This window comes from Bombyx mandarina, chromosome 18 (assembly GCF_030267445.1).
Source record: "Bombyx mandarina strain Sakado chromosome 18, ASM3026744v2".
Taxonomy (NCBI): domain Eukaryota; kingdom Metazoa; phylum Arthropoda; class Insecta; order Lepidoptera; family Bombycidae; genus Bombyx; species Bombyx mandarina.
Genome location: NC_143224.1, coordinates 7,248,040 through 7,308,987, shown reverse-complemented (window position 1 = coordinate 7,308,987; position 60,948 = coordinate 7,248,040). Strand labels below are relative to the sequence as shown.

Genomic DNA, 60,948 nt, shown 5'->3' with positions numbered 1-60,948 from the left:
ATTTTATTGAAAACACTAAATAATACTATTGTTTTCTAATTTTCTAGTGCCGTAAAAAGGTAAGCGTTAGAGTTACAATTACATTTCTTTCACCTAAAGCTGTTTCACTCGTAGAATCGAGCGCCTTGGATCGTAAATAAGACAATATGTATGTGTCGCAAACAATGAGAATAATAGCAGTGCATAATGAGAAAATTGCTCGTTCGTTGCCGCTAGTCTGAATACCACAATGCGAGACCAACAATAGCCCAGCACCCATATTCTCGGTTTGGACGTGTCGACTTTAATGATACAAAAAAGCGTTCGGGATGTGGTAAAAAAGGAACACCATTTCTGTCCGAAATCTTTATACTTAAATGTTATCTACGAATGACCTCAATTTAAAAATATTGGTGCTCAATTTGAACTAATTTTTTAATAGCGATCCAAAGAAAAAAAATCGGCTTTTACTAGATGGTATATCAAAAATAAAAAGTTTGAATTATCAAAATGTTTGTGACAATGTAGTAGGGAATATAGTCCAATCGTGTGGTTTATGTCCGGTTTGGTGCAACTACGGCGCAGTAAAGCGGCAACGAGCTACTTTTATTGCTTTTTGCATGTCAACCGTTGAGTTTATGGACGCAATTATTGTTAAAACAACGTGCAATTTATGGCAACCATGAACAGCGCTAATCAGCGAACTCTTTTTTTTTTTTGAGAAAACCTTTTTTAAAGCAAAAATTTGTTGAATAGACTTTTCAGTCAGTTTTCAAGTTTTTATTTTTTATTTTTTTTTGTAATGAACCTCAATCTCCGAATGGATTATGAATGGTGATTAATATAAATCATATCCAAGTTCGAAAACTTGAGCGCTTCTCAGAGGCTGTCAATAGTCCGAGCAACTCGTCTATTTGGAAAATCAAAGACCGTGAAGTTTGTTAGGGAGTTGAATGAAAGGAATTATTATTTTGTTCGGAATAAGTAGAAGTTTTTAGAAGTAGGTTGGATTTCAAAAGGAAGACGATGCTGCTCAGCGAACTCGAAATTTCGCACAAATAGGTACATTTAGGAATGTCGTGGAACATTTACGTTTCTTAGGCAAACACACACACACACACGAGTAAGTTCACGAAGTTCAGGAAATCTTGAACGTCGGTAAGATCCCGAACATCTTATTTCAGGGGAAAACAAGACAATGCTTTTAACCGATTCTAATGTCGGAGGGTCTATCTCATACATTTACATTACTTGTAAAGAGTTTTAGTCAAGTTTTATATAATGCGAAATTCATTTTAATATTAATAAACGAAAGCTTGTGTTCAAAAATGGAATGGGAACATGCTTTTCATTCAACAATAAACTATTTAAATGAATTCACATAAATATTTTTTTAATTTACGAATAAGCTTTTCACATGATTAATCCAAAATGTTTATAGGCGTTCTTGCAAAACATTCACACGTCACTTCTGATGATTTATATTGGAAAGAAGGACATGAATTATTCGGCATCGTGACTCGCCATAATTGCCCCGCCAGTCGAATTAATTCCTTTAGCTCTAGTGTTTTACTGTACGGTTTTTATAATTGATTTCACGGGGTGCCGATAAGTTTCGAAGCGTGTTTATTGTGTTTGTTACAGCCGTTATTCAAATGAATTTAAAATTTAACCTCATGTCTGAACGTGGGTGGTGCATTGATGTTGTGATGTCTATGGACACCAGTAATAACTTATCATGAGGTGGGCCTCGAACTCATTTATTCGTTTAAGCCATTAAAACAAATCTGATTTTGGTTTGATTCTCAGGAGTAAATTCTGATAATTTATTTACATTGATAAAAAAACAGAAACGTGACAGACCGAATAAAATATTTTGTATTAATTAATGTAGTTAGTATTTTTCATTTCTTCGATTTAATGGTCATACAGAAAAATTTTTAGAAAGATGAATACGTACAAAAATGGCAAGTGTTATATTGTGTAAAAAGGGTACTAAAGGCGGGCTTACTACTACTACTACTACAGATACTAATTTTTTCTTACACTAGTTTTTGACCGTCCTACTACAACCTATAGAACGTAATAATAATTTAGTAAAGTTTTCTGCTAAAATTCATGTCTGTTTAAAAATTGCTGGACAAATAGTTATTCTCGATTTCTGTGCTCTCACTAAGATACCACAAGAAAACCGATTTTATCGCATATAACATTTATGTTTTACTGTATCTAGTAAAAAGAGATTTTATAAGACAATCTCATTTCCAAGTATTTTCGTGAGGTCTGTTCGGACGCGGAGGGCGCATTATTCTCTTTATTAAGGCGACCCTAAGATATTTCGTTTTATTACGACAATTTCTTATATTTATACGTCAAAAAAGCAAACCCGTGTACCTTTGGAGTAATAAAAGGTAATGGTGGTAAGTAAGGTTCAGTATCGTTTTGTTCGAAGCTGAATCTCCGAGGTGATTTCATTCAGGATTATGTCTTCATTCGCGAAGGGTGTTAAAATTAGGTTTTCGTGGCCATTGGCTAGTAGCGCTTTCTCAGTTTGTTTGTTCTGTTGAACAGATCATGCGATGCTTAAGATAGTTCTCCTATTAAACGACACCTATTAATGGCTAGGTACATATTTGGAGTGTACAATAAAATCAAAGTATATTTGTTTAAAATCTATATAAGTTCATCGCTTAGATAAAATGTCGATTAATTAGTTTTAATTAATGTTAAGCTATGAATAAATTTAATAACTAAATTTTTGTAGTTACTTTTGGGTAATGAGGCTGATTTGAAGGCATGTAAATATTATTATTGGAAAAAGTCATAATGCACGCTGAAATTTCCATGGCCCAATATTATTACAGTAACTCTTTGAATGAAAATCCCAGAATGTATTACTAGTGAAGGTTTTTTTTTTCCGAATTAAATTTACCTTTCAGCGCCGCGTCCTTCGCGTCAAAACGTTTGCAATCCGCTTTTTCACGCTCCCATAACTCAATTACGTATCTACAACGCTTTTCACACACCTGAAAATTATTTACTACGGTACTAAATAATAGGGTTCATATTTCTACGGTTACAAAATCGAATGAAAAACTCCCAAAAATCATTGAACTTTATACAAACAAAATAAATTAAAAATTATTTAAGAACACGCTGTATTGAAATATTGTCATGTCATAAAGATGATGTACAATCTTCGATCAATAATACTATTGTGTACAATAAATACACTACATAGTATTGTGTTGTTGTTATACTTGATACTTCAATATTATGTTTGAATTGTGTTGTTTACCCCAGAGCTGTTTACCCCAGATTTTGATGTCGATAGGCACTGCACTACTTAACACCAGGTGGACCATAGGCTTGTTTGCAAGTCTATATTTTCTTCTTGCACGTCAAACAAAGTTGCGTACTGTCAAATCATTTGACAAACATCTAGAGTTGATCAAAATATTCATACAATAACAAGCGCTTACGTATTATTTATGGTCAAAATATGATTTTTATTTAGCGAGACTTCAATAAAATGTCAAAATTGACAAAAAACCTAGCAATAAGTTTATTTTTGAAACAAATCTTTTCATTTCCTATAAATTTTTAAATTATTCTCAAAATGAAAAGTCGATCGTTGATGCCTAAAAACCTCGCAGACAGAGTATGTGACCTTGAATGTGCGAAGGACCAACAGCCGACCGTCGAATTCGTTGGGCCAGTGAAGATAGTTCTCGTTGATCCTTCTAAAAAGGAAAACAGGAGAAAATCGTGCGGGGCTGCGTTTATTGCTTTGGCCAATTTGATGATGGGTGCTTCTAACATTACCATTCTGTACTACACGCTCGGTTTCAAGTTAAAACTATTTGTAAATTTGCACATTGTTTTGTGTACAATTGGGGTAAGTTCAATCGTTTTTTTTATGCGTGCGTGATAGGATAATAGAAACTTTATACAAAGGTTTGAGGAAAGTCTTCAGCGGAAGGCAACGATTCGGCTATTCTTCAGTGATAATCATTCACGACCATACGAACCGAAAGGTTGTCTGACTTCAAAAGCAATAAAAAAGCCTATATGTTTTAGAATATGCGACAACCACCCTTTATATGATTTGGCAAAGCGAAAGGACAATGCGTTTTTTTATGCGGTAAAGGTTTCTCGTCGCATATCCCGAAATTGAGGGCCTGTATGGACCGTGATAAACAATTGAAGCTGATGATTCTATAGTCAAGATTATTAAAACACGCCTTTATTATTTTCGGTTAATGTAGTTTTGTAATAAGGTTGATATATTACAAATCAAACAAGAGGAATTCATTCTATTTTTATTTATCAAAAACCTACATGATTCATTACGTCAATATTATTACTTAATATAAAAAAAAAGTCTTAGCAAATTAAAACCGTATGATAAGACGATGTTTGGCAAACTGGATTTTAGACGAATTGCATAATGAAAAAAGGCAAAAAAATATTAAATTAAACACATATAGGGTTAAAACAAAGAGATAAAAATGCATGAGTACAAAAAAAATACAAAAAATTTGTCAGGTGTGGGGTTCGAACCCACGCTCCCTCTCGGGAACCAGAGCTTAAATCTGGCGCCTTAGACCACTCGGCCAACCTGACGACATCTCATATTGGTATATTTAATGGGTGCAATGTACCTGCACAATAGACAAACCGTGGAATTACATGAATTAAAAAATTTTACAATTTTTTTAAACTGAATAGTTAATGTTTTGTACATATAGTTTGTAAATTAAATATGTTTTGCGTAATAAACCTATTCCGATAGACATAAAATGGTAGCACAGAGTACTATTATTCGTAGAGAGTGCTATAAGACCACACATTTTGGTATCACTGTCCTGCCTAATTCTGCCGTGAAGAATTCACGTGGTCCAGTCAGAAGTGCGAGATTGCCTGAATTAATTTAATTACTTTGAGAATCACAAAGTTAGCGGTAACACGATGTGGATTGTATGCGGGCACTAGCAACTGTTTAACATTCATCTATCTATGGTAATAAATAAGAATCTCTTATAATTACGATTTATGCTTACTCTTTATTTTATTATTTTACTTAGTTGTTGTATTATATTATACAAACGTGCTCCAGAAAGGTCACGACCCTCAGCGCTGATGAACACGACGCAAGGAGGCTTACTCTAAGAAATTATCAGTTTGCTGATTTGAAGATGTATTTATTCTGAATGTGGTTGTTATTTTCAGTATCAGTTATGTTTCCCTTCGGCGATATTATTGTTGAACAGCCTAAACGGTGCCAGCTCAGGGCTGAAGTTAAAACAAAGGAAGTTCCAGCATTTGTTCCTTCAATTATTCGGACTTGGTTGTGGAGCGGCGGGATCCGCTCTTGTTTTCTTGGATCACTTTAAAATGTCGAAATTTACATTTCATTCCATTACAGGTACTTTGTTTTGATACGATTCAATTATGATAGCAGTTTTTTGTAGTGATTATGTGTTTATTTATTTTTAATTACAATTTAATTTTAAATTAATTTAATTTTTTATTTAATAATTAATTTACTGGTGGTAGGACCCCTTGTGTGTCCGCGCGAGTAGGTACCACCACCTCACCTATTTCTGCCGTGAAGCAGTTATGCGTTTCGGTTTGAAGGGTGGGGCAGCCGTTGTAACTATACTGAGACCTTAGAACTGATATCTCAAGGTGGGTGGCGCATTTACGTTGTAGATGTCTATGGGCTCCAGTAACCACTTACCACAAGGTTGTGAGCTCGTCCACCCATTTAAGCAATAAAAAAAAGAAGATTGAATACAGTTTATAAGCGTGGTGTTTACCAATATCGTATAATGTCACTGACCTTTGACCCCTATGATCGAAGATATCCCGCTCACATTGAGTGACGCAATTGTACATTCAATAGCGAAATGTTCTTTAGTTTTTATGATAAGTTAGTTACTAATAGGCTACTATAAGTCGATAGGCCAGATCAGCATATTTCTGATAGGAACTGGAATTGCAGCATGCGGCATTGAACGATTGAACCAAGTGTCAAGCCAATGAAGTAATTTGAAATTTTGAAGACACAGAAACAGCTAAAATAAACAATAAATAAATTGCGTTTGTTTAATTTCAGGTGTTGCCTCCGGTGGTATTGCAGTACTAGCAGTTTTAACGGGTTTGATAATTTATTGTACCGGCAAAGGAACAGTCGAGGACGTATGTAAGTTTTGCCACATGTCGTATGGAGTACTGTCTTTCATATTATCTTCGGTTTGTTTCGTTTCGGGCTTGTTAAGACCGGTCTATTCTAAATGGGTACCGTTGCCCGAAATGTTGGCTTTTCCAATAATATTTTGTATATTCGTTACTGTTGTTGTCGTTTTTGGACCGGTGTATAAAGTTTTTAAAAAAATGGATTATTTTTGAGTTGAATAAAGTTATGAGTTTGTGTTGTGTTTTATTGGAGTATAATGTTTTCGTTGCTAGTCATTTTGGTTTCGTTTATAACCGACTTCAAAAAAGGAGGAGCTTCTCATTTCGACTGTATGATTTTTTTATATTTGTTACTTCATCGCTTTTGACTGGGTGCATCGATTTTGATGATTCTTTTTTGAAGTTGACGCTTCCCGTATGGTCCCATTTCTATTTAGTCCATTTCTGATAATAGTATCCATGAGAAAACCATATAAGTCTTAAATTAGCATTAAGTACGTGCGCAAAAAGATTCTCGCTCACGACTCGGTCGTGCGCGGACGTGCTTTCCGATCCGTGGCCCGCTTGCGAGCTGCGTCTCTGAACTCACAGTTGTGCTCGACAGTGTAGTGACCGTGAATACATCGTGCTTACAATTCGGTAGTGCGGACGTTCCGATCCGTTGGTTGCTTGCGATCTGCGTATCGGAGTCCATTTTTGTGCGCTAAAGTGTTGTAACCGCGAACCCACCCTTTACCAACTGTCTTTTTCAAGGCAAAACCAATCGCTACGATCAGGCTTCCTGTGGCACTCACAGGCTAGCGATTTCCTAACCCTTCCCAAAACAACAGTCTTTTTCAAGACTAGACCCCCGCTCGCGATTCTGCCTGCTGTAGCATTATACAGCCCGAGCGGGTTCCTTTCCTTTTCCCCGCCGATTGCCGTTTTCACGGCATAGGCATTCCCCCCCCCCTGCTCCTTGCTGTCCTGCAGCACAGGGGGGTTACAAATCCTATCCGGGGCCTCGCCTTTCGGCGAGTTCAACAAAAGTCCCGGGGCCGCCCCCCCCGGGCAAGTAGACCGAAGAATGGAGCAAGAAGACGTTAGTGATATTGTCGGGTTCCTCCGGGATAGGTACCCGTCAATTAGGGCCGAGTACCTAGAGTTTAGGGCCGCCCGTGGCAATCACTCCCCCCCCGCGTCCGTCGCCGCGTACTTTAAACGTGCCTCGGAGGCACGCGCCGCGCCCCCCGCCGCCGCGTCAAGTTCGAGCGCACGTTCCGACGTAGCGACTCACGAAGCGCCTAGCGCTACCCCCACCCCCGCACCCGCGTCGATCGCGTCATCGCTCGTCTCGTCCGTCGCGACCTCGATCGTTTCAAATAGTTCAGGCTCCGATACCGAATCGGAGATGGACTTTGAATCCGCGTCCAGCCCTCAGCCCGGAACCTCGGATGGTTTCCAAACGGTTACCCGCGGAAAGAAACGTACCCGCGTCGTGGAGTCCCGGAGCTCCTCGACAAAACAGACGAAATCCGCGTCCGCCTCTCGACCGAAGGTAGTAATCACACCGGAGTCGGACTCCGCGCGCCGCGTAACCCCACCGCCGCGTCCCAAGCCCGCGCCCGCTCCTAAAGTAGCTGCCCCGCCCCCGCTGATACTTCAAGAGAAGACAGCGTGGAATCGCGTATCCCAGGCCCTTCAGGCAAATAAAATTAACTACACCCTACACTACAGATTCAGATTAAGGTCGCAACGCCGGGCGACCATAGGGCCCTCTCAGCATACCTCCGAAAGGAGAACATAGGTTTCCACACCTATGCTCTTCAGGAGGACCGCGAGCTCCGCGTAGTAATACGCGGAGTACCGAAAGAACTAGACATAGACTATGTTAAGGAGGATCTGATCGCTCAGTCACTCCCTATAGTTAGTGTGCATCGGATGCACAGTGGGCGGGGCAAGCAGCCCTATAATATGATCCTCGTCGCGTTGGAGCCAACCCCGGAGGCAAAAAAGAAAATCTCATGCCTCTCGACAGTTTGCGGCCTATCCGGGGTCTCCATCGAAGCCCCCCATAAACGTGGCACTCCCGGGCAGTGCTACAGATGCCAGCTATATGCCCACTCGGCGCGTAATTGCCACGCGCGTCCCCGCTGCGTGAAGTGCCTCGGCGATCACGCTACGTTAGATTGCTCGCGAGTTAGGGAAACCGCGACCGAACCCCCCAGTTGTGTCCTATGCCTTAAGCAAGGGCACCCCACGAACTACCGTGGATGTCCTAGGGCTCCGCGAAAACGTCCAACCCACCCAGCTCCGCGAACCGTCGGCCCAAAGACTTCGGCACCTCCAGTGCCGAAACCCGCCTTCGTGCCGGCTGCAGTTCCCACGGTCTCGGCGTGGAAAAAGCCGCTGCCGTATACGAAGGCGGGAACGGAAACCGCACCCCCGCCCCCGCTCGTGACACGCCCCGCGCCCCAGCCCCTGCTCGCACCTCGCCCCGCGCCCGCGTTCCGTCCCCCGCAACCCTCTGCCGTCAACGACTTCGCGCTCGTGCGCGACTTCGTCACCGCGGTCAACTTCGACCGTCTGCGATCGTTCGCAGACGCGATACGTAGGTCGGTAACCCCCGAACAGCGTCTCGCGGCCGCTTTCAATCACATGGACGTCTACGAGTCCGTGTCCCGCACGTTATAAAAATCTTTACCGGTAACCAATGGCGCAAAAAGGTAGAGAAAAACCGTATTCCCTTACGTTAGCATTCTATAATGCTAACGGACTCGCGCGGCAACGCGATCAAATTTTCGAATTCCTCCGCGATAATCTTATAGATATTCTATTAGTGCAGGAAACCTGTCTGAAGCCTTCGCGTCGCGACCCGAATGTCGCGAATTACGTCATGGTTACGAATGACAGACTCACCGCCTCCAAAGGCGGGACTGCCATTTACTATAGACGGGCCCTGCACGTTGTCCCTCTCGATACTCCCTCGCTCTTACATATCGAGGCGTCAGTGTGCCGTATCTCGCTGACGGGACACCAGCCGATCGTCATCGCATCCGTTTATCTCCCCCCGGACAAGCCCCTCCTGAGCAGTGACATCGAGTCACTGTTCGGCATGGGAGACTCCGTCATCCTGGCAGGCGATTTAAATTGCCACCACACTAGGTGGAACTGCCATCGTACAAACGTTAACGGTAGGCGTCTCGACGCGTTTATAGACGACCTCACCTTTGAAATAGTCGGTCCCCCAACTCCAACATGTTATCCGTATAACATCGCGCTCCGTCCGAGCACTATAGACCTGGCATTGCTTAGGAACGTAACTCTGCGCTTGCGTTCCATCGAAGCAATGTCAGAGCTCGACTCAGACCACCGACCTGTCGTTATGCAGCTCGGTCGCCCTCACAACCCAGTCACTGTTACGAGGACCATGGTGGATTGGAATAAGCTGGGCACGTGCCTAGCCGACGCCGCTCCGCCAATCCTCCCTTACGGCCCGGATTCGAATCCATCCCCCGAGGACACCGTCGAATCCATAAACATCATTACCGATCACATCTCTTCCGCGATCATTAGATCTTCAAAAGAAGTCGATGTGGAGGACAGCTTCCACCGCATCAGACTGTCCCCCGATCTTAGGAATCTCTTAAGAGTTAGGAACGCGGCAATCCGGGCCTACGATCGTCTTCCCACGCATTCAAACCGGATTCAGATGCGTCGTCTACAACGCGAAGTCCACTCCCGCTTAAGTGACGCGCGTAACGATAATTGGCATAGTTATTTAGAACAACTCGCGCCCTCCCACCAAGCATACTGGCGACTAGCTAGGATTCTCAAATCCGAAACTACCGCTACTATGCCTCCCCTCTTACGCCCTTCAGGCCAACCACCGGCATTCGATGACGATGACAAGGCTGAGCTGCTGGCCGATGCACTGCAAGAGCACTGCACCACCAGCACTCAACACGCGGACCCCGAACACACCGAGTTTGTCGACAGGGAGGTCGAGCGCAGAGCTTCCCTGCCGCCCTCGGACGCGTTACCCCCCATTACCACTGACGAAGTTAGAGACGCGATCCACAACCTCCAACCTAGGAAGGCACCAGGCTCCGACGGCATCCACAACCGCGCGCTAAAATTTTTGCCAGTCCAACTGATAGCAATGTTGGCTACAATTTTAAATGCCGCTATGACGCACTGCATCTTTCCCGCGGTGTGGAAAGAAGCGGACGTTATCGGTATACATAAGCCGGGCAAACCGACAAACGAAACTCCTAGTTACCGTCCGATTAGTCTCCTCTCGACGATAGGAAAAATTTACGAACGGCTCCTTAGGAAACGCCTCTGGGATTTTGTTACCGCGAACAAAATTCTCATAGACGAACAGTTCGGATTCCGCTCTAAGCACTCGTGCGTACAACAAGTGCACCGCCTCACGGAGCACATTCTGATAGGACTAAATAGGTGTAAACAAATCCCGACCGGCGCCCTCTTCTTCGACATCGCGAAGGCGTTCGACAAAGTCTGGCACAACGGTTTAATTTACAAACTGTACAACATGGGAGTGCCAGACAGACTCGTGCTCATCATACGAGACTTCTTGTCAAACCGTTCGTTTCGATATCGAGTAGAGGGAACTCGTTCTCGTCCCCGTCAACTGACCACCGGAGTCCCGCAAGGCTCCGCGCTCTCCCCGTTATTATTTAGTTTGTATATCAATGATATACCCCGGTCTCCGGAGACCCATCTAGCGCTCTTCGCCGATGACACGGCTATCTACTACTCGTGTAGGAAGATGTCGCTGCTTCATCGGCGACTCCAGATCGCAGTAGCCACCATGGGACAGTGGTTCCGGAAGTGGCGAATTGACATCAACCCCACGAAAAGCGCAGCGGTGCTCTTCAAAAGGGGTCGCCCTCCGAACATCACTTCGAGCATCCCACTCCGTAGTAGGCGCGCAAACACCTCCGCCGTTAGTCCCATCACTCTCTTTGGCCAGCCCATACCGTGGGTCTCGAAGGTCAAATATCTAGGCGTCACCCTCGACAGAGGGATGACATTCCGTCCCCATATAAAAACGGTACGCGACCGCGCCGCGTTTATACTAGGACGACTCTATCCAATGCTTTGTAGTCGAAGCAAACTGTCCCTCCGCAATAAGGTAACTCTCTACAAAACTTGTATACGCCCCGTCATGACGTATGCAAGCGTAGTGTTCGCTCACTCAGCCCGCACCCACTTGAAATCCCTTCAGGTTATTCAATCACGATTCTGCAGGATAGCCGTCGGAGCGCCATGGTTCCTTAGGAATGTGGATCTCCACGATGACCTGGAGCTCGACTCATTTAGTAAGTATCTACAGTCGGCATCGCTGCGCCATTTTGAGAAGGCGGCACGACATGAGAACCCTCTCATCGTAGCCGCTGGAAATTACATACCCGACCCAGTAGACCGAATGGTAAACCGTCGACGTCGCCCAAAGCACGTCATTACGGATCCTCCCGATCCATTAACGGTGCTTTTAGGCACCACAAGCACCGGTCACCGTCCTCGTCGAACCCGTCGCTTGCATCGAAGGGCTCGACGAGCGAACTAACCCATAGACACAGCCCACTGAGTTTCTCGCCGGATCTTCTCAGTGGGTCGCGTTTCCGATCCGGTGGTAGATTCTGCGAAGCACTGCTCTTGCTAGGGTCAGTGTTAGCAAGTCTCCGGTTGAGCCCCGCGAGCTCACCTACAAACGTTAGGGTGAAGCTGAAATAGCCTCTCAAGGCTATCAGCATAGGTAGGAAAAAAAAAAAAAAAAAAAAAAAAGTACGTGCGCCACAAATAGATGAATAACTTAATAACTCAATATCACGCCAACCGATTTCGGTGATTATTGTTTTTAGTGTATACTAATTAGTTTTCGAATAACTTTTTTTTCTTTTTTTGAAGTCCGTTTTTGTTAATGCATGCCTATTTACAATTATTACTAAACGATATTTGACTAACACTTATATTATAAAATGGTCATTCTATAATAAAATTCTCATAATATAATAAAATCTGAGAGAGAATAGCTCAAATTTTATATGTATTTTTAAAATATTATCGATTTTTAAATAGTTGATTTTAATGACTTAAAGAATTAAAACGCACATACGTTACGTATGAAAATCAATGCTATTCAAAATGTCAATTCAATTGGTGCTCCCGAGGCTGTAAAGAGCATCCGTAAATCGGTTACAGTACTATTTCTTCTCAGCCGAAGCCAGGTTAAGCCTGAGCTATGCGAGCGGTTTGTCGTCACCTGTGCTGTTACGTCATAGGAGATTTGCTCGTGTTCTTGCATTTATGTGCAATGGCCAGCGTTATCTCCGGAACGGATTTAGCTATTGTTAGTAAAGTGATATTCAGATAAGCCTCTGGGATTACCGGTGGATCTTGGAAGCTATTACTCAATTTAATTTCAAGGAAATCGTTTCTTGTAGACGTTATTATTGGCATAAATGATAGGCGGGCTAAAGGTGTACCTGAGGCTTAGTGATCATAGATAAAACAGCGTGGTGACGTGATTTGGGCGTCTTCACAAACAAATAATTTATGGGAGAATACGAATTAGCATCAAGGAATTAGTAATCACTGACAGATGTCGATTTCTTTGTTTTGACTTTACAACACTAGCAATAGCAAATACTGGATTCATAATTCTAACTTATGTTTTCAATGGCTTTACAAACTCTTTTAGCCCGTCACAGATTTTTACTTGCATCGTGTATTATAAAAGGGGTGACAAAGATATTGCGCGCGTCAAGTGGTACCTTGTTCAGCAAAATCTATTTTAGGTTGATCCACATGTCGTATGATTTCCTTGCTTTCCTCATGTTCGTTGTGTGCCTATATTATGGGTCATTTCAGAAACTGGGCAGACCCTTATGTCCTTTATGTTTTTTTATCTATTAACTATATTTTCTTAAAGTTATTCAATGTACGACCAGATTATACATTTTCTTTTTTACAATGTATTTCTTGTTACTTTGTGACACCTTTGTATAATGAAATAAACATGATTAAGCTGTTTAGAAGGACATCAGAAGGCAAATTGGTATGGCAAAGAGAGCTATGTCCCAAATGGACCGTGTTTGGGCGGACAGAAACATCTCGAGGAATACCAAAAAGCAGCTCATCACCTCCCTTGTCTTTTCCATTTTTCTCTACGGCGCAGAGACTTGGACCCTCAAGAAAGCCGACCGCCGCGTTTGAGATGTGACGCTGGCGGAAAATGCTCGGGACTCGTTGGACAGAACACAGAACCAACGAATCCATTCTTACCGAGCTCAAGATTACAATGCGCCTCAGCACTACATGCGCGCGGAGGAGTTTCGAGTTCTTTGGACATATCGCCAGAAAGAGAGGTGACAATCTGGAAAAGCTGCTGGTAACAGGCAAGGTATGCGGAAGAAGGCCCAGAGGCAGAAGTCCAATGCGCTGGTCGGACCAGATACGCGCCACTCTCAATACTTCAGTCCACGTTGCTATCCACACAGCCGAGGACAGGCAGGAATGGCGCAAGATAATACAGGAGAAAGTTATTAGAGGAGGCCACGACCCCAAGCACTGAGGATTATCGACGCAAGGAGGAAGAGGAAGCTGTTTAGAACATTTAATTTTTTTGGAAAAAATTAAAGATCAAGCTAAGGCTGCGAATTATAATAATTTAAATAATAATTGAAAATTAATTCCGATTATCACCGCTACTTATGCAGGATTGTCAAGTTTTGTAGTTTGTAATAATAATATACCCTCATTACCTAATTGCGAAAGTTTGATAGAATTAGGTGAAATAATTTAAAAAAGTGTTTAAAAGAACGTGCGAAATCTCTTTTTCGCCATCACATATGTACCTACGTACGTACATTTGTGCAGTCTTGTGTATTGCGTAAAGTTAAAGTTTTCTCATTTAGTCCAGAGCTGCACGTAAATTTTGTAACATCTAAATATGTTGATAGTGTTTTCGACACTGCAAAGTGTTTCAGCTTATAAAGTTTAAACTCTATATATGTTTGTTGTTTTCTTGTTTAAATTGGATTTGGTTTGTTTAAGTGTTCAAAATAACTGGGTGCGCCATTCGGGTGCGTGTTTCAGGAATTGTTTGGGAGATTAATAAATTTGGATTTTAATGGTGGTAGAGCAGTTTTACAATTCAGCGGAGGTTTCTTGTCTCATTATTCTTCTCGCTTCATGGTTGAAAAAAGTCGCATATGTCTATGGGCTTCGACAACCAATTAACACCAGATTGGCCGTGACTTCGTTCACCTATTTCAGCAATAAGTAAATATAAGGTTAAATCTAAACACTTTATGTCATCGTTCATACCTGGCTTAGTTTCTTTGAAGTAATAGAAATTGAAGAAAAAAACTGACTTTGACTGTTGACTGACTAAGATGGGACACACAAGCTCTCACAGTCTGTAACTTGGATAAACCTGATAAAATAAATTATCAACAGAACTAGTCTAAGATAGTCTAAGATAGTGTAAACGTAGTAACCACTAATTAATTAAAGATAAAATAATAGACTCCATTGCATTGGTACAAAGGCTGTCCTGCTCATCAAACCTCAACGCGTAGCTTCCTGGCAGCAACAGGCAGGGCCCGTCGATCCGTCAAAATGTCCAGTCAGTATGTTTTTAATTATTTTGAACATGCTTTCACTAGCGTGACATGCTATATATCGGAAATATTTCAACATAATTTTAAAAAACTTCAAAACGTCCGATTAACCTGAAAATCTGCACACGTATCAAGAATCTATGACAATACAATAATTTTATTATTTTGGATATTCTTTCTAGGATTACCAGAGGTAAGAATGACTTTTTAGTTCGGCTTGCTACTAGTTAAAAAAACTAAAAGTTTTTTAGATGTCTTTCTAATAAATCCTGACATAACGAAGCAATAAGCATTATACACTTTTATTTAATAATCTTCAATTATTTGTTTATTATTTAAAAAGATATATATAATCACTTTATATTTTATTTTACTATAATATAATTGAACGTACGTTTTATTGTTCACGTATTTGAATAGATATGTTATTTTTATAGCATGATAAGTTTTGAATCATTCCTACTATGATAATGAATTATTTAATTGTAGTAGATTATTATTTTTTTTGCCACTGACATTGATCATCATTACAATCTGAACTGGAGTAATACTTTTATTTACAAACACAGCAAACCAACAACGATTTTATTTAATGGAACCGAGTAATTTTACGGTTATGATCTTATTTTTAAAGTCTCACCTATACTTAAATTAATTTAAGATGTACTTTCTTTTTACTTTAAGAAATGAAATGCACATTATATGAAGTATGTATTAATAACAAAGAACACTGAAAATATATTAGTATATTGAACCTAGGTGTAATTTAATTAAAGTTGTAACAAAAATAAAATTTCTAATTGATCGTAAATATGCCCTGTTGATGTATGTATTCAATTTTCCAATTAGTAATATCTATTAGTAGGATGAATTGCGAGAGTTTTTGGAGCCCAAATGGATAGGTTTCACAATTTTGTCTATTTCTACAATTGATTTCGATCAGTACCTCAAAGATGGCCGCAGCATTCATTCTGTCGTTTCTATGGGTTACGGAAATTACATTCGGCGAGTTTGTTTACACAACTACATGACTATAAAGGACATGTGTAATCGAAACCGATTTGTATTTGTTTAGATTTTGTCAGTATCGCTTAGAATTTGTTTGATAGTTTATAGAACGAACATATTGAGTAAAGGCTATTTACGACTAAGCCGTTCTTCACTTCAGTGTGCTCAGAGCGAGTTTTTTAACGTTTTCGATAGCGTAAAAGTTAACTCAATTCTGTATGCAGTTGGAACAGCGCCCCTAACGCCAAACGTAGGCAAACGATCACATTCCATACAAATATATGAGCTAACTTTTACGCTATCGAGAACGTTAGAAAACTCGCACTAAGCACACAGATCAAAATGCGAATAGAATTTGAATATCACCGCAGTAGGTCCCCGGTCAAAGGTGTACTTATGCGCACCATGTGTCACATATTTCAACGGGTATCAGGAAACGCAAACTGAAAACGGTGAAGTCGTTCATATATTATACTTTTTAATAATAAATATGGTGAAGGAATTTTAGACATCCGTTACATCCAACACTTCCGTTATTTTTAAATGTTTTTTCTTTGTTATGGATTTGAAATGTAAAATATAACACCCATTAAATTTTTAGGATAATGTCTTTATTGAAGTCGGTTATAGATAAATACATAGTTAATGAACAAGGGCTCCGTGATTTATCTGCTAAAGCTGATGAATCTGATATTGTTACTTTTTGGTTTTATTCCAAAATCAAGTTTGGTTTATTTGTATCTGATAAAATATTTATTCTGTTTAATAAGAAATTCGTTCGCAGAAATTTTTTAATAGTCTACGCTAACTTGCTCGCGGCTCACTTGGTTTTTAGTGTTTTTTGAATATATATGATAAATGAATAATAATAATAATAAAATAGCTTTATTTGATACCATAATGGAGCTATATTAATTTAGTATTTAATAATTATATTACTGAGTAACCATAATAAGTCTAGTGCTCATGCAATTTAATCTCCTTCTAATGTGGACCCACTCAGATCCTCCTCCAAAGAATTCCATTTTTCCTGATCTTTAGCAGTGGTCATCCAGTCTCTTCCTGTTTGGATACAATCTCGTATTATCTCGTAATTCAGTAGAATTTTCAGTATATTAGAAAGGGTTTGTATATTGGAAATATGTATGTACATATATATTATTAATAAGACTACCGTCGCACAACTCGCGTCTTGGTGGGATGGTGAAAATTATCCTTCCGACCTCACTATAACTCACCATAAGGGTAACGAGAATGCAAAGTTGAAAGTTGCTTTAGCTGGTCAAGCGTTTGGTGAACTTCATTTTGCTATTAGTTGATTTATTCTAGTTTATGTGATCGCTTTAATCATGAGGACAGTTTTACCTGCTAGAAATTGGCTCTTTCACTCAATTCCATTCTGTTTAATTCTAATTTAGTTAATGCAAAAACATTTATAGCAAACTAATTTACTTTTTCACACAATATTCCGATAAGAAGTAACCAGTTACTAGAGATACCTTAATCCGTTTTGGAACTCAAAATCGATTGAGTCGATTTTGAGTTTCAAATTGAAGATAAGGGCAGGCAATTGAAGATAGCGTCACCCGCTTAAATTACGTAAGTAGGTAAATGAAGATACTACAATAATATATTGTCGAGTTAGGTCCTTACTTCGTGAGTTTCCACCGATAGTCAAGAGATATTTACGTTTCTAAAACTACTTTAAGGTGGTCACGGAAGATAGTTACGAAAACTGCCAAGTAATCAAGACGTCGGAACTAATTTAATGACAATAATAAATGTGAGATTAAATCGTAAAAGTAGTTTTATTTTGTTACGACTTGTGAAAATCGACTAGATATTATGTTTTTATGAATTGGAATCCTTTTTTTAATTGATACTTTATCGCCACTTATTATAAAAAATACTCTAATTAAATTAATTTATAAAATGATATATTTATTATAAGTATGTATCTAATTCCTAGAATATTTTGTGTATTTTATCGCTATGAATGTGAATATAATTAAAATAAGCAGTATGAAATAAATAATATTAGCTCTTATATCCGCTGCAAAGCTATAGGATTCCGGTTGAAGGCCGAGCTAACCATTACCTTACAGTTATTACTTCCACTGTCCGGTGGCCTTCATCATTATACTGTACAGGCGAGCACGAGCTTGGAAATTTTTCTTTCTTGCATGTAGTCGAGGCTTGTCGACCCTAGAATGTTTTTAGAACCCTACCCACGAAATGACTCCTCTTGCACTCTCTTACCCGCTCGATCTGCGCCCGGGGTCAGTGCCTAGGTAGAGTAGGCGGATTCCTGCGGTCGACAGTATAACCAGACTCGCGGCGCCACCCCGAGGAAGCCCTCAGTAAATCAACAATTGAAACGGAGAATCCTTCGTCACAACGCAGGAAAGAGATAATGCATACTTTGACACATGTCATAGTGACATTTGTCTTGACAGACCGAAGCCCGATCGATCGATCTTGCTTTTCTACAGTCCCGTACGTCCGGTAATGACAGTAACACCTACTGTTGTGTCGTCCTATCCTTTGGGTTTCAGCGCGCTATAATGACCGTAGCTTTTGGCCAGAATCGGTTCCCTCAGGTCGCCCCGGGACCGTTAACGAAAGGAGAAAACCTCCTCACATGAGTTTGCGTCTAAATCAACGATACTTAAAACAAGAATAATGAGTTCTATGATTATACACATTAATTAACCTTAAGTTCAAGTCACATGTTATATTTAATTTTAGAATTACCCTCACAGTCCTTGATTTCAAACATTAATGGTCGCAACAATACTCTATTCCGGAATGTGCGTATCGTAGGCCATTACTCTTCTCGGAGTTACCTTTATATGTTTTGATGCCATAAAGATAGGTGGGAGCGTAGCAAGTTGTTATCCAGTGTGATCGGTTGCCTGTTCCCAATCGAATATACCGATATGGCTTTTTGTGTTACCGAGCGCTTCTTTCTATTCATATTTTCTGAATAATGCAAACAACAAACAATCGAGCACGAACAGAAAAGAAAACAAAATCGTCGAGGTTTTTCTTTTGTAGAAATATATTTAGTTTGGCTTATTACGAATTAAGAATTGTTTTAAATTTAATAAAGACTAGTTTTTTTTGTTTATTTAACTGAATCTCCTTACTTATTGTTTTCTATCAACGATATGTATTTTTTTGTATGTGCTGTTTTGAATATTTTCGATTTATTTCGTCCTCATTAGTCTATACGTGTGTGGGTATATAAGTTCGCATAATGTGTGTGTGCGTATGTCAGTTGGCGGAGTGTGTGTGTTAATAAAGATTTTAGAATATTTTCCAAGTCTAATTTGGTGGTGCAGTAGTAGAGTTGTGGGCTTGATTCCCACGTGGGGCAATCATTTGTACAACTAATTGGCTATTAAGATTTTGTAGCCAAATTATTATGACGGTTCATTCTACTTATTGTGGTAAACGATTATTATATAATGTAGGTTCAGAAAAGGAAAGCATTCTCAATTCTAATCAAGGTGAGACATTTAACAGTTTTTGAAAAAAATCACCAAATTCGAAATATACTCTTCATTTCTTTAGCAATTGAAACATTCTCGTCAGTACAAAATACATTTTTATTAAAAGAAAAAAATTGATTACTGTAAATTCAATTCAATGAAGCTCATAAGAGTATTACTAGTTAATATAATTTATGATTTTGTTGTTCAATCGATTCGCTCATCAAATTTAATCTCTTCAGATGAAAGTATTATCATTATAATCATCATCATAAATGTATACAGAATTTTTATAATTTAAGCATTATTTAATTAATCTCATAATTAATGTATTTACGATTTAAAACATTTCCATAATTTGACAAGAAAAGTCGTAAATGAGTTGAAGCTGATTATTACTGTGAACGCGCTGGTACAACCGATTAAAGTGAAAGCAACTTCATCTGAAATCCAGGACTTAAACATGCTCTTATCAAAGCCGTAACAAAGTGCAATGGATGACGTTGGCAACACGAAGATGCCAATGCCAATGTGAATTAGTTTGGATACATTGATTGGAATATATCTTCGCAGTTCAAATGCCCACAGGGATCCCAGGCCGTTGATTAAACACACAGTCGTCAAGACGAGGGCAGCTATAGCTGAAAATAACAGACAATGAAAAGATTATTTCGTTCCCGTGGAGCGAGAATTAACTAAGTCTAAAAAGTGTGTTTTGAGATAATCGCATTTGAAAGTTCGGAAAATTGAAATGGACATGATTTGCTTCAGGTAAGTCAGTTTATCAAAATTGTTATACCGCTTTGACGAAAATTTAATATTTTTTTTACGAAATAAAAATAGTAAGCTGCAACTAAAATGGAAAATGATTAAAAAAAATTGATCAATTTTATTCTACGTATCTATGAGTTAGTTAACTGTCGACCTGAGTTAGTGTATCATTAATATTCGAAACAGAAACAAAATTACTTATGCTAATGCAATAAAATGGTAAAAAAGTAAAAGGGTTTTTCGCATTTTCCTTTTTGTATAAATTACGTATCAATTGAGAACGAGAAATCAACAAGTCGAGTTGGTTAGTTTTCACTTTCTATTTTTTTCGCTTATATGTTGAACATGTTTTGAACTGAATCTTCCAAATCCAAAATAAGTAAATTGCATTAATGAATTATGGAAGCAGGCTGTACCACATATATGTTAGGAAAATATTTATTTAGGTTTATCTAATATATTTTCTTTGCATGTTGCTGTCTATAGTAATACATATATTAGTTAGTTTTACTCTATGGGGACGATCTAGCTACTATCTGCGGTTCTCATCAAAGAATTTCGAGGCTACTTTAAACTAATTTATCGAAGCAAACAAGTTTACCATATGGCCTAGAATATAGTTTTTGACTATAGAATTTGGAATAAAAAATTTTGGAATATAGAATAGAATTTTGAAGTCGTCGTGGCCTAACGGATAAGACGTTCGATGCATTCGTGTTGAACGATGCACCGATGTTCGAATCTCAGGCGGGTACCAATTTTTCTAATGAAATACCGTCAACAAATTTTCACGATTGACTTCCACGGTGAAGGAATAACATCGTGTAATAAAAATGAAACCCGCAAAATTATAATTTGCGTAATTACTGGTGGTGGGACCTCTTGTGAGTCCGCGCGGGTGGGTACCACCGCCCTGCCTATTTCTGCCGTGAAGCAGTAATGCGTTTCGGTTTGAAGGGCAGGGCAGCCGTTGTAACTATACTGAGACCTTAGAACTTATATCTCAAGGTGGGTGGCGCATTTACGTTGTGGATGTCTATGGGCTCCAGTAACCACTTAACACCAGGTGGGCTGTGAGCTCGTCCAACCATCTAACAAAAAAAAACAATATAGGCACCTCAATTTGATGGCTCTCTTCAGAGGCGACTGAACCATTCTCCGGAGACTGACGTATCAGTGTGGTCTTTACTAGTGGTAGGGCGTACTGTAAGCTCTCACGTATTTTTTTCGTGGAAAGTGATGCGTTTCGGTTTGAAGGGTCGGATTATATAACGCAGTTGAGACATCGGCCTCAAATTTCAAGGGTGGCGGTAGTCGTGTTGTAAAATCGATGCGGTAAGCACTCAACACTAAATAGGCCGTGAGCTATTTCAGTGATCTACGCAATAAAATAAAAAAAAACAACTGTATTATTTTTATACACAGGATTAGCGTGAAGGTCTTACCAAATTTCCCGTGTAAAGTATTCAAGTGTGTGCTCTTGTCTATAATTTTAATGAAAGATCCAACAATAGCCAATCCAGAGCCCAGCGTCTGAAGAATCCAGTGCGCACGTCTTTTGTCCACTAATTTCAGGTTTGAAGACCAACCATTGTGCGGAGACAGACTCAGAATGGCTTCAGCCATTAATAATTGGTACTGAAATTTTATCACAATTGAAATATGCAAATTTAAAAGGTATTGCAGAATTACCTGACTTTGATTAATACGCTGCCCACCTATTTAGAACAGTTTTTAATATTAATGCTATTAGGCTGAAAAGAGCACAATGTACAATATATTTATAATGTTTTATATTGATCATTATTAATGATCAACAACAAGGACATTGTTAGTTCATATTGTTATGCTAATGATGTTAGTAACATGCCTTCGATTACACAAAAATGGACAGTATATCTGACGTTAAGTGGTTATCTTAATTAAGTTTGTTTTTATTGTCTTTGAAGGCATACGAGCATACAATGCACCTGATGGTCAGGAGCTACCTGGTGACGTCAGTGCTCATAAACATCAACAAGACCAGGGGCAGAATCAAGGCTGTCCAAGTTCACTAAAAGCATCGAAAAAACTTACCCCCACAACGCATAGTACAATATGCAATGGTGTCGCACCCAATGGAGTTCCATTACGAAATGAAAATATCACAGAAATACCCACGACAACTCCTATCAGTATGTGAGTTATTAGATTGAAAGTACTGTGAAATATTTTTATTTTATAATTATCACCATGTACTGTAAGCGGCGGAGAAGCTGATCTTTCCGAAACCTTCGGAGACATTTTGTTTTGAGACAGAAAAACAAAATAAACTAACAAACCCGAGATGAAATTGAATCAATCACATATCTGCGTTTGCTACAGTACGGTTTTTTTCCTTTACTTCCACTTGTGATAATGTTTTACTTAGATATTTTCATCTGGTTTTGTTTTGAGAAAAATAGCGTTGAATCTAATTTAAATGTTAGCAATATTTTATTTTTAGAAATAGGCAGTTAAGTAGGAAATTCAATAATTTTAATGGATAACAACGACAAACCGTTTCTACAGTACTCGTTCTAACTTCTGGTACAGGAATTACGACTTATATTAGGTTCTACTACCTAGCACTAGATGATTTCGTATTGCTAACAATTTTTCAAACTCACACCTCATATTTTCATCTATTTTTGGTCATTTCAAATTGATTCTGATTTCCTCTGTTTCAATTTTTAGTATCTCATTTTTTTTGAATTCGGAAACAGTTGTAGAAGAATAGCAAGTGACATTTCTACAAATTTCAATTGTGCCATATTATAAAATGAAAATTTTTGTCTCTCTCAATATGGTTTGTTACATATTGACACACATTTTATTTTGATGACTGAGTTCTGTTGCACTCTTAAATGTAGCTTCTACACATCTATCTGCACGCATATCTATCTATCCTACACATCTTTCATGATTTGTTTTTAAAAACTATTCACTTAAAATGTATCAGGGCACCCGACAAGCTTATTTTTCTTAGTAAGATCACTAGCAGGCGTAGAGTGAGAATACATGGCCTGGTGTCCCATATCGATTATGACGACCAGACGATATCTGATGATTTCTTTATCATGGCTGAAAATATCAGAGGGTTAACCTGCATCAAGACGGTTGAACAGTTTTTCTGGTTTTCAAAACTCCCCTTCAGTATTGGAGTGAATAGTGAAGAAGAAGACGTGTTATTTCAATTCGTAAGAGATGTCTGTAATATATGTATAAATGAAACTTGTAAGGGAATATTTTGCAAATGCTACAAATTTTTAAAGGAAAAATGAGGGAATAATAATTTGGTAGCTGTCCTACCCTTCAAAACCGGATACATCACTGTTTTCCGGTAGAAAAAGACAGGAGGCGGACCTACCCATACCGCCTAATAAGATGTTTGTCATAACATTTATAGTTTAAGCTGTAAATTATAATTTAATGCGGAAACATTACTATATACTATTAAAAAAAAAAATGATAAACCAACAATATTTTTTAACTATTCTTATTCATTATCTCGGATAAAATATTGGTTGACGTAGACGTGTAAGCTATATTTATCTGTGTGAATTATTGATGATACCATTTTCGATAAGATTAAATTTTAGACAATAGATAGTTTTTGCAAATGGCATTGTAAATATTGTTTTATTTTTACTTTAAAGTATATTGGCATGAAATATCATGGTTACAGAGTTTTTAGTCACAACTTTGAGAAATTGGGTTCGGGATACTGTTATATAGGAATAACTGTTCCACCGTTCGAATCGCAACGTAGGTTCTTTACAGAAAAGAGAGTGGTGGAGAAAGGTGGTGGTGGAAGAAAGCTTTTAACTCATTACAAGCCCTAATATCAGCATGGTAAAACTCATTATCTAATTTCGTTAAATCTTAATTAATGTTAACTAATGTTAATTAATGTTATTAATGGTGCTAGCTTATCACGTTACTTCTTATAAAAATATAATAGAAACGACAAAATAAAACTGCCACAAGCAATTGTTAAAAATTTATTTCTCTTAACTATTTCGCTATCATACATTAAAATTATAAATACGAATCTGATTATGTGTTCTTAACTGTAATGGTTTAATAAATAACATAAAGTAAAAGGTCTCTATCAGATCATCTTATAGTTGCTTTCTGGAATACATATAATATTTACTTTTACCGATTTATGAATTTGTTATACATGATAAGTAATGCTGTTTATACCATAATTGATGTTCTAACTAACTGGTGATAATGCTCCTTGATTTACGATAGAAAGTTATGAAAGGATTGATTATGATGATAAATGTGAATGCCGCAGTAAAAGCGATTATAGTATAAGTGAATTCAAGAGTGGCCCAATTTATGAAGAAGTTTTTATCGAAACCATAGCATAGGCTAATGGAAGAAGCAGCAAAGGCGACTGTTCCGAAACAAATGTGACTCAGTTTGGATAGATTGCTTGGCAGGAACTTCCTTAGTTCATATGCGTACAAAGATGTCAATCCGTTTACCAAACTGACGGCCGTAAAAACCATAGCAACGAGCGCTAAAAATAAAGAAAAAAATGTTAATAATCCAGATGGTTCTCAAAATAATTAAATTTTATACCCGCATAGATGAATTTCAGTCATTGTATGTAAATTGTATTATGTATGTAAGTTTGAAGTCGTCGTGGCTTAAAGGATAAGACGTCCACTGCATTCGTATCTAGCGATGCACCAGTGTTCGATTCCCGCCGGCAAGTACCAATTTTTGTAATGAAATACGTACTTAACAAATGTTCATGATTGACTTCCACGATGAAGGAATAACATAATCAAAGCCGCAAAACTATAATTTGTGTAATTTTTAGTGGTACGAAGTCCATTGTGAATCCGCACGGGTAGGTACCACCACCCTGCCTATTTCTCCCGTGAAGCAGTAATGCGTTTCGGTTTGAAGGGTGGGGCAGCCGTTGTAACTATACTGAGACCTTAGAACTCATATTTCAAGGTAGGTGGCGGCACTTACGTTGTACATGTCTATTGGTTCCGATCACCACTTAACATCAGGTGGGCCGTGAGCTCGTCCATCCATCTAAGCAATAAAAAAATAAAAAAAAACCTACCGAATTGTCCGTGGTATGTGTTCCAGTGTATATTTTTGTCTAGGATTTTAATGAAACTCCCAACAATAGCTAGAACAGATCCAACGATTTGTACGATCCAATGAATTCTTCTTTTGTGAACTAATTTCAGTCGTGATGACCACCCACTTTCCGATGACAGAATTATAATGGCTTGGGCCATGAGCAGTTGATACTGAAATCAAGCGATAGTTAAAATAAACAATCTAATTTCAATCAAATAATTTATACACTCTACATATAATATTACAAAAAAAAAAAAAGACATGCCCGCTGAGTTTCTTGCCAATTCTTCTCAGGACGGAGGCTAATTCTTGTGAATTGGCGGTAGTTCTTTTGACGTTCAACAAGTATGTACTTTCATTTATGTTGAATAAAACTTTTTTGATTTGATTTGATTTGATTTGACACTACGAAAACCTTGGACTATTTTATCATAATAATTAAAAATAATAATTTTTTCTAACTCACCCCAATGACACAAAGTATAATATGAAGTGACGTGGCACCTAAAGGAAGTCCATTCCGCAATGAAAATAGAATTGAGATTCCAGTAACTACACCAATTAGTATGTGAGCTATTAAACTTAACGAAGACTGGAATATTTTTAAATTATCATTTTCTTCCACAACATTATCTGGGATGGCGTGTGAAATTGCTGGTTTAGCAGCAGCAAATTCTGGATCAGCTTGAATTGGCGGGTCGATAATATTTGGCGGCATGATTGTAGATATACGAACACTAACTCTCGCACTTGTGGCTCGCTAGAGAGCTAAATGAAAATTGACGTATATAATTTCGTTTTTAACGTACCATACGGATGAGATAATTATATCGATTTTAAGTAGCTTACTTGAGTGATATAATCTATTTTGCGATAAGGTAACGTTGTGAATAAACTTGCAAATTATATAAGTTTGTGTTTTTGATTAGGCCTGCGATCCACACTCTTGAAAAATTTCTGTTTCGGAAATCTGCAGTCTTATGTCAACTCCACAGGTGTTGCTACTGTTTCCATGCCTTGTTCTTTACTATTTATGGTTATAAGGGAGCCACCCTCGAGGACGAAGATTTAATTGTACTGTAAAAATAGCTGTTTTTATCCTCGAATTTAAACGCATAACTGCTTTGCAGAAAAAATAGACAGGAGGAGATTTATCTATCCATCCATGGATGTTCCATGAAAACACATATGTATTTTAAGTACGTATTTATTTATAACAATAATATAATATGTCATCTTGATTTACCCTTGCAAGACACGAAGCATTTGATACGAACCAGTCTCTGGTATTACTCATGAGCTATAGTAACTACTCGTTCGGCCGTAGATATAACTACTAAGGTAAAACAAGAACAAGCAGATCAATCTTTTTACTTATGGTAGGTCAAGAATGTTTTTAGGTGCGAACTATTTTTCATCATAGGTTGCCTTCGAGTTTCGTTAGTTTAAATAATAACTAAACAATAATAAATGATAACTGGGAACAAATCACGCACGGTCAGCCGACCCCAAATTAGAATTCTGTGTTATGGGTACCAGAGACAAACATACGAGTTACATACATTTACATATATAGATAACCAGCGGCAACTGTCTTTAACAAAAATTTCAACGATATTTGACGTTGTTTTATTTTTTAAAATAAAAGAACACTTATTGCGGCACAACTGTAATAGTTAGACAAATGCTGTCGCGACGCTTTCTATAAATAGTAATGTGTTCTACAAAGTCGTAGTACATTATTTTATTCTATCATCAATAGTTTTCGCAGAGCACGCGATGTAAAGAATATTTTAGGAAATTTTTTTTACTCCTTGGGTTACATTATTGGAGTTTTAATAAGGATTCCTAATTTTTTTCAAAAGAGATTATAGCCTATGTCACTCGGGAATAGTGTAGCTTCCAAACAGTGAAAGAATTTTTCAAATCGGTTCAGTACTTTCGGAGCCTATTCAATACAAACAAACAAACAAATCTTTCCTCTTTATAATATTATATTATACCTAGTCAGGTCATAAATTCTGTCACATGTTTAATGTAAAATAATTGAAACAAGTTTATTCATTATGTAACCATTCATATACCAAAATGAACTTAACAAAACATAGATTCTTATGACACTAAAGTTTATTCAAAATGACCTCCGTGATTTTGAATACAGGCCTTCAATCTGCGCGGCCAGTCGTCTATCGCAGCACGAACGAGGTCCATGTCAATATCGGCGGCTGCCTTAATCAAGGATGTCTTGAGCGACTCCAAATTGGGATGAGGCTTTGAGCACGCCTTTTCCTCCAAGTGTTGCCATATCTTGTAATCTAACGGATTCAAATCTGGACTGGAGGAGGGCCAGTCTTCGTGCCGGATGAAGTCGATTTCACGCGCCGCCAGCCAGTCTTGTGTGCTCTTCGCTCTATGAGCTGGCGCCGAATCTTGTTGGAATACCCAGTGCCTGTTATTGAACATGGTATGAGAAACAGGTTCCACAAGGTTCGTCAGGACTGTATTTTGATACACAACTGCATTCGTTTTTACACCTTTCTCACAAAAATGTACCTCTGTTAAGCCCCAATAAGAAACTCCCAACCATACCATGAGCGAGGATGGAAAATGACCTCGTTGGACACGCGGATTACGGTTGCTCGCTTCTTCACTACTGTGTGCGTATACCTTATCATTTTGTTTGTTGTAGCTCTCTTCTACGGTAAAAATTTTTCCATCTGAAAAAATAATTTCCCGATATTTTTTTCCCGCGTACCGCTTCAACAAAGCGCGGCATCTCTTCAGTCTCAGGTCCATTAGACGAGCATTCAAACGATGTCCTGTTTTTCTTCGATATGCCTGAAGCCCTAAGTCTTCATTTAACACCTTTTTCACCGTGGTTCTGCTTAACCCCATCTGAAGGGCCAACAGTTTCTGCTTACGTTTGGAATTTCTTTGAATTCGCGCCTTCACAGCTTTTATCACTGCTGGAGTCCTAACAGACCGAGGGCGACCACTTCTTGACCTGTCATCTACACTAGAGTCTTCCTTGTATCGTTTGATGGTACGATAGACGAATCTGTTGGTTATATTCAAATTTTTCAGTATGTTAAAAATTTGAATTGGCGCGTAACCGCAACGATGCAACGCAATAACTGCAACACGGTCTTCTTTAAGCGTCCACTCCATATTTAAAAATGAGTAAAATTCTAAATGTATGCATTTTTATTTTCATGAACAATTTGACATTCGAATTCAATAAACTTTTTTGTGGCCAGCATTCTAAAAGAAAAGTTTTTACTGTGTGACAATACTTATGACCTGACTAGTTATTATTATAGTATATATAAACACCCAGACGGAGAACAAACCAAAATGTTCGTCACACGAAAGTTTGCCCGATGTGGGTATCGAACCGACAACCTTCGACGAAACAATCAGGGGCGCTAACAACTGCATCATCGAATCAGTCATCAGTTTCACTTTTGGGTATCGTCTTATGTGCATTTAAATTCAGTAGAGAAACCTGTGGAGATTACGTTTATAGTTTTAAGCTTACCTTGATGTTTTCTTAGTGCTATTAGTTATTTAAGAATCGAATTATTTAATTTAATTAACTACTACAGTATTTTCTTTTCATTTTACACGAATATTTTACATCTATTGAAATAGTATTCAAAAATATTTCTTTAGCATACGAAATGTAATTTTTAACGATACAGTAATGACGTTGATTGAAAAGAATTCAATTTAGTGATATAATTTGATTGAATACAGACAATCAGACTTATCAGCAGCCGTAATTATCTTATCGAAGGTATGCGTTGTTAGTCTAGAGTACTCGATAGTATGAAATAAGGGCCGCAGCTTCTAAAAAGAAATGATAGCAGAAGAAATTATGAATATAACAGGACTGGATTTAAAGAAGACTGAACCATATTAAATAAATTGGAGCAAGCCTCTGCTTTAAAAGTGAATATGAAAATACTTAGGAAGTGAAATAATGTAAAAGTTAAAATAATTGCTTTCATTTGTAGTTCAAGCAGTAAGCAGTAAGCCGTGGCTTGACAAACGGTAGGCAGCGGCTTGGTTCTGCCTCTGGCATTGCTGACGTCCATGAGCGACAGTACCCACTTATCATTAGATGGGCCGTAAGCTCGTCTGCCTACAAAGGCAATAAGAAAAACATGTTCTATCATTAACCACAGGTAAGTGTAAACAGACAGTATTGAGTCACAAAATTCAATTTATTTCCTTTCATCAATATCTTGGTCACGTCCATTGGAGCTATTGAATTTACTATGGTTGAAATTTACCATAGTTCGGTACATATTATGTATTGGTTTAATAGGTTGAATGTAGGTCAACTGTGATTTGCATATTTAATGATTATTGTTTTGGTACTGACTAATAGAGTTAAGCCTCTTAGGGCTTAGATGTGGCTTAGATTACAAGAGGTAACGAGGATAGTTGCTTTGTAGATATATTCTTCTTCTCAGTCGTACACTCCTGGCGGAGTGGTCGTGGTTACGCATGTCTTAATGTTTGGTTGCGGCTTTTGAGAGACTTCTCCATCTCTCTCTATTTGTGGCGGTACGTATACACTCAGTAAGGGAACACTTCGTAGATAACTTAACCAAGTCTGTCCACCTTGTGGATGATCGGCCGCGAGAGCGTTGACCGTCTACTCTTCCTTGAACCACTAAACGTTCCAATGAGCTTTCATTACGAATGATATGTCCAAACATATTAAGGATTTGCAATTGCACAATCGGCGAAAGCCTTTGTTTGATTTGGAGCTCTTTGAGGATGGATACATTAGTGCGGTGAGCAGTCCATTTTATCCTCAGCATGCGTCTCCAGCACCACATCTAAAGGGCGTCAATCTTTTTACGACATTTTTGATGGATCGTCCATGTTTCTGCTCCATATAGGAAAATACGAAATATTAAGCACCTCATCAAGCGAACCTTGATGTTTTTAGTTATGCGGCGATCTTTCCATATTTTTGTGAGCTTTTCCACGGCTGATCGTGTCACGGCACAACGTTTTTTAATTTCTTCTTCGCAACTTCCAGTATTTGTGATTGTGGAACCCAGGTAGATGTAACTCTGGACAACTTCGCAATTTGCTATTTCGTGTAAATCAGATCGATTGTTGTTATTCTTACGATCCACCACCATCACTTTAGTTTTATCGCGGCTTATGGCAAGGCCAAAGTCGGAACTAGTTATTTCCAGAAGCGAAAGAAGCCGTTCTACCTCTGCTTGTGACGTTGCAAAAAGAGTAGTATCGTCTGCATATCTAAGGTTTGATATTAGTTGACCTCCAATTGAAACACCTTCGGTGTAGATATTAAACTAAATATATATATAGTTGTGGTATTGCAGATGTTGATAGGGAGATTGTTTATGGTCCGAAAAAATGACTTCCTGTTGTCCAGCCCGATGATAGTGCGGGAATGGGTGGTTGCCCATCAAAAACCACCTAAAGTAAATAGCCCAGATATGACAGACAGAGCACTCTGCATTAATGTCAGACTCAATGACTATTTATATTCCTCATTCGACTATGGGTATGTAACTCAACCACTAGTAACTACCGTTTCTATATTATTTTAATTCTTTGATGAGAGCAGTATTTTGATCAGGGCGAACTGATACATAGAAATAGACGTCGCATTTAATTTTTAACAATATTCTAACCGAAGAGATGTAGTACGACTAAATAGATATCATAATATTAATGAATTCACATTTAAAACTAACAGCCACTAATTATGAGCATTCCTGTCCAAGCCTCACGTAATTTTCTGTTTTTGAGAAAAATAAATCGTAAACGGATTCATATGCTACGTTAAAACTTTTAATTAAATTAAAAATGTCCAATAAATAAAACAAAAAGGCGACGTAACAATTATTTGCCGCTTTTAGTGTTGTTGCATGAATCTCATAAATTACATTTAGCTTATAATTCACTGCTCTCATGTTTATAACGACCTATGACCCGATTGGCCATGAAAGTGGCTCACCCATTTTCACAAGGTAATTAAACATTATGTTTAACTGCCGACGTGTTTATTACCGAGAAAGTTATTCTGAAACAAATACATATTCATGCGTATTCCGATTGAGTTTCTACACTGAATTGGTGCTAGTACTAGTAACATCCTGTGAAATTTTATACATACTAGGCTGCACTAAAAGTATCGGGAATGGAATATTTCCATTGTTCCTGTCATATTAAAATATTTTTAATTGAAAACTCCTTGGTTTTAAAAATCGAATACCATTTATTTATTTAAAAAAAGGTTCTCGGTCTTGTCACAAGGTTTTGTCAAACTTGTTTAGTCGTTGAGAAAATGGAATTGACTCGAGAAAATTCAAGAGCGATGATTTATTATGACTTTCGAAGTGGTTTAACACAAAAACAGTGTGTTGACCGGATGATTTCTGCATTTGGTGATGGAGCTCCATCCAAAACCACAATTTATCGCTGGTTTGCTGAGTTTCAACGTGGACGTGTCAAGCTCAGTGATGATCCCCGTCAAGGTCGTCCAAAAACTGCAGTCACCCAAGAAAACGTTGATGCTGTGCGTAAGCTGATTGAGGAAGATCGACATGTGACATACCGCGAAATTCAGGCAACTTTAGACATTGGCATGAGTCAAATACAAATAATCTTTCATGAACAATTAGTTGTAAAAAAGTTGTTTTTCCGATGGATACCGCATTCGCTCTGTGAAAAGCAAAAAGCGGCTCGCGTTACTTGGTGCGTCAGAACTCTTGAAAGATTCCACGCAGGATCCTCAAATGCTGTACACAACATTGTATCAGGTGACGAATCCTGGATATACGCGTACGAACCCGAAACAAAAAACCAGCCACGAGTTTGGGTGTTCGAAAATGAGTTAAAGCCAACAAAAATTGTTCGTTCACGGAGTGTTGCAAAAAAAATGGTGGCCACGTTTGTTTCCAAAACCGGCCATGTTACGACTATTCCTCTTGAGGAACAAAGAACGGTTAATGCAGAATGGTATGCTAGCATTTGTTTGCCACAGGTCGTTTCTGAACTCCGTAAAGAGAACTGCAACCGCCGCATCATCCTCCATCACGACAATGCGAGTTCTCACACCGCGTACAGAACAAGAGTTTTTAGAGCAAGAAAACATAGAATTATTAGACCATCCGCCGTACAGCCCCGACCTAAGCCCTAATGATTTCTATACTTTCCCTAAAATAAAGAATAAATTGCGTGGACAGAGATTTTCATCACCTGAAGAAGCTGTGGACGCCTACAAAACGGCCATTTTGGAGACCCCAACTTCCGAATGGAATGGTTGCTTCAATGATTGGTTCCATCGTATGGAAAAATGTGTCAAATTTCGCGGAGAATACTTCGAAAAGCAATAAATACATTTTTAAATAGTAATGTTGTGTCACTTCGTTAATTCCCGAAATTTTCAGTGCCGCCCTCGTATCTATGTACAGTACGATACGGGTATTAGAGTAGCGTTGTATTGGTGATATACATAATAATATGTATTTATTATGCTTTTTTATTTTTTTTTATTACTTAGATGGGTGGACGAGCTCTCAGTCCACCTGGTCTTGAATTGTTACTGGAGCCCATAGACATCTACAACATAAATGCGCCACCCTCCTTGAGATATAAGTTCTAAGATCTCAGTATAGTTACAACGGCTGCCCCACTCTTTAAACCGAAACGCATTCCTGCTTCACGGCAAACATAGGCGGGGTGGTGGTACCTACCCGTGCGAACTCACAAGAGGTCCTACCTTCCGGGTCATAGTGCCAGCGCAATAGTAGTAGTTGTATTGTGCGAAATACTAGTATTAGGGCGTATAATGAGGGCTGCCCTGAAGTGCAGACATAAATATTGGTACCATCCAGATAGCAACGACTATCTCTGCCGCGAAGCAATTGTGTGAAGTAATTCGAAAGTTGGCATAGCTATTTTTGCGATAGTTACAGTGTATTACAACTGAAACTGTTGTTGGAAACCTTATAACATAAGGTGGACGGTGACACTTGTGTTGTAATGTTAATGGAGTAGGATAACCAATTACGTTCTTTAATATTTTCTTTTATAAGATTAATAGGATGTGGCAAATTAATTTTTTAACCGTATACCTTCGAAAAACGATTGATCTTATTAGTTTGCACCAGTGGATTTGTTTGAACATGAAGAACAAGCTTAAAATGACCTCATTAATTTATTTGAAAGTTACGAAAACACACAGTCTCATGAAATAAAACCAAGATACAGAAATGTGTATGGTTATATATGTCAAAAATTTGAATATATTGTATTTAACAAAAACATTACAGATTAAGCGGTTTTATTAAGTTCGACGAGTACCACGCATACCTGCTTGCGCATATAAATGTAAGCACAATAGCTATGTTAGAAATAAAGGAATACATACAAATTTGCAAATGTTTTCCATTATGAAATGACGCACGCCTGAACAACGGGCAGGCCTCACATAATAAACCGGCATCGGTCAGCACAATTAAGGGGTCCCATTTGGACCTTTGCTAATGGAATTAAATCCAATTAGATTTTAGGGTTACGAGGTGAAGTTTGCCGACGGTAAACAAATGGCTTTCTATTACGACTTACACCTGCTGTTTTGGGCTACTCGTCCGGAGATAAATTTGTATCTGTTCGTTTTCGTGAATGACGTTTTTGCCGTTTAATTAGTTTTGTTTTAATTGTTGTTCAGATTGTTGAAACAAATTACTTACTTAGAACAAAAATCGTACCGTTGATGAACCATCGGATACCGAATAGTAAAAATGAGATGGATTAAAATTATCTTACGCTATTTAAAATAACAGCCCTGGGCCTGAGCGTAGTTTGCTACGTGGACGACACTTGGGTCGTGGCCCGGGGAAAGGACTTTAGCGAACCTTCCCGCCTTTCTTGCGCAGGGGTAGCCTTTGTCGTCGACAGGATCAAAAGGCTGAGTTTGGAGGTGGCGCTCGATAAATCCCTGGTCCTGTTGTTTCACGGGGCCCGGAGAGTGCCATCTTTGAGGGGCATTTTGTGATCGAAGGCGTCCGTAACGAGTTCGGGGTGACCGGATTGCGGTACCCTGGTCTCAGACTGCACGATCGTTGGAGCTTCTGTGCTCACTTCTAATAGTTGGGTCTTCAAATGATGGCGGCCGCCGACTCGTTAGGTCGGCTGTTGCTGAGCGTTAGGGGGTCCGATGCAGTGGTGCACTGCCTCTATACAGGGTCGGTATGGTCGCTGCACAGGGCTCTCATGTGGCGCCACGCCCTGACCTGTGACGATGTCGCGACGGTCCCACGTCCGTAGCGTACGATTGCGGTCAGGGAGGTTCGCGGTTACCACACCGTCTCGTTCGTTGGATGAGGAAGTGCAAAGGGAGTCGTTTGGTAGGTAGAACCCCAAAACATCCTTGAAATCGCGGTCCGTCCCATAGGTATGGAAACCTCATGTATGAGATACGGCCCTCGGCCCAAAAAAAAAACAGCAATAATATGTAGTTGTCGTTATTGGAACGTTGGAGCACAGAAGACTATCGTGTCTATTTGATTAATAAATAATGCTTACACGAAAGTATTTTATCATTTCTTATTAATGATTCAGCAAACATTTATCACGTCATCGAAAAAAGTCGTTAGTTGGAAAACACTTTACCACGTTTTTCCTGTTATAATGAGCTCAGAAGTCTGGTGCTGACTCTGTACACTCCATTAAACGTTGCCGCTAAACCCATATTTAAGACGCAGTTTTTCAGAACACAAACACAGCTAGATAAAATCAATCAGAATCCATCTTACGAGTATCTGAAATCAAACATGGATTACTTCGAAGTTGTTTGGCGAGGAGTCTGCTGGATGCAGCATATTCGATAAAATTTAAACTTCTTGCGGGAACATTTTCTCAAGCTACAAAATTTCTTGGTACGCGTGGTTTTCGATCAAAGTTTCTCTTCCATCGTCTTCAGACAAATGCGGGCTTACAAGTGTAGGCATGTTTGTAGAAATTGAAATTCATTCAAAGCTATTTGGAACACATCGAATTATATTTACTTGAGATATTTTTAATTTTTTCTTAAGCGTCAGTTTAGTAATTATGATTTGAAAAACGATTTCATCTATATATGTACATAAAATGAATTGCTGTTCGATAGTCTCGCTAAAACTCGAGAACGGCTGGACCGATTTGGCTAATTTTGGTCTTGAATTATTTGTGGAAGTCCAGAGAAGGTTTAAAAGATAAATAAATATGAAAATGCTCGGCATTAAATAAAAATAACAATTTTGTTTTCCCTTTGATGTGCCCCCGTCGGACGGATTCCTTTTGTTTGTTTAAGTTTGTTATATACAAAAATTTTGGTCTTTTATCTATCGATTGACGCACACGAAGTCTGCCGGGTCAGCTAATCATCAATAAATATGAAGGTGTTTTAAACGATTATATTATATAGGTAGAAGGAATTAATTTTTGAATATTACTTAAAAGTTATCCGTGAATTGCATATTAATGGAAGCGAGTATAAAATTAAACGTCAAACAAGTAAAACATTGTTTTTAAACCTTTTTTTTGTTTAAGGATAGTTCAGTATTTTATCGTATAAACACACTCAATTTATTGCTGAAAAATCAGCCATTAAAATGATAGTTATAGTTTTGCATTAGTTTAAATATTGTCAATATTTGGGCATTTGACTGGTATAAAATGTTTATACAACACAACTATACAATCTATTCTATACAATTATATGTATAATTGTATAGAATTAATTACTCATCATGAAATGGTTTAAGGAAATGGATACCTAAATAGTAAAATGTAAACGATATTAAAGTGTTTATTGAGTATCATATCTTCGATATTTGAAATGTTTTAAGACTCTTACCTACTGGTTTCGCAATGACTAGTTCCAATAAGATTCCTCGGATCCGAGGTTTCAATAACATAGAGACATTTGTTAAGGCAACAGGGCCAGCTTTCATTTGGCGGTATCTCCCCCAGGCACTTAAGTTTACATTAAACTTGTCCAAGCGCGAAATTGATCTTTTAGTGAGGGGATCTCTCAACGAAAATATAAATTGGGAACCGACAATATTGATATTATGCCTTGATGTTGGAAATTCTGTCTTTAAAATTTGTTCATTGTTCTCTAGCATCAACTTTCCTTTTTGGATCATTCTGTTATGTTTTACTGAGTTACTATTTTAATACATTGAAACTATTTATGCTTTCACTGGGGATAAATTACTGAAGGATTAAATATCAATATTCAGATAAAACCATACATGAGGTAATTTTTAAAAGTATATATTCTGTTGGTTTTAAAAAAGGTAATGAAAGGTAAAGGTAACCTTTTATATAGTACTATAAAGCACTACTTGCTCTTTGATAATCGAAGAAGCAGGCCTACGATAATGTACAAGATATATTTTAATTTATAATTTTTTTGGTGAATATTGTTGCAGCAGTAGCCTAATAGATGCAATCACAGTACTAATCTATTACGATTTTGCATATTTAATAAAATAATATAGGATAATAAACAATGAATGTTCTTTGTCCTCATCTTGAATTATGAACGCTGTTTCTGTGCGATTTCTTTGAAAGGACTGCGTCGATCCCACCTGGTGGAATAAAAGGAAAAAAATAAGAGAAAGTTGTGTTCAAAAAAGCTCAAGACTCGACCAAAAGTTAATTCTTGAGGTACACGTTCTCAAGCTACGAAAATATAATGCTTGTATATGTATTTGTCTTGTATGTGTTACAAGACAAATATACAAGCATTATGACAATGTGTTGGATATTATGTGAATCTTGAGATTTGTTATAGGTACTCCGGAAAGATATTTGTCATAGTGCATCGAAGCATGATAAATGTGGCGTGAGTAATTGAAAAAAATCGAACCTTTCTTATTTAAAACCCTTTAGTTTTTAAAATGGATTTATCTTCAGTGCGATGAAGTGAAGTCTGTCATTTTCTGTAAAGAGAGAGTGGAATTTTATATAGCTTATTAACTACTGTTTACTGTTTAATTTTTAATATTAATTGTAAAAGAGATTAAGGGCATTAAATATTGAGTTAAAAATATTGTATTATACATATAACAAAAAGCGCAATTAAGCCTTTTATTGTTTAATCATTCTGATGTATCTACTCCATATCATTAAATTAATAATATTCATAGTGAGGGGGACCAGTTTACGTTAGTATTAATTAAAGGGACAGTTCGCTGTGGTCGGGATTTGAAGTCGGATCCCCCTGTCCAGAAATCAGTGTTACTAACACTAGAATAATGAAGCGATCGCTTTTATGTCATATTATTATTGACAGGAGAGTTTGCTACTGTAAAGCTGCTTTCAGACTACGCTATAATATAATAGTATATAGCTCATAGCACAACAATATCGTGCACCATACATTGTTATGGACACGTTCGCACTGTACTGTACTATATATTATTGGCTATGTATACGTTGCTATACTATATGGCACTATATTGTAGCGTAGTCTGAAAGCAGCTTTAAATATATGTAGTTCATTCGATGCATTAGGGGCGACAGTAGGTACCAAGGTTATTTGAAAAAAAAACACACACATAAAGTTCATTTTAAATATCTCAAAGACGTTTTGTTTTATTTCTTAAATAGTTAATGTAGCTCACCGTACACCTGATGTAAAGTGCTTAGGGGAGACCATAGACATCACAACGTGAATGCCTCCACCCACGTTGAGGCTTGAGATAGAAGTTTTAATTGAATTTTATACTCAATGTTTTACTTGACACAGTTTTACTTGACTTGAATGTTAGACTTGAAACCGTTGCATTACTGCTTCGCCGTAGAAATAGGAAGAATGGTGGTTCCTACCCGTTCGGGTCTTTAATACGTCATACCACCACTAAATTTATTTACGGTTTATGAATTTGTTATTCTTGAAATCAGGTGGATGAATTTTGATTTTTACTTCTCTAATATAAATACATCGTTACTATGTACGTTGCATTATTTTTGTCGATACTAAGTATTTCGGTACTAACTATTTCCTTCGTGAGTATCTACTTAAAATCATCTATACCAGAGATATCGAGAATTTCATTTTACTGTCTTCGATTGTCTTTTCCATTTATACTTATATCTTTGGGCAACCTACCCCTCAATTCTGAGTTGGAGTGGGATGTAATCAAGGATTAATTTTCTACTCGGATTATTTTCAATTCACCTTCATGTGTGCTGCTCCGGTATCTTCAATTTAAAGGCCTCCTCAGTTAACGCTTTCAGCGGATATACAATGCGTAAATTACGTCTCTAAGAAAATATCATCATTTTATTTTGCGTTAGTATAGTAGGTGCGGGGAGCCCCTTCAGTTCAAAACTGTAGTACATTTGGTAAATATCAAGTTACATAATAATATATAAAACTGTACAATAACTTAGTCAGTGTGAGTTTCCATTTCTAAGATATACTTGAGGTAGAGAAGATATAATTGAGGATATCATCATTCTGATGAGTTGGAGCCATGGAGTCATACTTTATGGCTTGAAGAATAAAGTAGGCAATCGAGACAATACACGGTGACCGACGATATTAGTTTATTTTTTGTATGGGGTTTGGGTGACTGCATTAAATCTGGGGTGATGTGTGCTCAACCATTCAGATTTGCAAACAAAATAGTATTACGAGCTTCACTCCCACTCCAGGTTGATTATCATGTCTTAATTTTCACTATAATAAGTGATAATTTATTCAATCGTCAACAGGTGAGATTTATGAACACAGAAATGGTTGAATGAGGTGTATGATATTTTTTTAATTATATTATTTAAACGTATGTATACGATTACCTCCGTATACAAGCATCTTTAGGTTTTTCTTGTGTGCGTTCATCCCTAAAACATCATTTACGAGTATAATTATAAAGTGAATATACTTCCCGGAATACCTGAATAGGTTTGGTAATGTAAAATTTACGTACTTCCTCAACACACTCAATGTTAAATAAGGTACTTTCATTTTATAGCTTGTATGAAGAAAATTTATGATGGCGCTCAAATGAAATACAATTTCACGCAGATTCTTGCTCAACACAGGCCAAAAGAAGTTAAATCTAATGTTTGATACAATACAAGTGAAGCATTATGATAGGAATAATGATAGGAACTCTTCCACAAAATATTTCTGTCACATTTTTTTCACTAGCCGATTTTTAGATGTAATAACCAATGATTCGTACAAAGACTGATGTTGTGTTTGCCACAATTTATTGTTAAAGACGCTATTTTTGCAAAACCTTTAATTTACTGTCGCTGTGTGGTGCAGAATTAGAAAATCTACATACAATACCAGTTTTCACATATCAAAACCGTATTTCAACTTTTCTGTGACGCTTATTGCCTTTACACAGATACCTTAAATTTTGCGTGAGTGAGATTCATTTTTTTATGGTTTTTTCTCGTTTAATATTCTTCCAGAGATATGAAATGTTATTTATGATATCTCAGAGCTACCAAAAACTCGTATTATTATTATTTATTGTTGATGCGTTATCTCCAATCCATGATGTAGTTTCATTATTTGTGTGTTTCAATCCATTATGTAAAGAAATAGACCACTATTTCTTGACATCAGTCAGGCGATCGGTACTAATACCAATTGGTAAACCAAGAACGTATGTATTTAGTTGCTTGTTTAACTTAGTTGTTAGTAAGGCAAGTAGACAATCTTACCACTAAGGGTGGTCCGATATTTCTAATTACTACCAAGCCATAGTATATTGGATAATAATCGGAATTTCATGTAAGTATTTTATTTAATTAGCATTGTCCACCACCTGTCTGCAACGCATAATGCGCTACTTTGGCCACGTTGCCCGCAGAGGTATAGACAGCTTGGAACGTCTGATGGTCACTGGGAAAGTAGAAGAAAAACGTCCTAGAGGCCGGAGCCCCAAACGTTGGTCCGACCAGATCTCCGAGCAAACCAGCGGATCGCTTAGCGCTGCACTACACCAGGCAACTGACCGGAACTGATGGAGGCTAACAGTCGACATGCTAAAACGGAGTCACGATCCTTAGCAACGAGGGAGCGATGGAGAAGAAACATTGTCCAATACAGATTAGCCAACGTCATCAAGTTATTAAGTACTCAGTCCTTTCTCAGCGTTAAACTAAATCAGTGAAGAATCAAGATTTATTTCCACAGATTTTAATACTCACGTACCTTTAGTATCTCACCGTACTTTTTAATTATGAACCGAGGGTAATCTAACCGATGCAAACGAAGCTACCGGAAGGAGGACTCCGCTAACCAGAAGCGGATATTATAAAATTTATGGGCTCGCGAAAATAAAACGGAACTTTACCTGGCGTTGAGTTTTTTGGATGAACAAGCTTGATTTAATATTCGACGTGTACATTTATTTATTTTGACCTCCTTTATTAAATGTATTTGCTGTGATTGAGGGTTACGAATATTACAAAGTACTTGCCGAGAGTTATGGTATTCTATGAAACTACATAGATTTTTAAACATATTGATTGATTGTGCAAGTTTTCTCTTTTTTTTAATACATTTTATGTATGCAGTGTACGAAATATAAGTAACCAATTTTTTTTATTTATTACTTAGATGGGTAGACGAGCTCACGGCCCACCTGGTTTTGAATGGTTGATTTTAATGTAATGTAACTACGATAATTGAAATTGTCTTGGCCTAATATTAAGGATAAGGCTACCATTGTACACGTATCAAGCGATAGGATTGTACTGTATTAAAAAAGCGAAGTTACTATTTTAATATGAAATATGTAGTTATAAGTACATGTTATATATTATATACGTACTTTACACAAGTTTTCAAGCTATATATACAATGAAATAATAAAACAGTGTCTTAAAACAACACCCACAACAAATATGTAAGCAACAACATGGCACGAACCAGTCATGCATTCCGGATTGAGGGGTGGGACAGCCGTTATACAATACAATTGAGTCTTCGACCTCAAGTCTCAAGGGGCGGCAGAAATGTTGTGATCTTAATGAGCTCCGATAACCAAACACCACACAGATTATGAGGAATTTGCATATAAAAACATAATGTTATCATAGTGACAACAATGACATTGCAGTTGATTTTCTTAAATTCAAAATGTCATAAGTGCGTGTACTTGATTGTTGCCGTTAAAAGATGCCAAGGACTATCGAAAATAGCGAACATATCGGTTTTAACCTTAAAACCCTAGATCAAGTTGATCGAGATTCAATCGTGCCACAACCACAAATTGTTATTCGCACCTCTGCCAGCGATCCATTCAGACAGCTTGGATCCTAATTTTAGGTATCCTTGATCTAGACTAGGAAGGGAAATATGACCAGTTAGGATTCAAAAATGATTTGCGAATATTTAAAAAAAATAGATAACGAAAGACGGGATGGAATTATTAAATATATGGATTAATAGATACAGATGTTAATTTGAGGAGAACTCTTAGCAGTAGGCAGCTGTTTGGCTGTACCTGCAGCTGTTAGCCTATCATAGCATTTGTTCACGAGTGACAATGACTACGTCCAATTAGGTGGCCACATTGGCAAAAAAAATACAACTATTTTAAAAGCTTATTAATTAAATAAAATTATATAATTAAACTTTTAAGAATGACAATGGTGACGAATCCGGAACTATGGATAATTGTTACCTGCCTTATACAAACAAACCTTTTCCTATCTACATTTTACTTCTCTTTGGACAACAAAAACTCAAATTTATTCAATTGATAAAAAAAAATGGTGAAGCTACATCAGCTTCATAAAACAGATTCATAGCTTGCAGACGAGCTACTTCGATCCACTGAGTCAATATCGAAGACACGCTTTCCCAAGCGGCGAATTTAAATTGCAAATGTACCCGTTGAAACATTCAATTCGGAGTAACGTTTTCCGAAGAAAAAAAAAAAAAAATACACGCGAAATCTGTATTCGATATCAGGACGTCGTATTTGATAACCGAAATAAAAATTACGTTCGCATATCCATATATTTGTAGTAGAATAAACATATTTTATGACTCGCAATTATCTTATATGTAAATTAATAGGTAATTTTTTCAATATCGGTAACGTCTGAAGTTTTTTGTTTTATGTTTTTCCTCAAGTAAACATTAGTAAATTAGTCTTTATTCAAATATAATCAGAGTACGACTTAATACTATGTCGAATGTGTATGGGGCATATAATGTGCAGCCGCTTAAAATTAAATATTTCTGTCTCAATAAAAGTTATTGTAAATCTTTTCTCTTATAATTTTTGTTTGCAGTATGATCTTATTTCTTAATTCCTTCAAAAATAGTAACTAACTTATTTAAAACAGTAATTGTTCAAAAAGACACGTGCGAACGTAGCACAAATCAATATAACTTACCACAGGTATTTTATCGCTCTCAATTTAATCATAAAATTGTAATTTATAACACTAGACAGTTTGGATTAACTTTAAGAACTACATAGAAACTTTTAAATTAATTTCAAAGTTTGATCGAAAAATCTGTCGCGAAAGTGCACGGAGAGACTGAATCTGTCTCCGGGGAAATTGGTTGCAAGTGTAGATAAATTGATGGCAACGAACTCTATTGAATTTTATTAATTGTTGTAATTGGGAAATGGAAAACGTAGACAGGTAAAGTGCTAGCGCAGCCAAGGAAACAAATTGATAATTTATTATTAATTTTAGTGCATAGCCGTGTAAGTTAGGATTTATTAACTAAATTCCATTAATATTCACAATTATATTATACAATAATTAAGTGCATTTTTAAGAAATTTTATTTGCAAAAATGTCCCAAAAACCACTTTTACAAAGATAGTTTTAGCAAAATGTTCAATAAATTTTCGAATTAAAGGAAAATTGACTAAGCGATCGATCTCAAAAAATCCGATCTAAAATTTAAAAAAACGCAAGTTGTCGTTGTTAATTTTATTTATACGAAGTTAGCGATCGATAACAAATACTAATGTGCATCAAATGATAAGTGAACAATACCCACTCTTTTGTGACTCAACCTTTGTCATTGACGGACGGCGTAGATTTAATAGATGATTTTTCTAGCATTTCAAACAATGGACCTCGTATCATTAATCTCCAGACTACCGGTAACGGGTTCCGTACAATGATAGCTAACTACATATCGATGGTATCTATCGAGATGGAACTAATCGATTTACCGGTTACCGACTAGCTTTCATTAATACTATTGGGTCACAATCTGATATCGATGATAAGTGATTCGCGGTTTAAACCGATATCTCGAGTTTTGTTTCTAACATATGGTCTCTGTAAACCTTCTTTTTTTTTTTGAAGTAAATTTTTTGCATGTTACTATGAAAAATGGTAAAATATGTGCCTAGGCTTTTGGGAGATAAAATAAAAATTACCTGTTTTTCATTCCCATTCTCTAAAAGTCAATGGTACGTAACATGAAATATGTTGACGTATATTCACTTAACAATGTTAATGACATTGTTGGCTGTGTGTTTTAACGTACAGATGCGTTCAGTTTGGTTTATTTGGAGCTAGTACAATTCTACGAAAAACAATTAGAGGTAAAAATTATTATCCAGCCCAGTTACAAAACATATACTAATATAAATATATTATCATAAACATTTTAGCCAAGCGTGGTATGGACATGTGATGCGTAGAGAGAAGATGCATCACATTCCGATAGAGGCACCCGTCACTTGCGGACGTGCTCATCGACGACTCGATTGCCCGGCCTTTGTTCGCCCGGCTTTTGTTAGCCCGGCCATTGTTCGCGCGGCCTGTGTTCGTGGTACATCTGCCGACCAAGTGTTTTTCCTGGAAGTTTTTATTTGTTTTGTTTCCTTTTGATATTTCTGTGTTCGTGGTACATCTGCCGACAAACTGTCTTCCTGGAAGTGTTTAATTGTTTTGTTTCTTTTTGTTTTTTCCGTTTTGTTGTGTTTTTTCTTTGTCCTGTAGTAATCGTGCCGCATCGCCACCTGTGTTCAATAGAACCGCTCAGGTCCGAGAAGTTGGGGCCTCGCCGCAAGGCGAGTGTTTTCTAAGACCCAGGGTAGCCCCACCTGGGCACGTAGCCATCATGGACGCTGTATTTGCGGAATTTCTCCGGCTTCGCTACCCAAAGCTCACTTCCGAGTTTCAGGCCTTCAAGGCCGATCACACCGCGAGCCCTCTCGTGGACTCCGCCGAGCTGGCTGCTCCTGCGTCGCCTGTACCTGCGTGCAAAGCTTCTGCATCGAGCACCGCAGCCTCCGTCGTGCCTGCCGTTCCCGCGTCGCCTATACTGGCGAGTAAAACTGCTGCGTCGTCCGCCGTGGTCACCGTTCCAGCAGCGCGATCATCCGCGGCCTCCGTCGCGCCCTCCAAAACACCTACTCGTAGGTCACCTGCGCCCGCCTCCTCGTCCTCCGACTCTGACTCGGAGATGGAGGTCGACCTCGCCCCCGCCTCATCGACGGATGGATTTACCCTGGTACAAAAGGGTAAGAAGCGTGCCGCGGAGTCTCGAGCTCCCGCGGCCGCTAAAATTAGCAAAGCCGCGAACGCGTCGCGCCCCCGCCCCCAGACTCCCGTTGCGTCTCCAGCCCGTGCCAGTCCGTCGCCGCGTCCGGTGGCACAAAATAAAACCCAGTCCCCTCCTCCGGTAATCCTTCAAGAGAAGGCAGCTTGGGATCGAGTTTCCCTGGCCCTTAAGGCCAAAAATATCAATTTCACGAATGCCCGTAACCTCGCGAACGGCATCCAAATAAAGGTGCATTCATCTGATGACCATAGGGCCCTCACCTCTTACCTCCGTAAGGAGCGTATAAGCTTCCACACTTATACGCTTCAGGAGGAGTTGGAACTCCGCGTTGTAATACGCGGAATCCCTAAAGAGTTAGATGTAGAGCTCGTAAAGGTCGACCTGTTAGAACAAGGCCTACCAGTGAATTCTGTGCACCGTATGCACACCGGTCGCGGTAGGGAGCCATATAATATGGTTCTAGTCGCTCTCCAGCCTATCCCCGAGGGTAAGAAAATCTTTAACACACAGACCGTCTGTAGGCTCTCTGGTATCGCTGTCGAAGCTCCCCATAAAAAAGGCACTCCTAGCCAGTGCCATAACTGTCAATTGTATGGGCACTCTTCCCGTAACTGTCACGCGCGCCCCCGATGCGTCAAATGCTTAGGCGATCACGCCACGGCCCTATGCACTCACGATCAAAAAACCGCGACGGAACCACCTAGCTGCGTCCTGTGTCGAACACAGGGTCACCCCGCAAATTACCGCGGATGCCCCCGAGCCCCGAAAATAAATCGCCGCGTCGCCCGCCACAACCGCCTCCGAGCTTCCGGCCCAGACATCAAAGCCTCGACACCCTCTGCGCCGCAGGCTAAGCCAGCGTTCGTTCCGGCAGCGGTGCCCAGTGTCTCGGCCTGGGCGAAACCGCTGCCGTACACGAACACGGCTACAACTCCCTCCTCCGCGATTCGTCCCGCCCCCGTGACTCGTCCCTCTCCCTCTTGCCCTCCGACCGCGTCCGAAAATCTCGCTTTAGCGATCGACTTCTTTCAGTCGATCAACTTTGAGCGCGTTAACGCTTTGGGCGACGCCATTCGCGCTGCCTCCACTGCACAACACTTTATCGCCGTTGTGCAGGAATACGCCGACGTATACGCGTCATTAAATACGTACGTCCTCCCCTCACTCCGCCGGTAATCAATGGCGTATACAAGTAGAATAAAGCCCCTATCCGTGACGATAGGATTTTTTAACGCTTACGGTCTCGCAAATCAACGTGATCAGGTTTCTGACTTTTTGCGTGACCATCAAATTGATATCTTTTTAGTGCAGGAGACCCTACTTAAGCCCGCGCGCCGTGACCCTAAAATCGCGAACTATAACATGGTCAGGAACGACAGGCTCTCTGCCCGTGGTGGTGGTACCGTCATTTACTATAGAAGAGCCCTGCATTGCGTCCCGCTCGATCCTCCCGCGCTCGCTAATATCGAAGCATCAGTGTGCCGAATCTCACTGACGGGACACGCGCCGATCGTTATCGCGTCCGTTTATCTTCCACCGGATAAGATCGTTCTAAGCAGTGATATCGAGGCGCTGCTCGGTATGGGGAGCTCTGTCATTCTGGCGGGCGACCTAAATTGTAAACACATCAGGTGGAACTCACACACCACAACCCCGAATGGCAGGCGGCTTGACGCGTTAGTCGATGATCTCGCCTTCGATATCGTCGCTCCGTTAACCCCGACTCACTACCCGCTAAATATCGCGCATCGCCCGGTTATACTCGACATAGCGTTATTAAAAAACGTAACTCTGCGCTTACACTCGATCGAAGTAGTTTCAGAGTTAGATTCAGACCACCGTCCCGTCGTTATGAAGCTCGGTCGCGCTCCCGATTCCGTTCCCGTAACGAGGACTGTGGTGGATTGGCACACGCTGGGCATCAGCCTGGCTGAATCTGATCCACCATCGCTCCCGTTTAACCCGGACTCTACCCCATCTCCTCAGGATGCCGCTGAAGCCATAGACATCTTAACATCACACATCACCTCGACATTAGATAGGTCATCGAAACAAGTTGTAGCGGAGGACTTCCTTTACCGCTTCAAATTGTCCGACGATATTAGGGAACTCCTTAGAGCTAAGAACGCCTCGATACGCGCCTACGACAGGTATCCTACCGCGGAAAATCGTATTCGAATGCGTGCCCTACAACGCGACGTAAAGTCTCGCATCGCCGAAGTCCGAGATGCCAGATGGTCTGATTTCTTAGAAGGACTCGCGCCCTCCCAAAGGTCTTACTACCGCTTAGCTCGTACTCTCAAATCGGATACGGTTGTAACTATGCCCCCCTTCGTAGGCCCCTCAAGCCGACTCGCGGCGTTCGATGATGACGAAAAAGCAGAGCTGCTGGCCGATACATTGCAAACCCAGTGCACGCCCAGCACTCAATCCGTGGACCCTGTTCATGTAGAATTAGTAGACAGTGAGGTAGAACGCAGAGCCTCCTTGCCACCCTCGGATGCGTTACCACCCGTCACCCCGATGGAAGTTAAAGACTTGATCAAAGACCTACGTCCTCGCAAGGCTCCCGGTTCCGACGGTATATCTAACCGCGTTATTAAACTTCTACCCGTCCAACTCATCGTGATGTTGGCATCTATTTTCAATACCGCTATGGCGAACTGTATCTTTCCCGCGGTGTGGAAAGAAGCGGACGTTATCGGCATACATAAACCCGGTAAACCAAAAAATCATCCGACGAGCTACCGCCCGATTAGCCTCCTCATGTCTCTAGGCAAGCTGTATGAGCGTCTGCTCTACAAGCGCCTCAGAGATTTCGTCTCATCCAAGGGCATTCTCATCGATGAACAATTCGGATTCCGTACAAATCACTCATGCGTTCAACAGGTGCACCGCCTCACGGAGCACATTCTTTTGGGGCTTAATCGACCAAAACCGTTATACACGGGAGCTCTCTTCTTCGACGTCGCAAAAGCGTTCGACAAAGTCTGGCACAATGGTTTGATTTTCAAACTATTCAACATGGGCGTGCCGGATAGTCTCGTGCTCATCATACGGGACTTCTTGTCGAACCGCTCTTTTCGATATCGAGTCGAGGGAACCCGCACCTCCCCACGACCTCTCACAGCTGGAGTCCCGCAAGGCTCTGTCCTCTCACCCCTCCTATTTAGCTTATTCGTCAACGATATTCCCCGGTCGCCGCCGACCCATTTAGCTTTATTCGCCGACGACACGACTGTTTACTATTCTAGTAGAAATAAGTCCCTAATCGCGAAGAAGCTTCAGAGCGCAGCCCTAGCCCTAGGACAGTGGTTCCGAAAATGGCGCATAGACATCAACCCAGCGAAAAGTACTGCGGTGCTATTTCAGAGGGTAAGCTCCACACGGATTTCCTCCCGGATTAGGAGGAGGAATCTCACACCCCCGATTACTCTCTTTAGACAACCCATACCCTGGGCCAGGAAGGTCAAGTACCTGGGCGTTACCCTGGATGCATCGATGACATTCCGCCCGCATATAAAATCAGTCCGTGACCGTGCCGCATTTATTCTCGGTAGACTCTACCCCATGATCTGTAAGCGGAGTAAAATGTCCCTTAGGAACAAGGTGACACTTTACAAAACTTGCATAAGGCCCGTCATGACTTACGCGAGTGTGGTGTTCGCTCACGCGGCCCGCACACACATAGACACCCTCCAATCCCTACAATCCCGCTTTTGCAGGTTAGCTGTCGGGGCTCCGTGGTTCGTGAGGAACGTTGACCTACACGACGACCTGGGCCTCGAATCAATTCGGAAATACATGAAGTCAGCGTCGGAACGATACTTCGATAAGGCTATGCGTCATGATAATCGCCTTATCGTTGCCGCCGCTGACTACTCCCCGAATCCTGATCATGCAGGAGCCAGTCACCGTCGACGCCCTAGACACGTCCTTACGGATCCATCAGATCCAATAACCTTTGCATTAGATGCCTTCAGCTCTAATACTAGGGGCAGGCTTAGGGACCCCGGTAACCGTACTCGTCGAACTCGACAAAGAGGTCGACGTGCAACCTAACCCATGCACCAGCCCGCTGAGTTTCTCGCCGGATCTTCTCAGCGGGTCGCGATTCCGATCCGGTAGTAGATTCATTCGCGAAGCAGCTACTCTTGAGCTGTTAGGTCTCCTTCGGAGGCGCTCGGGTAGCTGTTAGCAAATCCCACCTCTCCTGGCTGAGCCTTTGCTCGCCCACGTGTCCTGGTGAAACTGGAAAGGCCTTCGGGCCACTAGTAAACTTTCAATCATAAAAAAAAAAAAAAAAAAAGAAGATGCATGTGACTAGGAGATGTATGGAAATGGTAGTGCAAGGTAGAGGGAAGAAGTCGACCGAAGAAGACATGGATGGAGTGTGTGAATGACGATATGAGAGAGAGAGGAGTGAGTGTTGAGATGACGGTTGATAGAAGAGAATGGAAGAGAAAAATTAGCTGTGCCGACCCCACCTAGTGGGATAAGGTGGAGAAAAAGAAGAAGAGAGAAACATTTTAGCCAAAACAATTTAAATTGATTTCAGACTAAATTGCATCTCACCAGATATTCTTTAAAATTCATTTTCGGTTAATAAGCATTTGCGGAAATTCTTTTTGAAGACATAAATTACAAAATATTTTTTTTGTTGTAGACATAAACATATCATTATATGTAGGACACGTTAACGCGCGAAAGAATTTTAATACGCTTTTATTAGCTTCAGACGTATGTATGTTTGTTTGTAACGGAATCTTTGAACATGATTTTGACCCCCTTCAAAACATTGTATTAAGTCGAAATTTGGTATACTTATGAAGGACCGATGACAATTCAATATTTAAAAAAAAGAAAAAAAAAACATTCAACTAAAAAATTAAAAATAAATAAAAATAAAAATAAAATGAAAAATAAAAAAACCAACAAAATAATCTTTTATAGAAAATCCAACTAAAAAATAATTAAAAAAAGGTTGGTTTTCAGGATATTATCAAAATAAACCTTCTACTCATATCTGTTCATAAAATATTTATAACTACTTATACCATGCACCCCATGCTTTTTTACAATAAAATCATTTTTTGTTACACTATTTTTAATTCAAATTTATTAAAATTTATTTTGTTAAGTTGGATTTTCTATAAAAGCGCATTTTGTTAGTTTTTTAAACTATTATTTATTTTTTAACTATTAGACGGCGGACGGCGTGATATTTCCATTATAAATTTTAACAAAAACAAAAATCTTGAAAACCGCTATAGACAGGTAAAGACAAAAGCTTTTTTAGAGCAAAGCATTTTAGCGTTCATCGAATTGCAGTACACGCGAACCAGTACGATCATATATCCCGATGCATAACAGCTTGTAAAATGGATGTAGATCCATCACCCATGTTTTACATTCGAATGAGTACTCGTTAATCTATTAGAAGGCATCGGCCGCCGTCATGCGGAAGCATCTTTGATCTCGAACCCTAATCAATTGCTATCGATATATCGATATTAAACAATCGAATCGAATCAACCACGACACCTACGCGTAAGTTATAACAATAACTATGATTTGCAATAAAATATACAATAAATACCCACGTTTCGTATTTTTGTTGTCCGGAAATTACCACAGATTATTATTATTATTGCCGCTTTGAATTATTTGAAAGCGTTGATTTATTTAAAAAAGGTATATTTTTTATTCGTTGTAAAGTAATATTTTTTTGCCGATTCATGTCTATATTGGTAGATTGATTAAGCTCTTGGAACATTTTAAGCAGCAGTAATCTTATCTTTTTACAAAGATAAAAAAACCGAGTCATTGAAAATTAGACTAATACAAAATAATACACTTAAATCTAGAAATTATATTATAATGTTAATGTAATTATTGCTAATATTTGAACGCTCTGTTTAGCTTACAAAAATGCAGCAAATAGGTTTCTTAAGGAAAATGTTGAGAAAGTGAGTAGTGGTGTAGCTTGGGGGTCTTATACCCGTTATTTTTGATCATGGAATAGAACAATTCACAAATAAGGTCTTCTAACATAAAACAAAACCAATATATATTAGACAACTACATAACACATTTAGTCAATGCGAAAAATCTAGAAAGTTCTGATCTATTGCTCTGACCATTCAGAGATATCGAATCTAGATAAATGTACGGTTACACTTACAAAGGTGAGGGTTCGCCTATTAAAATGAACGAAACAATAAAACACACGAAAAGGATGAATCTGATTTCAAATTTTAAATCACGACTCTCGTAAATAACTGTGTATAGTGGAATTTCTGTATTGCGAAGTCAATTCGTGACCATTAATGTGAATTCGAGAGTCGAACATAACTCGAACGGTTAACCGGGGACCATTAAATACTGATATAATAATGTCGAAATAATAAAATATTGCTTTCAATGCGCCTTGGGAGTATGGAGCCATCGCTCTTACAAATTAACAATAAATATTCATGCGGGCGAACGATTACGGATGCCAATCGATATTTTGTAGTGATACTGCCACCGTGTAAGGAAGGTTTTTTGTTGCTTTAAAGTTATAAAATCCAATTTCTATTCCAACTTAAATCATTTGTGATGTAGATTATTTGGTTATCTATACTAATATCATAAAGAGGAAAGATTTGTTTGTTTTTTTGTATTGAATAGGCTCCGAAACTACTGAATTGATTTCAAAATTATTTCAATGTTTGGAAGCTACACTATTCCGGAGTGACATAGGCTATAATCTTTTTGGAAAAAAATTAGGGGTCCTTACTAAAACTCCAATAATGTGACCGACGGTGTAAAAAAATTACCTAAAATATTCTTTACATGGCGTGCCCTGCGAAAACTATTGATGATAGAACAAAATAATGTTCTACGACTTTGTAGAACACACTATTGTTTACAAAAAGTGTCGCGACTGCATATGTCTAGCTGTTATAGTTATGCCGCAATAGGAGTTTTTTTATTTTAAAAATAAAACAACGTCAAATATCGTTGAAATTTTTGTTAAAGACCCGAGCGGAGCCGGAGCGGGCCGCTAGTAAGAAATATAAATACGATTAAAAATAGTATTGATTTAAAAAATTACTGTCTATTCGTATCTATTATTTCAATAAATTTGTAAAGTTTTCAGAATGCACAGAATATTAGAAGAATGTTAATTCATTTTGTGAAATAAAAATGCTGCAGTGCAAAGTTGATTGTTGCCAGTATTAATATTGACGGCGACGTCAAATAAGAGATTGATTTCCACCGGGACCACCACGCGCAATTAATGAAGAATGATTGCATTATCTAAAATTACAGTACCGTACAAAAATCGAATAACAATTTTGAATTTTTACGAGATCCAGAATTAAGCACTTCGATTTTTAACGAGGAAATATTTTAGGAACATTAAAAACAGCTTAATTTAATCCTGGTACTTCATAAAACATTCGTGTTACTTACTCATAAAATAGAATCCTACATATTTCGAGATTAGTTTAAGCTGGCATTTAGTAAGTTAAAATGTTAATATTGAATATAAAAGTTAAAACGAACGTTTATGATTAATGGTCTTCGGAGCCTTAAGGTTTTCATAAGAGATTGTTAATGATGATCCATTGTGTAATCAGTTACTTAGAATGGATTAAGAATTTTTTTGATTTTTTTTAAATAAATTAAAGTACGATTTTTACTGGTGGTGGAACCTCTTGTGAGTCCGCACGGGTAGGTGCCACCGCCCCGTCTATTTCTGCCGTGAAGCAGTAATGCGTTTCGGTTTGAAGGGTGCGCCAGCCGTTGTAACTATACTGAGAGACCTTAGAACTTATATCTCAAGGTGGGTGGCGCATTTACGTCGTAGATGTCTATGGGCTCCATTAACCACTTAACACCAGGTGGGCTGTGAGCTCGTCCACCCATCTAAGGAATAAATAAAAAAAACTTTTCTTTCGTAATATTAGTCTATGTTCTTCATTCTTAATTCGAGGTAATATTTTTTTCATCATATTCGCCAATTTAGTGTTTTTAAATAATACTCGTATAATATAGTGGAATTGTTAATTTCGTAACTTTTGTTCTGGTATTTATTAGAAATGATCAATGTATTTTGTTCGAAGAATCGCTGAGGGCTTCGAATGCCAATGATTTTGTCGGATCGTTTCAAAGGCAATAAACAGTAACGTTTACATTCCAAAAGTCTGTTCGACTATATAGTTTATTTTTAAAACAAAGCATCAAGTTACGATCAAGTTGCTTAAAAAATTGTATTTATTGTCTTACTAAAATCGTAAGCAGATCAACCTTGGGGTCCGCGGCTAGTTTCAGCTACTCTATTTCTTCAAATTCTTATTCGTTGTAGGAGTACTCGATTAACCTCCTCCTTCGTCCTGACAAGTTTCCTACTAATTTTAGTAGTAGTGCGTATTACGTGCACACATGAGTTTCACCTTCCTATTTTTACTACAAATGATTTGTTCATTCGGATTTACTATAAATCATAAGAAGGACAGCTGTTGAATAATCCAAGTAATATAATTTGAAGTCGTCGTGGCCTAAGCGATAAGACGTCCGGTGCATTCGTGTTGAGCGATGCACTGGTGTTAGAATCTCAGGCGGGTACCAATTTTTCTAATGAAATACGTACTCAACAAATGTTCACGATTGACTTCCACGGTGAAGGAATAACATCGTGTAATAAAAATAAAAAAAACCCGCAAAGTTATAATTTGCGTAATTACTGGTGGTACGACCTCTTGTGAGTCCGCGCGGGTGGGTACCACCGCCCTGCCTATTTCGGCCGTGAGCAGTAATGCGTTTCTGTTTGAAGGGTGGGGTAGCCGTTGTAACTATACTGAGACCCTTAGAACTTATATCTCAAGGTGGGTGGCGCATTTACGTTGTAGATGTCTATGGGCTCCAGTAACCATTTAACACCAGGTGGGCTGTGAGCTCGTCCACCCATCTAAGCAATAAAAAAAAAACTCGAGATTGGTTTGATCACCTGATTGGAATGATCCAGTTAGATCCAATCTCGATTGTTCTTGTAGTGAAAAGACCAAAACATTTAAGTATAAATAAAAGCAAATGTTATCTGTACAAAATTCACGTAGAAACATCAACAAAGCTTACAGTGACCATCTGACGAATATTCTATCAACAGCAACGGATTCAGTGTCGTCGGTTCTTAGTTAGTGAATCATTGTTGCTCGGAGATTGATGATAGGTTAATCGCCTCTTGATAAAGATGCGGCCGACTGTGTCAGGCTCTCCTGTAATGAATACATACACAACATGTAATACAATATAACTTGATTAGGACACGCAAACGTTGATTTTGATACTACATATTTATAAATGAACGTGATTTTGAAGATCATATAACCGTATTTGGTGGCAGTGGAATTTTTTAAAGGTTGAAATCTATATATTAATACGTGAAGCAAAAACTTTGTATCCCTTTTTACGAAAATTGCACGGACGGAGGAGTATGAAATTTTCCACACTTATAGAGAATATAGAGAAGAAGTGCACAAAGCTAATTTTTTAAAAAAAATATGCATTAAAGATATATTAAATCAATAAAGAAAACATTACACACACTACATACCATTTATTTGACGCACACACGCATACATACTATTTATTGTCAAACTTTTGTTCTTGACGTCTGCGGTCAAATTGAGAATAGATTAAATATTGTTTGTCTTTATTAAAAAAAAATTATAGTGTAGCGCCTTGGCGAAATTTTTGATTATAGAAGTATAAAATACAATCACAATAGTGTACAAACTTACAATTCCAATTAATTATAGTCGAATTTCGACTACTGCGGGACCTCTAGTTATAATAGAATTATCACTTTTTTTCATACTACTTACGGAATCCTAAAAAAGAAGCATAATCGAGGAGAAAAATAACATAAAAAATACTTCGCATATTACATACCTACAGTAAGGGATTAACAAACATTTAAATTGGGCAGCGGCAAACAATAAACAAATCATAACAAGGTCTCTGAGGGACACGACAAAGTTTATAAAGCCCTTTATGATTTATGTTTACTTTCGCAATTTTGTCCTTTGTTGAGCTTTGACGTTGTTCTCGTAAAGTGACGTGAAGGTACAGTATCATTACGGTGGAAAGTTCGTGAAGTATAAAGATATGTACATATTATGTATGCATCTCCATTGAATTCTACCAGCCTTGAAAATATGTTGCTTTTTACAAATTATACACTAGAAAGACATTAAAGGAGATATTGCGATCTATTTTCTACCAACCGATAAAACACGTTCATCGTTTTCAACTGGGACCTGTAATTCGCTTGCAAGGAAAGTACTCATTCTTCATACATTATGACTATGAGATGAACTGTATTACTTGATATTCCCGTGATACTATGCTTTTTATTAAAACAATACTGAAGTTTTTCACGGTACGCGATGGATCTGTAATGTTCCTGGAATTTTCAGAGTCCTTGGCCGATGGCGTCCAGTTTCAATTAGGCAGGTCGGAAGCTGACACCGTTGTAAATAAAAAATAAAATGCTAAAAAGTACAGACTGTGGGTGTATGTATCGCTTTAAATAAAAACAAGAAATTTAGGGTTTTAGAAACTTAATTTCATATTAACAATTAACTAATTGACTTTATTAAAAATTGAATTAATAATTTTTTCGAAAATTATCAAAATAAATCGAAGTTCAAGGTAATTGTATGCGTTAAACAGATTTTAGCTTATTTTTTAAACAAACTAGCCGTACTGGCCCGCTTCGCTGGGAATTTAAAATTAACATTATTATATCGACGCTTGAAAGGCAAACGTGACTAAGCGACAAAGCGTGAACTTTACAGTAGACTAATTTAAAGTTGAAATACCTGAAAAAAAAATATTTTAACGAATTTAGCTGTAGGATTGAAATGATTTTAATAGACCTAGCAATTTTTTTTTTTTTTGCGCATCGAATATGTTTATTGCCTATCATTTATGTACAAAGCAGTTATTGTCGCTTAGTCACGTTTGCCTTTCAAGCGTCGATATATTGTCTATAGTTTTTATAATTCACGCAAAATTAGCCAAATCGGTCCAGCCGTTCTCGAGTTTTAGCGAGACTAACGAACAGCAATTCATTTTTATATATATAGATTCGTTTAAACTTTCTACGAAAAATAAGGGACGCACCATGCTAGTGTATAAGCATGGACATATTGAGTTTAATGTTATGATTTTGGTTTAAATAAAACAGACTGTGTCTGAATATCAACTTGACGGTACCAAATTTGAGAATTTTTGTTTAATCCATCTTAAGTTTAAGCAAACAGCTTTTAGTGCTTACTATCATCACTTCTGTCTATTAAAATTACCAGACAGGTATATCTGTTTAAATTAAATGACAAGCGTCAAGTTAAATTTAATGTCAGTATATCAAGCGATAAACTGGTATCTCAATATTCACTATTATTTATATTAATACGATCACGAACAACGAAAACCGTAAACTATTCAAAAAGTAGTCCTAAATCCGGAGAATGCACATAGCATTGTTACCAAATAACAGATTCGGAGCAATTAAGTATGGATTTTCCATATTGTATTGATCTGTTTTTATTAAGTAATTATACATTCTTGTTTAATATTTCTTGATAACATATACCTCAGACATACCTCAACAAGGGAACACATCGTGAGAACTTAACTCAATAAGAAACAAAAAGATGATAATGGGAATTCATTGTATTTTCTGCTTCCATCGACAAAGTAAAGCTAAATGTAAAGTTATGTAATAGACAACGGCTTGTATTTTAAATTATATATTCTATTAAATACATTGACAAAAACAAAGAAAAACAGTAGAGACGTGATCTGGCAAATTTGGTTTGATGCTGCTATTAGTGACTTCCTTTTTTGGCGGGAAATAGGAAGGCGGCAAATTGAAAATTTTTTTACAAAAAAATTATATTTAATAGTTGTAAATATTAAAAGTTTATAAAATGTCGTCAGAAAGTGACGGCGATGATGAGGGAAAAAGAAACGAGGCGAAAAAACGCAGATATCAAGGGGACGACGGACAATCAGATTCGGACTACAGATATAAACCGTTTCTCAAACCTGGGTACCGTCGTAGTTATCCTGATAACTCTCTTAATGACGAGTTTCCTGTCTACATCGAAGGTATCAGTAGAGAAGATAAAATTGGTAACAAAAATCCTTTACTTTTATCAAAAATTTTTAAGTCGGTGAAGGGCATCAAAGAGAACAGGCGCATTAATGCTAATAAAATAATGCTTATATTTAAACAGGCAGTGGCTGCCAATGATTTTATAAACCATAATTGCCTTAAAGAAAATAACATGAAAGCTTACATTCCGGCATCTTCAGTGGAGCGTGTGGGGAAGATAAGATTCATTCCTACAGAAACGAGTAACACTGAACTCTTCGACAAATTAATATCAGATTCAGAAATCATTGCTGTTAGACGTTTCACAAAAAAAGTAGGCGGAAATATAGTCCCAATGTCCATAATAAGTGTGACCTTTTCGAGTACTGTTCTTCCAGATTTTGTATATTTAGATAATTGGAGATATAAGGTATTCCAATATGTACCACCTTTGATGCAGTGTTTCAGATGCCTTAAATTTAGACATAGTGCCAAAGTGTGTCGGAATGAACAGGTCTGTTCTAAATGTTCAGGCAATCATTCATACAAAGATTGTTCAAGTGAAATTCTGAAATGTTGTAATTGCCAAGGCGATCATTTAGCTATCTCAAGATTTTGTCCAGTGAAACAAGCCCTTTATGAAAAACATAAAAATGTTTATTTAGCAAAACAATATGCTACAGTTGTATCTAAAGAATTTCCACCTTTGCAAAGACTTCAGAACAGACCAGATCATTCAATACAAAAGAATCAAATTAAATCACAGGCCTTAATAGATAATCCTAATTCTGTTAAAAAACAACCTACTAAATTAAACTCAACTAATAATGTATCTTATGAAAATTTATTAAATGATAATCAGTTCCTAGAAATAATTGTTAAAACTATAGTAATGATAGCCAATTCAAATTCTGCAAAAACTATGACACACATTAAAGATATACTTAAACAAAATTTAACCCTCTAATGGATCCACTTAAATTAATGCAATTTAACATTCAAAGCATAAACAATAAAAAATGGTTACTTAAAACTATACTTAAAGATAATTCCATAGATTTGTGTCTACTCAATGAAACTTGGCTTAAAAAATCTAGTCCTTCTGTTAATATAACCGGATACAATTACATTGGAAAAAATGCACAAAACGAGCATGGCGGTGTAGGTATATTGATAAGAAATACTCTTCAATACAAAACTATCAAAACAGCATTTTATCAGGATATTCAAAGTATCGCTATTGTAGTGTCGACAGTATCAGGACCAGTGTCCATTCTTTGTGTATATTGTCCACCTAAAAACAATAATAGTCGTAATTCGATTAGACTGAATAAATTAAAAAATATTATTAGTAAAATACCGAAGCCATGTATAGTTTCTGGCGATTTTAACGCTCACCATATTGCTTTTGGCTGTAGCACTACGAATTCAAGAGGTAAAGAATTAATAGATATTTTTGATGAATTGGATTTATGCATCTTGAATACAGGATCAGCCACTACTATACAGAGACCAGGCTTCAATTCTTCAGCCATAGATGTTACTTGTGTCAGCCCAGTCCTCGCTCCACTATGTGAGTGGAAAGTCGGGGATGACCCTCATGGTAGCTACCATTATCCAACATTTATTGATCTGATTACCTCCCCTAAAAAGTATCAAATTAAGGATAGCTCACAAAAGTATTTATTCAAAAGAACAAATTGGGATGTATATATGGAAACATCTAAAGTAATGTTTGATAGCTTTTTAACAACTACTTGTCATGATCCTCTAAAAAGTTATAAAGAATTTTGTTCAATTTTAAACAATCTTAAAGTTAATTGTATTCCTGTTCATAAAAATAATATTCGTGTCTCAAATGCCCCTGCACCATGGTGGAGTGAGGACTGCGCTATATCTGTAAGGAAATCTAGAGAAGCTTTATTAAAATATAGAAACTGCATGTCCTTAGAAAACTATATTGAATACAAAAAAGCTGATGCACATAAAAAAATAATTATCAAACAGGCAAAATTGAATGGCTGGAAAAATCTCTGTCATTCATTTAATAGACACACTCCATTGACTAAAATTTGGAACGATATCAGAAAATTTAAAAGAATATATGTAAATAGAAACGTATATCGAAATGACGAATGGATAAATGATTTTATTAATAAACTATCCCAGACTGACATACCCGAACTAGACAATATTCAGCTGTATTTTGACAACAATAATAACCTAAACAATAATTTTTTATTGAAACCATTTATGTTACATGAACTAGATATAGCTCTGACATCAAGAAAATCCACAGCGCCTGGTTTAGATGACATCCCATATATCATGTTACAGAAATTGCATATTTCAGTGAAAAACAAATTACTTGATATTCTCAATTCTCTCTGGCTTAGTCAACAAATACCTGAATCATGGAAAACTCAGTGTGTAGTACCTATTTTGAAACCTGATAAACCACCAGATGATTATAAGTCTTATAGGCCAATTTCTCTAACATCATGCATTGGTAAATTACTAGAACACATGATCAAAGTAAGATTAGATTTTTTTGTAGAGACAAATAAACTATTACCCCCTTGTCAGTTTGGTTTCCGTAAAGGTAGGAGTACAGCTGAAAGTTTGATAACATTCCTTAATGATATGAAGAGTTGCCAGCTATCTAAATCCACTGCAGTGTGTGTCTTTTTGGATGTACAAGGAGCCTACGACAATGTTGATCTTATACAGCTGATTAAAATTTTACATGATCTTGGTTTACCTGGAAAGTTGTTAAAATGGATTTTTAATTTTTCATCTGATCGAACTCTATATGTCAAATATAACAATCAATTACATGGACCAAAAAAAACATGGAAAGGCCTAATGCAAGGAGCTTGCATGTCACCACTATTATTTAATTTATATACTTCACAAATTATTAATTTTATTCCTCATAATACTTCAATTCTACAGTTTGCTGATGATGTCCTGATATATACTATAAACAGAAATATAAAATCAGCTGAAACAAATATAAACTTAGCACTACAACAATTAAATCTATTTTATTCCTTAAATTTAAAACTTAAAATTAACAGTGAAAAGAGTTCAGTTATGGTTTTAGGAAATGACATCACATCAGTTAAAGTTCTTTATAATAATAAACAGATACCTCTAGTAAATGAGAAAAAATTTTTAGGGGTTATTTTTGATAATAAATTAACATTTAAAAGCCACATAGATTATATATGTCACAATGCCATGAAAGGTATTAATATTATGAGATCTTTGGCAGGTACATTCTGGGGATCTGACCCTAATATTTTATCAACAATCTATAAGAGCTTAATACGTAGCCATTTTGACTACAGTGGCATAGTTTATATGAACGCTAGACCAACCTTTCTTAAAAAAATAGACGTAATTCAAAACATGGCATTACGCATAATAAGTGGTGCCATGCGCACTACTCCCATTATTTCAATGGAAGTAGAGACTTGTATTGAGCCCCTACCTATTAGAAGAATACTATTTGCTGAAAAATTCTCTACCAAGTTACTAGCATGCAATAGCCCTATTATCTTAAATAAACTGCCTGACACTCTGTCTATTTCTCAGCAATCCAATGTACTTATAACTGTAAATAATGTGGTTACAGGACAATTTCCAGAACTGTTAGGTGTTTTTAATTTAGTTTTTAAGAAAACAAAGAATATTTACAAAAATGATCTATGGCCTTTATATGTGGTTTCATATGATTTTTTATTTGCTAAAATGGAAATAGATGTTAGCCATGTTGGCAGTAAATTTGAATTTTATGAGTTTCTATCTAAAAAAGATGATTTTTATGTATTGTATACTGATGGATCCAAAAGTGGTAATAATACTAAGTCAGCTTATTATGACCCGCAAAAGAAATTAACTAAATGTTTTAAATTAGATAATCATTGTACTATTTTTACAGCAGAGACATATGCTATTTATCAATGTTTATTGTACGTATGTGATATGGAAAAGGAG

At 37.9% G+C, this 60,948-nt stretch overlaps 4 protein-coding genes, 1 long non-coding RNA gene and 1 other non-coding gene across 6 annotated transcripts in view; 2 read left to right on the top strand and 4 right to left on the bottom strand.

The window, feature by feature from the left end:
* Positions 1 to 3,598: 3,598 nt before the first annotated feature.
* LOC114249085 (uncharacterized) lies at positions 3,599 to 6,393 on the top strand. The gene is made up of 3 exons (XM_028182560.2): positions 3,599 to 3,877; positions 5,212 to 5,407; positions 6,101 to 6,393. Exons 1-3 carry the CDS (start codon positions 3,599 to 3,601, stop codon positions 6,391 to 6,393), a joined length of 768 nt encoding a protein of 255 aa, XP_028038361.2.
* On the bottom strand, positions 4,522 to 4,605 carry TRNAL-UAA (transfer RNA leucine (anticodon UAA)). Its single transcript has one exon. It is a non-coding gene; the product is annotated as a tRNA-Leu (tRNA).
* Positions 6,394 to 19,414: 13,021 nt separating the features above from the next.
* Positions 19,415 to 22,458, bottom strand: LOC114249106 (uncharacterized). The gene is made up of 3 exons (XM_028182584.2): positions 22,163 to 22,458; positions 21,532 to 21,724; positions 19,415 to 19,956 (listed from the first exon to the last, which is right to left on the bottom strand). Exons 1-3 carry the CDS (start codon positions 22,367 to 22,369, stop codon positions 19,649 to 19,651), a joined length of 708 nt encoding a protein of 235 aa, XP_028038385.2. The 5' UTR covers positions 22,370 to 22,458; the 3' UTR covers positions 19,415 to 19,648.
* A 1,636-nt stretch (positions 22,459 to 24,094) lies between these two features.
* LOC114249110 (transmembrane reductase CYB561D2) lies at positions 24,095 to 26,206 on the bottom strand. Its single transcript, XM_089734781.1, has 3 exons — positions 25,689 to 26,206; positions 25,200 to 25,392; positions 24,095 to 24,638 (listed from the first exon to the last, which is right to left on the bottom strand). Exons 1-3 carry the CDS (start codon positions 25,938 to 25,940, stop codon positions 24,331 to 24,333), a joined length of 753 nt encoding a protein of 250 aa, XP_089590907.1. The 5' UTR covers positions 25,941 to 26,206; the 3' UTR covers positions 24,095 to 24,330.
* Positions 26,207 to 56,688: 30,482 nt separating this feature from the next.
* The window catches only part of LOC149500990 (uncharacterized), a 4,902-nt gene continuing 642 nt past the window's right edge, over positions 56,689 to 60,948 (top strand). The window contains exon 1 of the mRNA XM_089735006.1: positions 56,689 to 60,948. This exon is cut by the window's right edge and continues 642 nt beyond it. Within this exon, the coding sequence (XP_089591132.1) occupies positions 56,780 to 57,913 (1,134 nt within the window). The 5' untranslated portion in view covers positions 56,689 to 56,779 and the 3' untranslated portion in view covers positions 57,914 to 60,948.
* LOC149500991 (uncharacterized) lies at positions 57,772 to 58,481 on the bottom strand. The gene is made up of 2 exons (XR_016324637.1): positions 58,345 to 58,481; positions 57,772 to 58,240 (listed from the first exon to the last, which is right to left on the bottom strand). It is a non-coding gene; the product is annotated as an uncharacterized LOC149500991 (long non-coding RNA).

Coding starts and splice junctions, on each gene's coding strand:
- LOC114249106 (XM_028182584.2), bottom strand. CDS start 22,369: ATGTCTCCGAAGGTTTCGGAAAGATCAGCTTCTCCGCCGCTTACAGTA. Junction 21,725..22,162: donor TTGTACTATGCGTTGTGGGG/GTAAGTTTTTTC, acceptor ATAAAATTTCAG/TACCAATTATTAATGGCTGA. Junction 19,957..21,531: donor TACTTTACACGGGAAATTTG/GTAAGACCTTCA, acceptor TGTTATTTTCAG/CTATAGCTGCCCTCGTCTTG.
- LOC114249110 (XM_089734781.1), bottom strand. CDS start 25,940: ATGCCGCCAAATATTATCGACCCGCCAATTCAAGCTGATCCAGAATTT. Junction 25,393..25,688: donor TTATACTTTGTGTCATTGGG/GTGAGTTAGAAA, acceptor GCTTGATTTCAG/TATCAACTGCTCATGGCCCA. Junction 24,639..25,199: donor CACATACCACGGACAATTCG/GTAGGTTTTTTT, acceptor CTTTATTTTTAG/CGCTCGTTGCTATGGTTTTT.
- LOC114249085 (XM_028182560.2), top strand. CDS start 3,599: ATGAAAAGTCGATCGTTGATGCCTAAAAACCTCGCAGACAGAGTATGT. Junction 3,878..5,211: donor TTGTTTTGTGTACAATTGGG/GTAAGTTCAATC, acceptor TGTTATTTTCAG/TATCAGTTATGTTTCCCTTC. Junction 5,408..6,100: donor TACATTTCATTCCATTACAG/GTACTTTGTTTT, acceptor GTTTAATTTCAG/GTGTTGCCTCCGGTGGTATT.